The 61,634-nt window shown below is 52.7% G+C and overlaps 4 protein-coding genes across 4 annotated transcripts; all 4 read right to left on the bottom strand.

Moving 5' to 3' along the window:
* Positions 1-5,968: 5,968 nt before the first annotated feature.
* On the bottom strand, positions 5,969-6,934 carry LOC309891087 (olfactory receptor 14A16-like; the record flags this gene model as incomplete). Its single annotated transcript, XM_082785471.1, has 1 exon — positions 5,969-6,934. The coding sequence occupies one exon, from the start codon at positions 6,932-6,934 to the stop codon at positions 5,969-5,971; it is 966 nt and encodes a 321-aa protein (XP_082641597.1).
* A 4,578-nt stretch (positions 6,935-11,512) lies between these two features.
* Positions 11,513-12,460, bottom strand: LOC309890999 (olfactory receptor 6E1-like; the record flags this gene model as incomplete). The annotated part of the gene is made up of 1 exon (XM_082785397.1): positions 11,513-12,460. The coding sequence occupies one exon, from the start codon at positions 12,458-12,460 to the stop codon at positions 11,513-11,515; it is 948 nt and encodes a 315-aa protein (XP_082641523.1).
* Positions 12,461-16,810: 4,350 nt separating this feature from the next.
* LOC309891086 (olfactory receptor 14A16-like) lies at positions 16,811-17,770 on the bottom strand (the record flags this gene model as incomplete). Its single annotated transcript, XM_082785470.1, has 1 exon — positions 16,811-17,770. The coding sequence occupies one exon, from the start codon at positions 17,768-17,770 to the stop codon at positions 16,811-16,813; it is 960 nt and encodes a 319-aa protein (XP_082641596.1).
* A 5,825-nt stretch (positions 17,771-23,595) lies between these two features.
* On the bottom strand, positions 23,596-57,410 carry LOC309891085 (scavenger receptor cysteine-rich domain-containing protein SCART1-like; the record flags this gene model as incomplete). Its single annotated transcript, XM_082785469.1, has 11 exons — positions 23,596-23,611; positions 23,817-23,895; positions 50,715-50,867; positions 51,574-51,669; positions 52,333-52,473; positions 53,141-53,496; positions 54,019-54,376; positions 54,501-54,815; positions 54,896-55,216; positions 55,331-55,645; positions 57,323-57,410. 11 exons carry the CDS (start codon positions 57,408-57,410, stop codon positions 23,596-23,598), a joined length of 2,238 nt encoding a protein of 745 aa, XP_082641595.1.
* Positions 57,411-61,634: the final 4,224 nt, after the last annotated feature.

Below are 61,634 nucleotides of genomic sequence, written 5' to 3'. Positions count from 1 at the left end.
AAATAAATTGCCATCACCATCTGCCACCCAGCAAAGCAAGAGGAGAAATCTCAAAGCACAGAATGCTTCCCTTCAAGAATCGCTTGCTCTGACCTTTGTCTTGCAGAGTCCACTCTGAGATGCCCTGGGAGTGCTCTGGAGCTGGAAGCAGCCTGCCCCAGGCAGCAGCATCTGGGCACCAGCAGGACCATGCCCTGCCCTGACAGAGGGACTCCTTCCACCCACAGTTTATTGCTGCAGCACCCTGTACAGCTCCCCAGGCAGGCTGAGCCTGGCAGGAGCAGAGGCCCTGCCCCGGCACACAGCCCCTGGGGAACAGCAGGGACCCTGCTCTGCACCAGAACCCTGGGTGCTCCTGCCTGCACCCTGGCTGCACAGCCTGCAGCTGGCTCCATAAGAAGGAATCCTCGTGTCCTGTCCCTCTAACAGCTTTGGCAGGCAATCTCTGCTTTGGAATTTGTTGTTCTCATATAAAAAGAAACTCTAAGGGTTCTCCTTAAAGATCCCATAGGCTGCAGGATTTGTCTGCAAATCTGGAGATGGCACCAGGAACAACAGCTGTGCTGCCCTGCAGCCAGAGACTTACCCTGTTCAGGGCTGTGAAGATTTCTCCTGCAGAGAGCTCTCAGCATCCCCCCTCCACACTGCCTTTAACATCTCCCTCCCTTCTCTCACTGCCCTTGTCCCCTGCAGGCAGTGCCCCCAGCCCTGCTGCGCTGTGCAGAGGAGCTGCTCCTGGGCAGAGCTGTCTCTCTACAGTGCTGCCTGCTTGCCAGGAGCTCCCCTTGGGCCCATGAGCCCGGCCCAGCTCAGCAGCACAGGGAACTCTTGACAAGTCCCTGAGCCTCCAGTGGAATAGACAGGACACTTACTGCCAGCAGTGTCTTTTCCCCTATTTCAAAATAAATGTTTGACACGAGATTCATCTTTTCTTGTTCTGTTATGAGAATGGAGAGCCACAAGGTGACAGGCAGGCTGCATTCCATCTCTTCTAAGCACTTATTAATATTCAGAGAGGGGTGCCGGTCTCTTCTCCCTGGGAACCAATGGCAGGACATGTGGGAAAGGCACAAAGCTGCACCAGGGGCTGTTCAGACTGGGCATTAGGAAAATATTCTGTACTGTGAGGGTGGTCAAACACCAGAACGGGCTTTCTAGAGACCTGGTTGATGTCCCATGACAGTCAGTGTTCAACAGGCACTTGGATCATAGAAACATAGAATCAAAGAACATTTTGGTGAGGAAGAGATCTTAAAGATCATGCAGTTCTAAGCCCCCTGGCATGGACAGGGATGTCACTCACTAGATCAGGTTACCCAGTGCCTCAGCCAGCCTGGTCTTGAACACCTCCAGGAACAAGGCATCCACAACCTTTCTGGGCAACCTCTTCCACTGTCTCACCACCCTCTGATTGAAGAATTTCATAGAATCATAGAATCATAGAATATCCTGAGTTGGAAGGGACCCTTAAGGATCATCAAGTCCAACTCTTGACACCGCACAGGTCTACCCAAAAGTTCAGACCATGTGCCTAAGTTCACAGTCCAATCTCTTCTTAAATTCAGACAGGCTCGGTGCAGTGACCACTTCCCTGGGGAGCCTGTTCCAGTGTGCAACCACCCTCTCTGTGAAGAACCCCCTCCTGACGTCCAGCCTAAATTTCCCCTGCCTCAGCTTAACCCCGTTCCCGCGGGTCCTGTCACTAGTGTTAATGGAGAAAAGGTCTCCTGCCTCTCGACACCCCCTTACGAGGAAGTTGTAGACTGTGATGAGGTCTCCCCTCAGCCTCCTCTTCTCCAGGCTGAACAGGCCCAGTGACCTCAGCCGTTCCTCGTACGTCTTCCCCTCCAGGCCTTTCACCATCTTCGTAGCCCTCCTCTGGACACTTTCCAACAGTTTCATGTCCTTTTTATACTGTGGTGCCCAGAACTGCACACAGTACTCGAGGTGAGGCTGCACCAGCGCAGAGTAGAGAGGGACAATCACCTCCCTTGACCTACTAGCGATTATTAGGAGAATTTCCTCCTAACCCGTAATCTAAATGTCCACTTTTAGTTTGAAAACTTTCCTCCCTCATCCTGTCATTATCTGATTGAGCAAAGAGTCTCTCTCCACCTTTTTATAAGGCCCCTTAAATACCGAAAAGCAACAATGAGGTCCCCCCACAACTGTAGGCAGAAGAGCCCCAGATCTCTCAGCCTTTCTTCATAAAAGAGATGCTGCAGCCCTCTGATCAACTTCATGGCCCTCCTCTGGACCTGCTAACAGGTCAACATCCTTCTTGTCTGGGGTCCCCAGACCTGGACACAGTATTCCAAGAGGGGCCTCACAAGAACAGAGTAGAGGGGGACAATCACCTCCCTCGACCTGATAGCCAGGCCTCTTTTGATGCAGTCCAGGATGCTGCTGGCCTTCTGGCATGCAAGCACACACTGTCAGCCCATATCAAGCTTGTCATCGGCCTCTGCTCTGCTCAAGGAAGGGGATATGGCGGGTACACACCACGTGCCACCCCATGGTTTTACCTGCATGACCATGGAGAGGACATGAAAAAATGGGATGGGAAATCTACCTTGACCCTAGAGGCATGGGTATGCGAGTTGCAACAAAAACAATGGCCAAAGGGGGGGCCTTCCATATAGCAGAAAATTGCTGCTCCTATTTCCATCAGACAGTCCCTGAGACACACTGACAACTACTAAGAATAGGGCTAGAGGGGCCCTGCTTGCAGCCAGATGGAGGGAAGGTACAATCTTATTTATTGGCCTGTGTGGATTTGATGGCCTGGAATCATAGAAGCATAGAATCATAGAATATTCTGAGTCGGAAGGGACACACAAGGATCATTGAGTCTAACTCCTGGTACCAGACAGGTCCACTCAAAAATTCAGACCATGTGACTAAGTGCACAGTCCAAACACTTCTTAAACTCCGACAGGTTTGGTGCTGTGACTACTTCTCTGGGGAGCCTGTTCCAGTGTGTGTGACAACACCCTTAGTGAAGAACCTCTTCTTGATGTCTAGCTTAAAATCCCCTGCCTCAGCTTGACACCATTTCCGTGGGTCCTATCACTGGTGATTAAGGAGAATAGGTCAGCACCTGCCCCTCCACTCCCACTTGTGAGGAAGTTGTTGACTGTGATGAGATCCCCCCTCAGCTTCCTCTATTCCAGGCTGAACAGGCCAAGTAACCTCAGCCGCTCCTCATACGTCTTCCCCTCTAGGTCCTTCAACATCTTCATTGCCCTAGCAATGCTGTGCTTGATGCACCTCATGATAAAGTTGGCCCTCCTGGCTGCCAGGGCACACTGCTGGCTCATATTCAGCTTGCTGTTAACTACAACTTCCAGGTCCCTCTCTGTGGGGCTGCTCTCCAGCATCTTGTCCCCCAGTCTGTAAATATAGCCAGGGTTGTCCCATCCCAAGTGCAGGACCTGGCGCTTGCTCTTGTTAAACTTCATGCAGTTGGTGATCGCCCAGCTCTCCAGTCTGTCCAGATCTCTCTGCAAGGTATTTCCACCCTCATCAGAGTCAACAACTCCTCCCAGTTCAGTGTCATCAGGAAATTTCCTCAAAACAATTTCTAGTCCTGCATCTAAATCACTTATAAAAACATTGAAGAGGACTGGCCCTAAAATGGAGCCTTGGGGTCCCCACTAGTGACTGTCCACCAACCTGATGTGGCCCCCATTTACCACAACCCTTTGAGCCCTACCCATCAGCCAATTGCTATCCCATTGTATGATGGCTTTATTTAGCTCTATGCTGGACATTCTGTCCAGTAGGATGCTATGGGAAACTGTGTCAAAAGCTTTACTGAAATCCAAAAATGTCAGACACACAAGAGTATAAGGCTCAAGTGGACGCTGGAGCTAAGTGTACTGTAATGCCATCAAACTGTAAAGGGGCAAATCCCATTTGTATTTCTGCACTGACAGGCGGATCCCAACTGGTAACAGTATTGGAGGCTGAAGTGAGTCTAACTGGGAAGGAGTAGCAAAAAGCACCCAGCTGGGACTGGCCTGGAGGCTCTGTACATGCTTGGTGTAAACTACTTCAGGAGAGGGTACTTCCAAGATCCAAAAGGGTTCCGGTGGGCTTTTGGCATGTCTGCCTTGTCAACGGAGGACATTAAACAGCTGTCTGCCTTGACCTGGTCTCTTCCAGGACCCTTCCATTGTGGGTTTGTTGAGGGTTGAAGAACAGCAGGTGCTGATGGTTACCCCAGCGGTGCCTCTGAGGCAGTATCATGCTAACTGAGACTCCCCGATTCCCATCCACATGATGGTTCATCAAGTGTAAAGCCAAGGGGAGAACAGCAAGACTCACTCACCCTTTATTAGTCTCATATGGCCAGTGGACTATCGTGGCCTGAATGAAGTCATGCCACTGCTGAGTGCTGCAGTGTCTGAGATATGACTTCACGGTAGAATTTGAATTTAGGGATTAGCGCAATGGATTTCTTCAAGCATGAGGGATAGCATTTAGGGTAACATCAGGTTCCTGGTTAGAAATATCGCCACTGGCCTAACATGAATATTTTCCCAGTGAGTGTTGAAGCAACAGCAGCCTTACATGAACCCCTCCTAACTCTTCAAAATATTTATTTTCTGTTAGCCAAACCCCTCTTCTCTCCCCCAAATCTCACACTTTTATTCTCTCAGTTCTTCCCCTGGCCTCCCCAAATGTGTCACCCTGTTGGGGCAGCTTTCTGATGGCCTTTTTGACCTCAGAGCCTCTGCCTCCCTGCTGTTGGCCAGCCAGGGGCTGGGATACAAGTGACCTCACAGCCAGCATCCATAGAGTTACAAGGAGCTGTTGTTTTCAGGAGGCCTCTTCCCAGCACACCCAGGAGCAGCAGGTTAAGGGGATGCCCTGCACAATCCCTCAGGTACTCTGTGGGTGAAGCAGCGCATGCTGCAAAAGGCCTCCCACATGTCCAGACTCACGTTTCCTCATGCAGCCTTTAGTTTCTCCAGGGCATCTTGAAGGAAATGACCACCTCTGTGTGGAAAACTGATTCAAGAACTGAATATATAGTTTAGGAAAATGTTGAGAACTCTGCAGAGAAGGAGTTTGTGTGAAAGTCATGATGACTAGCATTGGTCATATCCATATCCAGTGAACAAGGACCCAGCCCAGACTGCTCTGTGGTTCCCCCATCTCTCCCAGGAGGCCAGCCCAGCTCAGCCCCTCCCCAGCTCTCCACACCTCCATCTCCTCTGTCCAGCCCAGCTCAGGCCAGCAGAACAGTCCAGACTGTGCTTGCCCCAAAGCAGCAAATGGAGAAGTGGATGTCAGTGGCAGTGTCCCTGCTGCTGCAATCTGCAGGACATTGTCCACCCCCAGGCAGCCTGTGGCCCCCCAGGCCAGTCCCTCTCCGAGACACAGCACAGCACCACACTGCTGGCCCTGGGGCTCCTCAGGCAACACAACTGCACACACACAGCACCCTGCTCTGCTCCCAGGACACCCCATGTCCCACACAGCCTTGCCCCACAGCAGCACAGTGAGCAAGCAACAAGAGCAATCAGTCCTCACAGCAACACAAGGGCTCTGAAGAACAACATGGGAAGTGAAAAGGAAAGCAGCTCAGGACAGACCAAGCCCTCGGGCTCCCTGGCAGTGTTGCTGTGCCAGGACTCTTCTCTCCTCCAGCTCTGCACAGAGCCAAGAGCCCCTGCAGCTCCATCATAGATCTCTAAGGAAGGATCTCAGTCAAGCAAGTCACTTCAGAGTTCTTTCTTATATTTAAAGATGAAGAGAGCCTGGTTCCTTGTTTACACTAAGCCTTTCAGTCACAAAAGACAGGTAGATGTTTAAATAGCAGGGGAAGAAGAACAAACATTCTTTGCAGAAAAAGCTATTGGAATTGAAGAAAATAAAGAAGAAATACACGCACACAAGCAAATATAAATAAATAAATAAATAAATAAATAAACTGCACCTGCACCTCTAATGAGTTGAATTATGAGTAATATGCAGACGATAACAAACAGTTTATTCGTTCTGAGAAGCATCCAGTCACCAGTTTCCCCAATGAATCCTTTAGCTCCTGATTCCTCATGCTGTAGATGAGGGGGTTCACTGCTGGAGGAACCACTGAGTACAGAACTGCTAGTAAAAGATTCAGGGATGAGGAGGACATGAAAGGGGGCTTCAGGTAGGCAAAAAAGGTAGTGCTGATAAACAGGAAGACAACAGCCAGGTGAGGGAGGCACGTGGAAAAGGCTTTGTGCCTTCCCTGCTTTGAGGGAATCCTCAGCACAGCCCTGAAGATCTGCACATAGGACAGCACAAGGAAAACAAAACATCCAAATGCTAAAACAGCGCTAACCACAAGAAGCCCAACTTCTCTGAGGTAGGCATCTGAGCAGGAGAGCTTGAGGATCTGGGGAATTTCACAGAAGAACTGGTCCAGGGCATTGCCTTGGCAGAGGGGAAGGGAAAAGGTATTGGCAGTGTGCAGCACAGCATAGAGAAAAGTACTGCCCCAGGCAGCTGCTGCCATGTTGACACAAGTCCTGCTGGCCATTATTGTCCCGTAGTGCAGGGGTATGCAGATAGCAATGTAGCGGTCATAGGCCATGATGGTGAGAAGAGAAAACTCTGCTGAGATGAAAAAGACTAACAGAAAGGCTTGGGTAGCACAACCAAAGAAGGAAATGGCCCTGGTGTCCCACAGGGAGTTGGCCATGGCTTTGGGGACAGTGGTGGTAATAGTGCCCAGGTCGATGAGGGCGAGGTTGAGAAGGAAGAAGTACATGGGGGTGTGGTGGTGGTGGTTGCAGGCTACAGCTGTGAGGATGAGGCCGTTGCCCAGGAGGGCAGCCAGGTAGATGCCCAAGAAGAGCCCAAAGTGCAGGAGCTGCAGCTCCCATGTGCCCCCTAATGCCATGAGGAGGAATTCTTTGGGAAAGCTGCTGTTTGACATATGCCGCCACTGGGACCTGTGCATGGATGAAAAGACAATGACAAGTTAGTCAGACGTCACTGAACAAAACCCATTCCTTCCCTCACATAAATCACCATTCTCTCAGCTTGCATTTCAGCTATGGAAGTGACACTGCACGGCAGGCTCTCTTAGCCTCATTATGGTGTATCACAGTGCAGGACACAGGCTTCTCTCCTGTTCTGGAGGTCCAGATGAGGAAGAGGTGGCTCATGCCCTAAAACCCCTGAGGGCAGATGCTGTGCTGGGTGGCAGAGAAGAGCAGGGAGTTGATGCAGAGAAGGTGCCTGCACTGCAGGCCTGGCAGGGAGTACCTGAATCCCCCTTCCCTTGGCATTTCAGGCAGCAGCTCCTTCTCCCTCCCTGCCCAGGTCTCTGCTGCCTGGAGCTGTCCCTGCTGGCAGCTCCTTCCCTGTCCCCACATCTCCTCCCTGCCATTGCTCACAGACCCTATCACATCTGCTGTATGCTCAACTCTCCCCTGCAGACACCCCCTGTCTCAGGGCACTTTACAGGGACATCTCCCTATTTTAAGTGGCTAAGAAGCAGCTCTGACCTGTCCTGAGAGCCCTGCAGTGCTGGAAAGTGAAAGAAGAGACCCTAGAGAGTGCCTTCCCTTCAGGTAATGCAGGACTTGGTCTTCCCTTTCAAGAATCAAACCCAGAGATGTACTGTTGCTCTTGTGGAGATATGAGCAGCCTGTCCCAGGCAGAAGCCTCCTGCCAACAGCAGGACCCTGCCTGCTGCAGAGTGCACCTTCCACCCACAGCTTCTCCCCGCAGTGTCCTGGGCAGCTACCTGCACAGGCTGAATGCTGAGACTGGCAGGCAGCAGAGGCCCTGCCCCGGCACACAGCCCCTGGGGCACAGCAGGGACCCTGCTCTGCACCACAGCCCTGGACACCCCTGCCCGCACCCCTGCATCTGGTCCCACAAGAAAAAACACTCATGTCCTGTCCCTCTGACTGTATGGACAAGTAATCCCTGCTCTGGAACTTGTCGTTCTCCTCTAATCCAAAGAAACTCTGAGAGTCCTCCTGAGAGTTCCCATAGGCTGCAGGATTTGCCAGCAAATCTGGAGATGGCATCAGGAACAACAGCTGTGTTGCCCTGAAGCCAGAGACTTACCCTGTTCAGGGCTGTGAAGATTTCTCCTGCAGAGAGCTCTCAGCTTCCCCCCTTCACACTGCCTTTAACATCTCCCTCCCTTCTCTCAGCCACCCTTGTCCCCTGCAGGCAGTGTCCCCAGCCCTGCTGAGCTGTGCAGAGGAGCTGCTCCTGGGCAGAGCTGTCTCTCTGCAGCGCTGCCTTCTTGCCAGGAGCTCCCCTTGGTCCCAGGAGCCCGGCCCAGCTCATCAGCACAGGGAACTCTTGACAAGTCCCTGAGCCTCCAGTGGAATAGACAGGACACTTACTGCCAGCAGTGTCTTTTCCCCTATTTCAAAATAAATGTTTGACACGAGATTCATCTTTTCTTGTTCTGTTATGAGAATGGAGAGCCACAAGGTGACAGGCAGGCTGCATTCCATCTCTTCTAAGCACTTATTAATATTCAGAGGGAGGAAACATTTTCACAGATATCCCTCTGTCTACATAACCTACATAACCAATTGCTGGGCTGCAGGATCACCATATCATAGAACTCTTTGGGTATGAAGGGACCTTCAAGACCAGCAACCTGTTCCAGTGACTCACCATCATTTGTGTGAATAAAGGAGGCAGTGAAGGGAAGCAGACCTGGTCAGTCACAATGAATGGTGAGAGCATGGGACAGAGAGAAAACGTTTATTCCAGTGAGGTTATCTGATTAGGGACATTTTTAGATGGGGAACCAAGAGAAAAGGGGGAATGCTGGTAAAAGGCCTGTCCTGTGAAGACAGCCTGTGGACTGTTGGGTAGTCTGAAGAAAAGAAGGCTGAAGGGTGACCTCATTGCTGTCAATAACTTCCTTAGGAGGGGAAGTGGAGAGGGGGGTGCCGGTCTCTTCTCCCTGGGAACCAATGGCAGGACATGTGGGAAAGGCACAAAGCTGCACCAGGGGCTGTTCAGACTGGGCATTAGGAAAATATTCTGTACTGTGAGGGTGGTCAAACACCAGAACGGGCTTTCTAGAGACCTGGTTGATGTCCCATGACAGTCAGTGTTCAACAGGCACTTGGATCATAGAAACATAGAATCAAAGAACATCTTGGTGAGGAAGAGATCTTAAAGATCATCCAGTTCCAAGCCTCCTGCCATGGGCAGGGATGTCACTCACTAGATAAGGTTACCCAGTGCCTGAGCCAGCCTGGTCCTGAACACCTCCAGGAACAAGGCATCCACACCTTTCTGGGCAACCTCTTCCATAGTCTCACCACCCCCTGAGTGAAGAATTTCCTCTTAACCTGTAATATAAATCATCTCTTTTAGTTTGAAATCTTTCCCCCTTCATCCTGTCATTATCTGATTGAGCAAAGAGTCTCTCTCCACCTTTTTATAAGGCCCCTTAAATACCAAAAGGCAACAATGAGGTCCCCCCACAACTGTAGGCAGAAGAGCCCCAGATCTCTCAGCCTTTCTTCATAAAAGAGATGCTGCAGCCCTCTGATCAACTTCATGGCCCTCCTCTGGACCCGCTAACAGTTCAACATCCTTCTTGGGCTGGGGGCCCCAGACCTGGACACAGTATTCCAAGAGGGGCCTCACAAGAACAGAGTAGAGGGGGACAATCACCTCCCTCGACCTGATAGCCAGGCCTCTTTTGATGCAATCCAGGATGCTGCTGGCCTTCTGGCATGCAAGCACACACTGTCAGCGCATGTCAAGCTTGTCATCGGCCTCTGCTCTGCTCAAGGAAGGGGATATGGCGGGTACACACCACGTGCCACCCCATGGTTTTACCTGCATGACCATGGAGAGGACATGAAAAAATGGGATTGGTAATCTGCCTTGACCTTAGAGGCATGGGTATGTGAGTTGCAAAGAAAAACAATGGCCAAAGGGGGGGCCTTCCATATAGCAGAAAATTGCTGCTCCTATTTCCATCAGACAGTCCCTGAGACACACTGACAACTACTAAGAATAGGGCTAGAGGGGCCCTGCTTGCAGCCAGGTGGAGGGAAGGTACAATCTTATTTATTGGCCTGTGTGGATTTGATGGCCTGGAATCATAGAATCATAGAATATCCCAAGTTGGAAGGGACACACAAAGATCATCCACCAACAGTTTCATGTCCTTTTTGCACTGTGGTGCTCAGAACTGCACATAGTACTCGAGGTGAGGTCGCACCAGCATAGAGCAGAGTGGGACAATCACTTCCCTCGACTGACTAGCAAAGCCATCCTTGATGCACCCCAGGATACGGTTGGCCCTCCTGGCTGTCAGGGCACACTGCAGGCTCATATTCTGCTTGCTATCAACCACAACCCCTTATGCCTTTCCATTCCTGTCAGCCTTGCCATATCTATGTTGTATACAGGGATGGTTTTGTGCTCAGCAGGCACACAGCTCTGTTCAACAGAGAGACCCCTCCAGCAGCCTGAGGGAGCTGAGGTGGCTGCAGCTCTCTGCCCCTCAGTCCAAGCTGAGATGGGCAGAGTGTGCACTCTCGGGAGGCTCACACACAAGCCCACATACACAACACATAGGCATCAATACATGGCAGGACACAGGTGAATGCAGGCAGGCACACTCAGCATTCACACAACCACAAACAGCAGGAGAAGTCTTATCCTGATCCCCTCTCTGGCTGAGTAGGAAGGAGGCCTGACAGTTGGAAATATAAAGCGGTAGTGTGTGCATGTGCATGTTTGTGTGTCCAAGGTAGATATGCCAGCAGCTGGGATCAGACACTCAGCCTGCCCAGGACAAGTTCCTGGCTCCCAGTCTCCCCAGCTGAAGTCACTGGGACATATGAGCCCCCATGGCTGCAGCCCCACTGTAGCTGCTGGCACACATCATCCCAATCTCACACACACACACATTTAAGTCCACTGAGTCCATACACTGCCATGTCTCCTGTTGCTGACTACATGGGCACTCTGATGCCCTGGTTCTAGTCCAGCTGCTGCACTTACCCCTGTGTATAACCATCAGGTGACCTACAGCCCTTGGCAGTAATCCCCTTAGTCCAAATGGTGATGTGAAGAGCTGCTGCCAGTGATGCATCTGGATGGGTTTCCTGCCTGGACACTGGGCTGACAGCCCTTCCACAGTAGCCCTGGAAGGAGCTGGGACAGGATCTTGTTTCTTCACGAGCCTGTGACTTAGGTTCCCACTTGCCAATGTGCTCTGTGCTCTCCTGGGCTCATGGAGATGGGCTTTTGTTGAGCTGAGGGCTCTCCTGTGATGGGCCTGGAAGCAGCCAGGGCAGGGCATGAACTGAATTACTCATCCTGACATCATTTCCTTGGGCCTTCATTTTGTGTGCAGATGTGCTTCTTATCACACAGCCTAACGCAATCCAGCAAGAACATAAACCTCTGGAGACTTCTGCATGTGGAGGTCACATGTATATGATGGTGGTATTACATAAGATATGACAGCAGAGAACTCAAATTACTTTTCAGAAATGCATCATGATTAGGGGAAAAGCTGTGCTGTTGCACGGGCCATGGCTTCCTTCAGGGCCAGCATCACGGCCTTGTTTCTAAGACTGTAGATGAATGGGTTTAAGAATGGGTACAGGACAGTGTTCAGCAAAGCTACAATGCTGTTGGTCTCCAAAGAAACGTGATCTGAGGTGGGTGTGTAGAGAGCTATGCAGCTTCCATAGGCAATGGCCAAGGTGGTGAGATGGGAAGAGCACGTAGCAAAAGCTTTTCTCCTCGCAGAGGCTGTTGGCATTTGTAGAATACAGAAAAATATGCTTGTGTAAGATGCCAGAGTTAGACACAAGGAAGACAGCATGATAAACAATATGAAAACTGATTCTGTTTTCCAAAGCAGGGTGACATCAGAGCAAGACAGTTGGAATAAAGGGGTGTTGTCACAAAAAAAATGCTGGATGTTCTTCAAACCACAGAAAGTGAGCTTGGAGAGCAGCACCAAGTGGTAACTCAAGAATGTGAAGCCCATGACCCAAACAGCAGCAACCAGCTGGATGCAGAGCTGATGCTTCATGATGGCAGCATAACGCAAAGGCTGGCAGATGGCAACATAACGGTCAAAGGACATGACAACAAGGAGAACAAACTCTGCAGCACCCAGGGCAAAATAGAAGGAGGACTGGGCAAAGCATCCACCTACTGAGATAGTTCTCCTGCCAGAGCTCAGAATTACCAACAGTTTGGTGCTTGTGGAAGACATAAACCAGATTTCCAGGAATGCCAGATTGCCAATGAAATAGTACATGGGGGTTTGCAGGCGGCTATCCATACACACCAGGAAAATGATGGCTGCATTCCCCATCACCGTTGTCAGGTACATGAGTAGAAGGACCATGCAGAAAAATAGCTGTAGCCTTTGATCAAGCCCTGAGAAGCCTGTGAGGATGAATTCAGAAATGACAGTTCCATTGCCTACTCCCATGCCCTATTTCCATTCATCCTGCTGAGGCAAGAACATGGCAAAACCAAGTAAAATAATTTCATGGTGTGGATGGAAGGTTATCTCCTTCCTTCTCTCTTTCCTTGCTTGCAGGCTTCCTATAAAACAGAGAGAGAAGGAGATTCTGTTGGACCTTCCTTACACTCTGCCTTTTCCATTTCATATATCATGCAGAGTCCTACAGGAATTTCTTGTCTTCTTTCCAACTTTGTCCATCAGCCACAAATTATTCTTTCTCAAGAGCACAGGACCAATAAGGGGTTGTTAGCGATTGCACCCTGTTCCCGGGAAGGTCCTCATTTACTCAGAACAATTGCAAACACCCATTGTAACAATGTTTCGAAAGGAAATCTCATCTTCTGCACAAATATTTTCTATTTTGTAGATTCTAAACCATGAATTCAAATATGTATATTGGAAGTTATTCTCTCTCCTCTTCAGTACTTGCCTTTTTGGACTACCAGCAGCTGAGGATCCCCTGGTTTATTTCAGGACAAAGAAATTTCAGGTCTCTCTTTTGTAATGCTGTGATTTCTTCTTTGTCATCTTCCCTTATTTCTTTAGGAAAGAAGAAAAATGGGGACCAAGTGTAGCTTGCCTTTTTTAGTACTGTAAATCAAGGCCAAAATTCATTATGGTCCCACCAGGTCCGTAGAAACATCTATCACAATCTCATCTGACTTCTTTCTGCACTGAAAAGCAGATATATCCAGAATTGGTCTTCGTTCTTACTATCAGACATTCTCAACTAAATGCCTTGCTTTTCTGAGAGGTGGAAAAATCTTGTCCTCTTCAAAAGCTTAAGGATAGTCCTTGTAGTACAAAGAGGAAGTGCCTAAAGAAAGCAAAGTGCCAAGTACTACTGTGTAGGCTTATATTTCAGTTGACTAAAAGTCACATCCTTCAGGTTGAGCTATTTGACTTACTCCCATCCCGTCAATGCTGAGAGAGAGAAGAGCATCTGAAAGAGATCCCTCACCTTTATTTTGCATGGCAGTTCTAGGCTGGGACGACCCAGACACAAGCACTTTCTCTTGTTTCATTGATTGTTGGGGAAGCCTCAGGAGAACAAGTTCTCACAGGCACCAGGAGTGAAGAAGGTTAAACTCATTACTCAAGTCTCTGATGACTGTAGTAAATTACTCTCTTCTGTAAATCAAAGTACTCCTCAAACAGGAAAATAAACAAAACTAAAACAAAAACCACAAGAGAAACTTGTTCAGCAAAGACAGACATTTTCTCCTTCACCTTTCCCTATGTGTTTAGACATAGAAAGGATCAGAGCAGATGACTGCAAAAAGTGACCACCTCAAAACACAAGGGTGGGGGAGGAGATGATGGGTTTGAAGCAGTGAAGTAGTTTCTCCATGGGCTGTGTTGTCCCCTCAGGACCTGTCCCAGGGCAGAATGGGTGCACTTAGGCAGGAAAATGGAAAGCTCAGAAGCGGGGAGTTTTAAGGACTTTTAAGCATGGGGTTTGGGCTGGTCTTAGACCCCAAGTGCCCTGCCTTGCTCTTTGCCTCTAGACTGGCAAAGAGGAATCTGTGCACTGGCTTCATCTGGAAAACTTGTTGAGATTAACCCATTAGCTGTAATAGTTTTAGCAGAAGCTCAAGCCCAGTCACCAACAGCAATATGTTGTGGTTTAGCCCTGATGATCAGCTAAGCACTGAGGGGATCTGATCCAAGACTTTTTCCCATGCAATGAGGAAAAATAAGAATGGGAGGCAGTGACGGGAAACAAGTCTGGTCAGTCACGTTAATCATAAGATCACAAAAACATAGAAAGATTTGGTTTCCAAGGCACTTTAAAGATCAACCAGTTCTAACTGCCCTGCCATAGGCAGGGGCACCTTCCACCAGACCAGGTTGCTCAAAGCCCCATTAAGCCTGGCCTTGAATACTTCCAGGGATGGGGCACCCACAGCTCCTTTGGTCAACCTGTTATAGTGCCTCATCACCCTGAAAAATCAATTTTTTTCTGAATATCCAATCTAAAACTACCCTCTTTTAGTTTAAAAGCTACCTCTGTTCTGAATGGAAATGCAGGACGGGGAGAGCCAGTGGGCACAGTTGTTTGTGCTGGTGCTGCTAAGGACAAGAGATATAAACCCCAACTTGTCTCAGGAGCCTCACATTGAAATGTAGGTGCATGGGGTTCACATCCAAGCCTGATACATGAACTCCTCATTCTGGTGGAGATGGTCAAGGAAGAGGAACACTGTTTTGCAAGCACCCAGGAAAGAAGTGCACATCATCTGTCCAAGTACATGTCTTTTCTACCTCCTGCAGCTACTGAAATGGGGGACAGTTGCCTTAAAGGCCTATGTCATGCTTTTCTGATCCATGCAGAATTTTCAGATACCCAAAGGCATCAGAAATGGCCCCAGATACCAATGTCCAAGTTATTCCACCTGTTTTTATTCACAGACTCTCATCTGCATGGTATCTCTCCTCCAGCTGGACCCCTCTCTTCACATCTAATTCCTTTTCCAAGGAGCCCCCAGTGGGCTGTATCAGCTTAGTACTTCGGCAACTTGGTTGGCCATGTTGCACCTGAGCTATTGCTCATGGTGGGGGTTAAGAGAATTTCCTTTCCTCTTCTTGTCTCACACCTGTCTTTCTCATCTGGAAGACATCTCAGCTGATGAGCTACAGGCCTCAGGAAAAATTTTGTCTCTCTGTGAAACTCCAGAGAAATATCCTCATCAATCAAAGTATTCATCAAGCAAGGATCAGTGTGGGTTGTGTTTGCTGGAAGTTGAGAAGCAGAGAGTCCTGGAATTGTGATCTCTGGTGGGCTAAAGCAGTCCTGTGTTCCAGTTTTCCTCTGTGCTGAGGAAGGATGCTGCCAGCTGGAACTGAGCAAACCAGAACCTTGGTAAGGAAGTTTCTGAGACATGGGGCAGAGAAAGGAGTAAAAGTTTTATTTAATCATCCCTGAGTTTTGAAGGCACTTGATTTGATTAAGGTTCTCATTAAAAGTGCTGTTTATATATATATATATTTTTGTGTGAGGATATTGTTTGATATGTTCCAACAAAGATGTATGATGTTTTTCAATATACAAGAAAAACATGGTAATATATACATTATGTATACTCCTTGATGTTAGAATAAGGACTGGATATATAATTAAAAGCATAGATATGTTTATATACCTAAAGGTTTTCCTTAGTTTTATTCCATTCTTTAATGTTCCTTACCAGAAAAGGGAAGGGCTACTGGTGTCATCTACCTGGATGTCTATGAGGCTTTTGAAATGATCTCTCACAACTTTTTCGCTACTGAACTGGAGGAATATGGGCTTGATGGATTGACTGTTAGATGGAGAAAAGAATTAGTTAGATGGCCTCATCCAAAAAGTTGATACTCCTTGTGAGTCTATGGGCAGAGGTCCTGCCCCTCATGGCATAGTCAGTCAGCAGAAACAGAGCTCCTGGAAGAGAACTGCAGTTCACTGCAGTTCTCTGCAGTGCCCCCCTTGGGCAGTGGGGAATGGATGTCCCTGTGCTCCCCACAAGTTGTCCCCAAGCTGTTGGTGCTGCCTTGCAGAGCAAATAGGCTGTGGTGCTGTGGGGTGAATCTGCATGGCTGTGCTAGTCAAGGTGGGAAGCAGACTCAGCCAGGTCCAGATCACTGAGCTGGACCCTGTGAATTCCAGGTTCCTTGTGAATACCTGGCTTTAGTTCTTTCACTGTGGCTGAGCCCACAGTGGGAGATCTCTCACTTTCAGAGGGGCTGCAGTCAGTGCTCATGCCATGCTCCGCTGACCCTGGAGGTACCCTGGGCTCTGCAGGCAGCTCCAGATTCCCCTCCTGAAGGACATCATCTACAGGTCAGACGTGGGAACGGCCCTGGCTATGTAACGCAGTGACCATTTGCTGTCTCTGCTGTGAGCAGACACCCATGGGTGAGTCTTAAACCTAGCCCTTGGTCTCTGACAGGTCACAATGCAACAATGAGCCATTACCTCCAGAACAGAAGCAGGAACAGACTTTTGTAGGGAGCAATGATTTGGGCCTATTCTTGACGCTTGTTAGGCAAAGAAATCCCAGCCTTCAGGCATTTCATTGTGGTAATTCCGTTTTATTACAGGGGTGCTAGAAGAGAATATTGCTTAACTCACAGGGTTAGATGCACATTTATACAGCCTCCATATGGGACAGAACAGGTTCATTCATTCACTGCACTGATGAGAATCCTGGTATTTATGCAGGAACACAAGAAACCCAGGTAGCAAAACTGACAATGAGAAAAAAAAATAAGTATCTATATAGCCACCTGCTAAAGACAACCAAAATATAAGTCTGGAAGTTGATGTACTGGCATTCATGATTGGAGAGTGAAGGGATCTTTATGAGTATTGAAAAACATCCCCCAAATCAATTTCCTAACAGCATCCTTCAGCTCCTTGTTCCTCATGCTGTAGATGAGGGGGTTCACTGCTGGAGGCACCACTGAGTACAGAACTGCCAGCAAAAGATTCAGGGATGAGGAAGAAATGGAGCGGGGCTTCAGGTAGGCAAACATGGCAGTGCTGATGAACAGGGAGACCACAGTGAGGTGAGGGAGGCATGTGGAAAAGGCCTTGTGCTGGCCCTGCTCTGAGGGCATCCTCAGAACAGTCCTGAGGATCTGCACATAGGACAGCACAAGGAAAACAAAACATCCAATACCTGAACAGAAGCAAAACATTATGAACCCAAGTTCTCTGAGGTAGGCATCTGAACAGGAGAGCTTAAGGATCTGGGGAAGTTCACAGAAGAACTGGTCCAGGGCATTACCTTGGCAGAATGAAAGGGAAAATGTATTGGCAGTGTGCACCAAAGCACTGAGAACACCAGCACCCCAGACAACAACTGCCATGTTGACACAAGTTCTGCTGGCCATTACGGTCATATAGTGCAGGGGCTGGCAGATGGCAACGTAGCGGTCATAGGCCATGATGGTGAGAAGGTAAAACTCTGCTGTGACAAAGAAAACAAACATAAAGACTTGGGTAGCACATCCCAAGTAGGAAACGTCCTTGGTGTCCCAGAGGGAGTTGGCCATGGCTTTGGGAACAGTGGTGGTAATAGTGCCCAGGTCAAGGAGGGCGAGGTTGAGGAGGAAGAAGTACATGGGGGTGTGGAGGCGGTGGTCGCAGGCTACAGTTGTGAGGATGAGGCCATTGCCCAGGAGGGCAGCCAGGTAGATGCCCAGAAAGAGCGCGAAGTGCAGGAGCTGCAGCTCGCGTGTGTCTGCGAATGGCAGCAGGAGGAACTCAGTGGGGAAGCTGCTGTTGGACATTTGCTACCTCTGGCCATGTGGACCTGTAGATGGAGGAAGAGACAGAGACAAGTTAGAGAGATTTCTCTGAGCCTCATTCACACAAGTCACCATTCCCTGAGCTGAATGAGGAATGAATCCACTCATCCTCCAACCCTTCCAACTGAATGACGGTGTGCCTGACTGTTTCAAATGGACCTTGGGCACCTTGTTCACAAGAAGACACCCTCAGGACAGGGCCCCAGCAGTCAATGTCAGAATAGAAGCTTACACCCACCTGCACCCCAGACAAAGAGTATAGGAGAATCACAGACAGGTGAACAAATAATAAAGAATACAACAATGCTCCAATCTGCTGACAAAGGAAAATGTAGATGGGCATGCAGGGAAGCCTTCACATTACCAAGCTTGCATGCCACCTATGGAAGTGACACTGCGGGGCAGGTACTCTCAGCCTTATTGTTGTCTATCACCTTGCAGGACACAGGCTCCTCTCCTCTTCTGGATGTCCAGCTGAGGAGAAGGTGGCTCAATCATAAAGAGCAGGGAGTTGCTGCAGAGAAAGTGCCTGCACTGCGGACCTGGCAGGGACTGTCTGAATCCTCCTTCCCTTGGTGTTTTGGGCAGCAGCTCCCTCTCCTTCCCTGCCTTGGTCTCTGCTGCTTGGAGCTGTCCCTGCTGGCAGCTGCTTCCCTGTCCCCACATCTCCTCCCTGCCATTGATTCCAGACCCTGTCCAACCCATTTTTGTGCTCGGCTCTGCCCTGCAGACACCTCCTGTCCCAGGGCACTTTTCAGGGACAACTCCCCATATTGTGTGGCTAAGGAACAGGTCTGACCTAACAGGAGGTAACTAGAACAGTTGACTCAGTGACTTCATAATAATGTAAAAATAAATTCCCATCTCGTACTGCCATCCAGCAAAGCAAGAGGAGAAATCACAAAGCACAAAATCATTCTCTTCAAGTATTCCTTGCTCTGATGTCTCAGTTGAAGATTCCCCTCTGACATGGACTGGAGGTGCTGTAGAGCTCTGGGCAGCAGCAGGAACCTGCCCTGCCCTGTCCTGCTGGGGGGGTTCCTAACACCCACAAATTCTCACTGCTGTGCCCTGGGAAGTTCCCTGGGCATGCTGAGTGCTGAGCCTGGCAGGCAGCAGAGGCCCTGCCCTGACACACAGCCCCTGGGGCACAGCAGGGACCCTGCTCTGCACCACAGACCTGGGCTCCCCTGACTGCACCCTGGCTGCACAGGCTGCAGCTGGCCCCATGAGAAGGAACCCTCATATCCTGTCCCTCTGACATCTGTGTCTGGTAAGCCCTGCTCTGAACCATGTCATTCATACAGTAGAGATAGTAGAAAGTCCTCCTGAAAGATCCCATAGGATGTGGGATTTGCCAGCAAATCTGGAGATGGCACCAGGAACAACAGCTGTGTTGCCCTGCAGCCACAGACTTACCCTGTTCAGGGCTGTGAAGATTTATCCTGCAGTGAGCTCTCAGCATCCCCCCTCCACACTGCCTTTAACATCTCCCTCCCTTCTCTCAGCCGCCCTTGTCCCCTGCAGGCAGTGCCCCCAGCCCTGCTGGTGCACTGTGCAGAGGAGCTGCTCCTGGGCAGAGCTGTCTCTCTGCAGTGCTGCCCGCTTGCCAGGAGCTCCCGTTGGGCTCAGGAGTCCAGCTCATCAGCACAGGGAGGTCTTGACAAGTCCCTGGGCCTCCAAGTTAATCAACTTTGAAACTGACTGAAGCAATTACTGGTGTTTGTTCCCTCCGCTGGGAAGGAAACTTATTTCCAGTGCTGTCATTTCTCATACAGAAAACTATTAGGTCCAAGTCCATACAGAAAACTAAAGGTCCAAACTATTAGGACTTTTCCATGTCCTGTTTTTAGGCAGGGCACCCAGACAAGGACAGGAAGAGATCTGCCTTCCCCCTGCTGAGGGAAGTGTTTCATCTGAATCAAGCAAGGCAGCTCCTTTTTTGTTTTCAGTCCAGAGGCTAGAGGGAGGTTAGATGCCTCTCTCATGACTCATGGAATTCCACAGGAGTTTCCTCGTGCAGTGGTTTAGATGGGCGCACACCAGACATCTGCATGTCAGCTGCGTGTCTCAGCTCCCAGCACACTGAATGGAGGTGGAGGGCAGGAGGGAGCTGTTCAGATGCAGATCCCTGGTGACATTGGAGGTGCCAGAGTGACATTTGAGTGACATTTTTGGTGTCAGATTTCTCTGGGTCATAAACAGAGGTGACATGAGGAAACTGCTACCAGCTGTAGCCCAATGGCAAAGAAGTAGAGGCAGGATCTATTCAACCTCTAAAGACTTCATTGCTCCCAAATCCATTTAGATATGAAATGTAGATGTGAAATATGCCAATATAAGTATGTTTGGGAGATACAGTATCTCCATTTAAGTTATTGGGAGGACATGCATTTTTGGAAATATCTATATAAATTTATATTTGCATAGAGGGAGTGTCCTCATCTTGCTGGGACATGTCCCAGACCTATGAAAAAAATCATGAGACAATCTACAAAATTCTGAAAATGAAGACTTCTTACACATCGTGAAGAACAACAACACAACATGTTTTTATTTATTTCACAGAATTACTGAATGGTTGAAGGGCCCTCCAGAGATCATCTATTCCAACGCCCCTGCTCCAGCAGGCTCACCTACAGCATGTGTGGTGGTTTTACCGTGCTGGGCAGCTAAACCCCACAACCGCTCTCTCACTCCCCCTCCTTTAGATGAGGAGGGGGAGAAGTAAAGCAAAGAACAACTCATGGGTTGAGATAAGGATAATTTAATTAAAGGGAAATAATAATAATAAAGAAAGATTATTATGAACTAAACAATTTAACTAAGGGGAAATAAAAAGGGAAAGGGGAAAAGGGAGGGGAAAAAGGGAAAAAATAAAAAGAAGGGAGGAAAACAAACAAACAAAATAAATGAAGGCTATATGGAAGTGCAGAGGAAAGAAATTACTCTCTACTTCCCACAAATAAGCGATGGTTGACCACGTCCTTGAAGCAAGGCCTCAACGCACGCAGCCGGTGTTCGAGAGGAGGACCGACATTTTCACAACAAGAGCCCACCCCTCCCCTCTTCTTCCTGTTTCCACCTTTTATTGCTGAGTGTGACATCATATGGTATGGAATATCCCTTTGATTGGTTTAGGTCAGCTGACCAGGTGATTTTTCTCTCCTCACTTTTTGCCCACCCCCTAGGAGGGTTAGAGAAAGGCCCAATGCTGTGCCACTGCTGCTCAGCAGTAGACACAACACTGGTGTGATAACACTGCTGTTCCAGCTACAAGTACAGAGTACGGCACTGTATGGGCTGCTGCCGGGAAAGTTAACATTCCAGCCAGACCCAGTACATCTGGCTGGAAAAGAGATGCATCAAATGAAGAGGCACCTCCCTGAGACCACAGGCTGCCCCAACTTCTGTGCCCGAGGGTCTCCAGCAACTCACCAAGGCTGTCAGTGTCCCGCCGTCCTCATACAGCATACACACCCATCCTAGCCTGATCGTGTGACCTTCCTGCTTACTGTGGACACTGGTGGGTGTGGGTTGGTGCGATCTTACCTGCCCTGAAGAGTGTTGGCAGCTCTTCCTTACAACTGACATCTCAAGGGGAAAGCGGCCAGGATTGTGCCGTGGTCTGGTCCAATCGCCGTGTGATTCTGGGTGAAAGAGTATAAGCACCAAACAGAGCAGCATCCCTCTGTGAACACGGGCAGCCCCTGCCTCTGTGCCCGAGTGTCTCCAGCAACTCACTGAGGCTGTCATTGTTCCATCATCCTGATACAGAAGACACTACTGTCCTACCCCGATCATGTCAGCTTCCTGCTTGCTGTTATGGGCTGGTGGGTGTGGGTTTGGGCGATCTTACCTGTCCTGGAGAGCGCTGGATGTTCCTCCCAGCTGACTTCTCAAGGGGAGAGTCGCCACGATTGTGCCATCATCTGCTTCCCATTGCTGTGTGCGTCTGGCTTTAATTAGAGACAGAACAAATGGATCAGCATCCACGTGTGACCAGGGGCTGACCCTGCCTCTGTGCCCAACAACCTCGAGCGTCTCACCACGTCAATCCCGTCATCCTGATGGAGCGGTCACTCCCGTCCTGGTCCGAGCGTGTCACTGTCCTGCTTGCAAAGACACTGTGCTGGAGTGTGGGTTGGGGCGAAATTACCTGTCCTGGAGATCATTGACACCTTTTCCAGCTGACTTCTCAATGCGAGAGAGTCCTGGAGTGTGCCATGGCTTCTCAAGAGGAGAGCGGCCAGGTAGTGCCATCGTTTTTTTCCATCGCTGTGTGATTCTGGCTGCAAAAGAGAAGCACCAACCGAAAAAGCATCCCTATGTGAACACTGGCAGCCCCTGCCTCTCTGCTCAAGAGTACCTAGCGACTCACCGAGGCTGTCCGTGTCCCGTTGTCCTCATGGAGCGGTCATTGCCATCCTGGCCTGAGTATGTAACCATCCTGCTTGCTATTACAGCCTGCTGGGCATAGCTTGGGGTGATCTTTCCTGTCCTGGAGAGCGCTGGAAGTTCCTTCCAGCTGACTTCTCAAGGGGAGAAATATCAGGATTGTGCCGTGGTCTGGAGTCAATTCTGTGTGTGTCTGCCTTCAATAAGAGAAGGAAAAAGAGGAGCACCATTCCTCCATGACCACGGGCAGCCTCTGCTTGTCTGCCTGAGGCTCTACCGTGAATCACGGAGGCTGTCCGTGTTCTGTCATCCTCGTGCAGCAGTCACTCCCATCTTACCCCGATCGTGTCTCCGTCCTCCTTGCTGTTAGAACCTGGTGTGTGTGGTTTGGGGCAATCTTACCTGTCCTGGAGAGCGTTGGCAGCTCTTCCTTATAGCTGACTTTGCAAAGGGAGACAGGCAAGGTTGTGCTGTGGTCTGGTCTCATCACTGTGCATTTCTGGCTAAAAGAGAAGCACCATGAGACAGAGCAGCATCCCTCTGTGAACATGGGCAGCCCCTGCCTCTATGCCCAAGGGTCTCTAGTGACTCACCGAGGCCGTCCTTGTCCAATCGTCCTCATTGAGCGGTCACTGTCCTCCTGGCCCGAGTGTGTCACCTTCCTGCTTGCTCATACATGCACGTGGGTGTGGGTTGGGGCAATCTTACCTGTCCTGGAGAGCGTTGGCAGCTCTTCCTCCCAGATGAGTCGTCGAGGGCAGAGAGGCCAGAAGTTTGCCGTGGTCTGGTCTCGTTGCTGTGTGTGTCTAGCTGAAAGAGAAGAGGCACCAAACGGAGCAGCACCTCCCTGTGACCACGGGCATCCCCTGCCTCTCTGCTCAAGATTATCTAGTGACTCACCGAGGCTGTCTGTGTCCCGACTTCCTGATGAAGCATTCACTGCCATCCTGCCCCAATTCTGTCAGCTTCATGCTTGCTGTGCACCATCAGGGGTGAGGGTTGGGGCGATCTTACCTGTCCTGGAGAGCACTGGTAGCCCTTCCTTCCAGCTGATTTCTCAAGGGGAGAGTGGCCACGAGTGTGCTGTGGTTTGCTCCCATCGCTGTGTGAATCTGGCTGCAAAAGGAGAACCACAAAACAGAGTGGCATCCCCCTGAGAGCACAGGCTACCCCTACTTCTGTGCCCGAGGGTCTCCAGCGACTCACCAAGGTTGTCATTGTTCCATCATCCTGATACAGCGGCCACTCCTATCCTACCCTGATCACGTCACCGTCCTGCGTACTAATAGAACCTGGTGGGTGTGCGTTAGGGCAATCTTACCTGTCCTGGAGAGCGTTGGCATCTCTTCCTCCCAGATGAGTGCTCAAGGTCAGAGAGGCCAGAAGTTTGCAGTGGTCCAGTCTCATCGCTAGGGATGTTTCTGTCTGAAAGAGGAAAAGCACCAAACGGAGCAGCATCCCCCTGTAACCATGGGCAGCGCTTGCCTGAGTGCCCAAGGGTCTCTAGCAACTCACCGAGGCTGTCCGTGTCCCATCATGCTCATGCAGCGGTCACTCCTGTCTTAACCCGATCATTTCACTGTCCTGCTTGCAGTTAGTACCTGGTGGGTGTGCATTAGGACGATCTTACCTGTCCTGGAGAGAGTTGGCAGCTCTTTCATCCAGCTGTTTGCTCAAGGGCAGAGAGGCGAGGCTTGTGCCGTTTCTAGCTGAAATAGGAAAAACACCAAACAGAGCAGCAACCCCGTGTGACCGTGGGCATCCCCTGCCTCTCTGCTCAAGGGTATCTAGCATCTCACCGAGGCTGTCCATGTCCTCTCGTCCTCATGGAGTGCTCACTGCCATACTGGCCCGATCATGTCACCATCCTCCTTGCTCTTACAGCCTGCTGGGCATAGGTTGGGGTGATCTTACCTGTCCTGGAGAGCGCTGGAAGTTCCTTCCAGATGACTTCTCAAGGGGAGAGAGGCCAGGACTGTGCCGTGCTCTCGTCCCATCGCTGTGTGTGTCTGGCTTTAATATCAGAAAGAACAAACGGAGCAGCACCCCCGTGTGACCACAGGATGACCCTGCCTCTGTGCCCGAGGTTTTCGAGCATCTCACCAAGTCTGACCACCTCCCATCATCCTGTTGGAGTGCTCACTGCCGTCCTAAACAATTGAATCACCTTCCTGTTTGCTGTGGACCTTGGTGAGTGTGGTTTGGGGTGATCTGAGCACTCCTGAAGAGCATGGCAAGTTCTTCCTTCCAGCTGAGTTCTCAATGGAAGAGAAGCCAGGACTGTGCCGTGGTCTGGAGTCAATTCTCTGTGTGTCTGGCTTTAATAAGAGAAGGAAAAAGAGAGGCAGCATCCCTCCATGACCATGGGCAGCCCCTGCCTCTCTGCCTGAGGCTCTACTGCGACTCACCGAGGCTGTCCGTGTCCTGTCATCCTCATGCACCGTTTACTGCCCTCCTGACCCGAGCACGTCACCGTCCTGCTTGCTGTTAGAACCTGGTGGGTGTGGGTTAGGGCAACCTTACCTGTCCTGGAGAGCGTTTGCACCTCTTCTGTCCAGCTGAGTGCTCGAGGGCAGAGAGGCCAGGATTGTGCCGTTTCTGGCTGAAAGAGGAAAAGCACCAAACAGAGCAGCAATGCCCAGCATGCTGGGCATTGGTTGGGGAGATCTTAACTGTCCCAGAGAGCGCTGGAAGTTCCTTCCAGCTGACTTCTGAAGGGCAGAGAGGCCAGGATTGTGCCGTGGTCTGGAGTCTTTTCTGTGCGTGTCTGGCGGATAGAGAAGAAGCACAAAACAAAGCAGCACCTCCCTGTGACCATGGGCAGCCCTTGCCTCTCTGCTCAAGAGTATCTAGCGACTCACCGAGGCTGTCTGTGTCCCGTCTTCCTCATGCAGCATTCACTGCTGTCCTGCCCCCATTCTGACAGCTTCCTGCTTGCTGTGGACCATCGGGGGTGTGGATTGGGGCGATCTTACCTGTCCTAGAGAGTGTTGGGAGCTCTTCCTTCCTGCTGAGTTCTCATGGGGAGTGTGGCCAGGAGTGTGCTGTGGTTTGGTGCCATCGCTGTGTGTGTCTGGCTGCAAAAGGAGAAGCACCAAACGGAGCAGCAACCCCCCGTGACCATGGGCAGCCCCTGCCTCTCTGCTCAAGTGTATCTAGTGACTCACCAATGCTGTCTGTGTTCCGTCATCCTCATGGAGCGGTCACTCCTGTCCTGACCCGATCGTGTCACCGTCCTGCTTGCAGTTAGAGCTTGGTGCGTGTGGGTTTGGGCGATCTTACCTGTCCTGGAGAGCGCTGGAAGATCCTTCCAGCTGACTTCTCAAGGGGAGAGTGGCCAGGATTGTGCCTTGGTCTGGTCCAATTGCCGTGTGTGTCTGGCTTTAATAACAGACAGAACAAACGGAGCAGCATCCCCTTGTGACCGGGTGCTGACCCTGCCTTTGTGCCCCACAACCTCGAGTGTCTCACCACGTCAATCTGTCTCCCGTCATCCTCATGGAGCAGTCACTCCCGTCCTGGCCCAAGCGTGTCACTGTCCTGCTTGCAAAGAGACCATGCTGGGGTATGGGCTGGGGAAATCTTACCTGTCCTGGAGAGCGCTGACACCTTTTCTAGCTGACTTCTCAATGCCAGACAGTCCAGGAGTGTGCCATGGCTTCATTCCAGCACTGTCAGTGTCTCCAGCTCTAATAGAGGAGGCGACGAACCGAGCAGCCACCCCCTCTCAGCACTGGAAGCCATTCCTTCCTCCTTGCACGAGGCTCTCCCAGCCTCACACCAAGGCTGTCCATCTCCCATCTTCCTGATGTCCAGGAGACGTTCGCTGTAGCTTAAATGTGTCATATTCCCACTTAGCGTGGTGACGCCGTGGTGGGGAATTGCTTGGGACTGTCTTACCTGTGCTGTAGATTGTTGGCATCTTTTCTGGCTGAGTTCTCAAAGCGAGAGAGGCCAGCAGTGTGCCGTAGCCTGGTCTCATTGCTAGGTATGTTTCTGTCTGAAAGAGGAAAAGCACCAAACGGAGCAGCTTCCCCCTGTGACCATGGGCAGCGCTTGCCTGAGTGTCCAAGTGTCTCTAGCGACTCACCAAGGCTGTCTGTGTCCCATCATCCTGATCCAGCGGTCACTCATGTCCTGACCCAATCCTGTTACCATCCTGCTTGCAGTTAGAGCCTGGCGGGTGTGGGCTGGGGCGATTTTACCTGTCCTGGAGAGCATTGGGAGCTCTTCCTTACACCCGACTTCTCAAGGGGAGAGTGGCCAGGATTATACCATTGTCTGGTTCCATCACTGTGCATTTCTTGCTAAAAGAGAAGCACCACGAGACAGAGCAGCATCCCTCTCTGAACACGAGCATCCCCTGCCTCTGTGCCCGAGTGTCTCTAGCAACTCACCAATGCCGTCCCTGTCCCATCGTCCTCATTGAGTGGTCACTGCATTCCTGGTCCGACCGTGACACCATACTGGGGAATGGCTTGGGGCTGTCTTATCTGTCCTGTAGAGCGCTGGCATCTTTTCTGGCTGAGTTCTCAAAGCGAGAGAGGCCAGCAGTGTGCCATGGTCCGGTCTCATGGCTAGGTGTGTTTCTGTCTGAAAGAGAAAAAGCTCCAAACTGAGCCGCATCCCCCGTAACCATGGGCAGCGCTTGCCTGAGTGCCCAAGGGTCTCCAGCGATTCACGAAGGATGTCCGTGTCCCGTCATCCTCATGCAGCGGTCACGCCTGTCCTAACCCAATCATTTCACCGTCCTGCTTGCTGTTAGAGCCTGGTGGGTGTGGGTTGGGGTGATCTTACCTTTCCTGGAGAGCGTTGGCAGCTCTTCCTTCCAGCTGAGTGCTCGAGGGCAGAGAGGCCAGAAGTTTGCCGTGCTCTTGTCTCGTCACAGTGTGTGTCTGGCTGAAAGAGAAGCAGCACCAAACAGAGCAGCAACCCCCTGTGGCCATGGGCAGCCCCTGCGTCTCTGCTCAAGAGTATCTAGAGACTCACCGAGGCTGTCAGTGTCCCGTCGTCCTCATGGAGAGGTCATTGCCATCCTGGCCCAAGCGTGTCACCATCCTGCTTGCTCTTACAGCCTGCTGGGCGTAGGCTTGGGCGATCATACCTGTCCTGGAGAGGGTTGGCAGCTCTTATTCCAGCTGATTTCTCAAGGGGAGAGTGGCCAGGAGTGTGCTGTGGTTTTGTGCCATCGCTGTGTGATTCTGGCTGAAAGAGAAGAAGCACCAAACAGAGCAGCATCCCTCTCTAAGCACGGGAAGCCCCTTCCTCTGTGCCCGAGGGTCTCCAGTGAGTCACCGAGGCTGTCGGTGTCCCGTCAACCTGATGGAGCAGTCACTCCCGTCCTAACCAGATCGTTTCACCGTCCTGCTTGCAAATAGAACCTGCTGGGTGTGGGTTGGGGCAATCTTACCTGTCCTGGAGAGCGTTGGCAGATCTTCCTCCCAGCTGTCTTCTCAAGGGGAGAGCAGCAAGGTTGTGCCGTGGTCTGGTTCCATCGTTGTGCGTTTCTGGCTGAAAGAGAAGCACCACGAGACAGAGCAGCATCCTCCTGAGACCACAGGCTGCCCCTACTTCTGTGCCCAAGGGTCTCCAGCGACTCACCGAGGCTGTCATTGTTCCATCATCCTGATACAGCAGCCACTCCCATCCTACCCCAATCATATCACCGTCCTCCTTGCTGTTAGAACCTGTTAGGTGTGGGTTGGGGAGATCTTAACTGTCCTGGAGAGCATTGGCAGCTCTTCCTTCCAGCTGACTTCTCAAGGGGAGAGCGGCAAGTTTGTGCTGTGGTCTGGTTATATTGCTGTGCGTTTATGGCTGAAAGAGAAGCACCATGAGACAGAGCAGCATTCCTATGTGACCACGGGCAGCCCCTGCCTCTGTGCCCAAGGGTCTCCAATGACTCACCGAGGCTTTCCGTATTTCGTCGTCTCCATTGAGTGGTCACTGCTGTCCTAGCCAGATCGTTTCACCTTCCTGCTTTCCGTGGACAATGGTGGATATGGGTTGGGGCAATGTTACTTGTCCTGGAGAGTGCTGGAAGTTCCTTCCAGATGTCTTCTCAAAGGGAGAGTCGCCACAATTGTGCCGTCGTCTGCTTCCCATCGCTGTGTGTGTCTGGCTTTAATAAGAGAAAGAACAAACGCAGCAGCATCCCCGTGTGACCAGGGGCTGACCCTGCCTCTGTGCCCAATGGACTCGAGCGTCTCACCACGTCAATCCGTCTCCCGTCATCCTGACGGAGCGGTCACTCCCGTCCTGGCCCAAGCGTGTCACTGTCCTGCTTGCAGTTAGAGCCTGGTGGGTGTGGTTTCGGGCAATCTTGCCTGTCCTGAAAAGTGTTGGCAGCTCTTCCTTACAACTGACATCTCAAGGGAAGAACAGCCAGGATTGTGCAGTGGTCTGGTCCACACTCCGTGTGATTTTGGCTGAAAGAGAAGAAGCATCAAACAGAGCAGCATTCCTCTGTGAACATGGGCAGCCCCTGCCTCTCTGCCCGAGTGTCTCCAGCAAGTCACCGAGGGTGTCATTGTTCTGTCATCCTGATACAACGGCCACTCCCGTCCTACCGCGATCATGTCACCATCCTCCTTGCTGTTAGAACATGGTGGGTGTGGGTTGGGGCAATCTTACCTGTCCTGGAGAGCATTGGCAGCTCTTCCTCCCAGCTGACTTCTCAAGGGGAGAGCGGCCAGGATTGTGCCTTGGTCCGGTTCCATCGCTGTGTGTGTCTGGCTGAAAGAGAAGCAATACGAGACAGAGCAGCATCCCTCTGTGAACATGGGCATACCCTGCCTCTCTACCTGAGCGTCTCCAGTGACTCACCAAAGCCGTCCCTGTCCCATCATCCACATGGAGCAGTCACTGCCCTACTGGCCCGATCATGTCACCATCCTCCTTGCTGTTAGAACCTGGTGGGTGTGGGTTGGGGAAATCTTACCTGTCCTGGAGAGTGTTGGCAGCACTTCTTTACAGCTGACATCTCAAGGGTAGAGCAGCCAGGATTGTGCCGTGGTCTGGTCCAATCACCATGTGATTCTATCTGAAAGAGAAGAAGCACCAAACGGAGCAGCATCCCTTTGTTAAGACGGGCAGCCCCTGCCTCTGTGCCCAAGGGTCTCCAGCAACTCACTGAGGCCGTCCCTGTCCCATCGTCATCATGGAGCACTCACTGCCCTCCTGGCCCGAGTGTGTCACCTTCCTGCTTGCTGTTAGAGGCTGGTGGATGTGGGTTGGGGCGATCTTACCTGTCCTAGGGAGCATTGGCAGCTCTTCCTCCCAGATGAGTGGTCAAGGGCAGAGAGGCCAGGATTGTGCCGTTTCTGGCTGAAAGAGGAAAAGCACCAAATGGAGCAGCAAAGCCCAGCCTGCTGGGCGTTGGCTGGGGAGATCTTAACTGTCCTAGAGAGCGCTGGAAGTTCCTTCCAGCTGACTTCTCAAGGGCAGAGAGGCCAGGATTGTGCCTTGGTCTGGTCTCATCGCTGTGTGTGTCTGGCTAAAAGAGAAGAAGCACAAAACAAAGCAGCACCTCCCTGTGACCATGGGCAGCCCCTGCCTCTCTGCTCAAGAGTATCTACCGACTCACCGATGCTGTCTGTGTCCCATCATCCTCATGCAGCGATCACTCCTGTCCTGCCCCCATTCTGACAGCTTCCTGCTTGCTGTGGACCATCGGGGGTGTAGCTTGGGGCGATCTTACCTGTCAGGTAGAGTGTTGAGAGCTCTTCCTTGCTGCTGACTTCTCAAGGGGAGAGTGGCCAGGCGTCTGCTGTGTTTTGGTCCCATCGCGGTGTGAATCTGGCTGCAAAAGGAGAAGCACGAAACGGAGCAGCATCCCCCTGAGAGCACAGGCTGCCCCTACTTCAGTGCCCGAGGGTCTCCAGCGACTCACCAAGGCTGTCATTATACCAGTGTCCTCATACAGCAGCCACTCCCGTCCTTCCCCGATCATGTCACCGTCCTCCTTGCTGTTAGAACCTGGTGGGTGTGGGTTGGGGGGATACTACCTGTTCTGCAGAGTGTTGGCAGCTCTTATTCCAGCTGATTTCTCAAGGGGAGAGTGGCCTGGAGGTTGCTGTGGTTTTGTGCCATCGCTGTGTGATTCTGGCTGAAAGAGAAGAAGCACCAAACAGAGCAGCATCCCTCTCTAAGCACGGGAAGCCCCTTCCTCTGTGCCCGAGGGTCTCCAGTGAGTCACCGAGGCTGTCGGTGTCCCGTCAACCTGATGGAGCAGTCACTCCCGTCCTAACCAGATCGTTTCACCGTCCTGCTTGCAAATAGAACCTGCTGGGTGTGGGTTGGGGCAATCTTACCTGTCCTGGAGAGCGTTGGCAGATCTTCCTCCCAGCTGTCTTCTCAAGGGGAGAGCAGCAAGGTTGTGCCGTGGTCTGGTTCCATCGTTGTGCGTTTCTGGCTGAAAGAGAAGCACCACGAGACAGAGCAGCATCCTCCTGAGACCACAGGCTGCCCCTACTTCTGTGCCCAAGGGTCTCCAGCGACTCACCGAGGCTGTCATTGTTCCATCATCCTGATACAGCAGCCACTCCCATCCTACCCCAATCATATCACCGTCCTCCTTGCTGTTAGAACCTGTTAGGTGTGGGTTGGGGAGATCTTAACTGTCCTGGAGAGCATTGGCAGCTCTTCCTTCCAGCTGACTTCTCAAGGGGAGAGCGGCAAGTTTGTGCTGTGGTCTGGTTATATTGCTGTGCGTTTATGGCTGAAAGAGAAGCACCATGAGACAGAGCAGCATTCCTATGTGACCACGGGCAGCCCCTGCCTCTGTGCCCAAGGGTCTCCAATGACTCACCGAGGCTTTCCGTATTTCGTCGTCTCCATTGAGTGGTCACTGCTGTCCTAGCCAGATCGTTTCACCTTCCTGCTTTCCGTGGACAATGGTGGATATGGGTTGGGGCAATGTTACTTGTCCTGGAGAGTGCTGGAAGTTCCTTCCAGATGTCTTCTCAAAGGGAGAGTCGCCACAATTGTGCCGTCGTCTGCTTCCCATCGCTGTGTGTGTCTGGCTTTAATAAGAGAAAGAACAAACGCAGCAGCATCCCCGTGTGACCAGGGGCTGACCCTGCCTCTGTGCCCAATGGACTCGAGCGTCTCACCACGTCAATCCGTCTCCCGTCATCCTGACGGAGCGGTCACTCCCGTCCTGGCCCAAGCGTGTCACTGTCCTGCTTGCAGTTAGAGCCTGGTGGGTGTGGTTTCGGGCAATCTTGCCTGTCCTGAAAAGTGTTGGCAGCTCTTCCTTACAACTGACATCTCAAGGGAAGAACAGCCAGGATTGTGCAGTGGTCTGGTCCACACTCCGTGTGATTTTGGCTGAAAGAGAAGAAGCATCAAACAGAGCAGCATTCCTCTGTGAACATGGGCAGCCCCTGCCTCTCTGCCTGAGTGTCTCCAGCAAGTCACCGAGGCTGTCATTGTTCTGTCATCCTGATACAACTGCCACTCCCGTCCTACCGCGATCATGTCACCATCCTCCTTGCTGTTAGAACATGGTGGGTGTGGGTTGGGGCAATCTTACCTGTCCTGGAGAGCATTGGCAGCTCTTCCTCCCAGCTGACTTCTCAAGGGGAGAGCGGCCAGGCGTCTGCTGTGTTTTGGTCCCATCGCGGTGTGAATCTGGCTGCAAAAGGAGAAGCACGAAACGGAGCAGCATCCCCCTGAGAGCACAGGCTGCCCCTACTTCAGTGCCCGAGGGTCTCCAGCGACTCACCAAGGCTGTCATTATACCAGTGTCCTCATACAGCAGCCACTCCCGTCCTTCCCCGATCATGTCACCGTCCTCCTTGCTGTTAGAACCTGGTGGGTGTGGGTTGGGGGGATACTACCTGTTCTGCAGAGTGTTGGCAGCTCTTATTCCAGCTGATTTCTCAAGGGGAGAGTGGCCTGGAGGTTGCTGTGGTTTTGTGCCATCGCTGTGTGATTCTGGCTGAAAGAGAAGAAGCACCAAACAGAGCAGCATCCCTCTCTAAGCACGGGAAGCCCCTTCCTCTGTGCCCGAGGGTCTCCAGTGAGTCACCGAGGCTGTCGGTGTCCCGTCAACCTGATGGAGCAGTCACTCCCGTCCTAACCAGATCGTTTCACCGTCCTGCTTGCAAATAGAACCTGCTGGGTGTGGGTTGGGGCAATCTTACCTGTCCCGGAGAGCATTGACAGATCTTCCTCCCAGCTGTCTTCTCAAGGGGAGAGCGGCCAGGATTTTGACATGGTCTGGTCCAATCGCCATGTGTTTCTGGCTGAAAAAGAAGAACCAACAAATGGAGAAGCATCTCCCTGAGACCACAGGCTGCCCCTACTTCTGTGCCTGAGGGTCTCAAGCGAGTCACCGAGGCTGTCATTGTTCCATCATCCTGATACAGAGACCACTCCCATCCTACCCCGATAATGTCACCGTCCTCCTTGCTGTTAGAACATGGTGGGTGTGGGCTGGGACAATCTTACCTTTCCTGGAGAGTATCGGCAGCTCTTCCTCCCAGATGACTTCGAAAGGGTAGAGCAGCCTGGATTGTGCCATGGTCTGGTCCAATTACTGTGTGATTCTGGCTTAAAGAGAAGAAACACCAAACGGAGCAGCATCCCTCTGTCAACATGGGCAGCCCCTGCCTCTGTGCCCAAGGGTCTCCAGCGACTCACCAAGGCCGTCCCTGTCCCATCGTCCTCATCGAGCGGTCGCTGCCCCCCTGGCCCGAGTGTGTCACCTTCCTGCTTGCTGTTATAGGCTGGTGGATGTGGGTTGGGGCGATCTTACATGTACATGCCCTGGAGAGCGTTGGCAGCTCTACTGTCCAGCTGAGTGCTCGAGGGCAGAGAGTCCAGGATTGTGCTGTTTCTGGCTGAAAGTGGGAAAGCACCAAACAGAACAACAACCCCCTGCAACCATGGCAGTCCCTGCGTCTCTGCTCAAGATTATCTAGCGACTCACCGAGGCTGTCTGTGGCCTGTCTCCTTCATGCAGCATTTACTGCTGTCCTGCCCCCATTCTGTCAACTTCCTTCTTGTTGTGGAATATCGGGGGTGTAGGCTGGGGAGGATCTTACCTGTCCTGGACTGCACTGGGAGCTCTTCCTTCCAGGTGATTTCTGAAGGGGAGAGTGGCCAGAAGTGTGCTGTGGTTTGGTCCCACTGCTGTATAAATCTGGCTGCAAAAGGAAAAGCATGAAACGGAGCAGCATTCCCCATAGACCACAGGCTGCCCCTACTTCTGCGCCCGAGGGTCTCTAGCGACTCACCGAGGTTCTCCCAGCCTCACACCAAGGCTGTCCATCTCCCATCTTCCAGATGTTCCTTGTAGCTTGAATGTGTCATATTCCCACTTAGCGTGGTGACACCATGGTGGGGAATGGCTTGGGGCTGTCTTATCTGTCCTGGAGAGCGTTGGCATCTTTTCTGGCTGAGTTCTCAAAGCGAGAGAGGCCAGCAGTGTGCCATGGTCCGGTCTCATCGCTAGGTGTGTTTCTGTCTGAAAGAGGAAAAGCACCAAACGGAGCAGCATCCCCCTGTAACCATGGCAGCACTTGCCTCTGTTCCTGAGGGTCTCCAGCGACTCACCGAGGCCGTCCCTGTCCCCTCATCCTCATGCAGCGGTCACTCCTGTCCTGACTTGAACTTGTCACCATCCTGCTTGCTCTTAGAGGCTGGTGGGTGTGGGTTGGGGCAATCTTACCTGTCCTGGAGAGCGTTGGCAGTTCTTCCTTCCAGCTGAGTGCTCAAGGCCAGAGAGGCTAGGAGTTTGCTGTGGTCTGGTCTAATCGCTGTGTGTGTCTGGTTGAAAGAGAAGAAGCACAAAACAAAGCAGCACCTCCCTGTGACCATGGACAGCCCCTGCCTCTCTGCTCAAGAGTATCTAGCGACTCACCGATGCTGTCTGTGTCCCATCATCCTCATGCAGCATTCGCTGCCATCCTGCCCCCATTCTGTCAGCTTCCTGCTTGTTGTGGATGATCGGGGGTGTGGGTTGGGGTGATCTTACCTGTCCTGGAGAGCATTGGAAGCTCTTATTCCAGGTGATTTCTCAAGGGGAGAGTGGCCAGGAGTGTGCTGTGGTTTGGTGCCATCGCTGTGTGAATCTGGCTGCAAAAGAGAAGCACCAAACGGAGCAGCATCCCCCTGAGACCACAGGCTGCCCCTACTTCAGTGCCCCAGGATCTCCGCCTACTCACCAAGGCTGTCATTGTTCCGTCATCCTGAAACAGAGGACGCTACCGTCCTACCCCGATCATGTCACCTTCCTGCTTACTGTTAGAGGCTGGTGGATGTGGGTTGGGGCGATCTTACCTGTCCTAGGGAGCGTTGGCAGCTCTTCCTCCTAGATGAGTGGTCAAGGGCAGAGACGGCAGGATTGTGCCGTTTCTGGCTGAAAGAGGAAAAGCACCAAACGGAGCAGCAATGCCCAGCCTGCTGGGCGTAGGTTGGGGAGATCTTAACTGTCCTAGAGAGCGCTGGAAGTTCCTTCCAGATGACTTCTCAAGGGGAGAGAGGCAAGGATTGTGCAGTGGTCTCGTCCCATCACTGTATGTGTCTGAGTTTAATAAAAGACAAAAGAAATGGAGGAGCACCCCCATGTGATCAAGGGCAGCCCCTTCCTCTCTGCTCAAGAGTATCTAGTGACTCACCGAGGCTGTCAGTGTCCCGTCGTCCTGATGGAGCTCTCACTCCCGTCCTAGCCTGATCGTGTCACCGTCCTGTTTACTGTGGACAGTGGTGGGTGTGGATTTGGGCAATCTTACCTGTCCTGGAGTGCATTGGCAGCACTTATTCAAGCAGACTTCTAAAGGGGAGAGTGGCCAGGATTTTGACATGGTCTGGTCCAATCGCTGTGTGATTCTGGCTGAAAAAGAAGAATCAACAAACAGACAAGCATCCCTCTTAGACCACAGGATGCCCCTACTTCTGTGCCCGACAGTCTCCAGCGACTCACCGAGGCTGTCATTGTTCCATCATCCTGATACAGGCTGCTGCACCCTGAGGGGCAAGGGCAGAGCAAAGCCCAGGCTGGCACAACACAAGTCAGCTTCTTTTTCCTCTCTCTTCAAGCAGGATGGTGACACGATCGGGTCAGGACGCGAGTGACCGCTGCATGAGGATGATGGAACAATGACAGCCTCGGTGAGTCGCTGGAGACCCTCGGGCACAGAGCCAGGGGATGCCCATGGTTACAGGGGAATGCTGCTCCGTTTGGTGCTTTTCCTCTTTCAGACAGAAACACACCTAGCGATGAGACCGGATCATGGCACACTGCTGGCCTCTCTCGCTTTGGGAACTCAGCCAGAAAAGATGCCAGCGCTCTACAGGACAGATAAGACAGCCCCAAGACATTCCCCACAACGGCGTCACTATGCTAAGTGGGAATATGGCACATTTAAGCTACAAGGAACATCTCCTGGACATCAGGAAGATGGGAGATGGACAGCCTTGGTGTGAGGCTAGGAGAGCCTCGTGCAAGGAGGAAGGAATGGCTTCCAGTGCTGAGAGGGGGTGGCTGCTCGGTTTGTCGCCTCCTCTATTACAGCTGGAGACACTGACAGTGCTGGAATGAAGCCATGGCACACTCCTGGACAGTCTCGCATTGAGAAGTCAGCTGGAAAAGGTGTCAACAATTTCCAGGACAGGTAATTTCGCCCCAACCCACACCCACCAGCCTCTAACAGCAAGCAGGAAGGTGACACGCTTGGGCCAGGAGGGCAGCGACCACTCCATGAGGCCAATGGGACAGGGACAGCTTTGGACAGCCTAGGGCATGGAGGAAGGGGCTGCCTGTTTGACAGAGGGATGCTGCTCCGTTTGGTGCTTGTTCTCTTTCAGCCAGGATCACACCACGATTCGACCAGACCATGGCACAATCCTGGCTGCTCTCCCCTTGAGAAGTCATCTGGGAGGAAGAGCTGCCAACGCTCTCCAGGACAGGTAAGATTGCCCCAATCCACACCCACCAGGGTCTAACAGCAAGGAGGACGGTGACATGATCGGGGTAGGACGGGAGTGGCTGCTGTATCAGGATGACGGAACAATGACAGCCTTGGTGAGTTGCTGGAGACTGTCGGGCACAGAGGCAAGGGCAGCCTGTGGTCTCAGGAGGATGCTGCTCTGTCTCGTGGTGCTTCTCTTTCAGCCAGAAACGCACAGCGATGGAACCAGACCATGGCACAATCCTGGCTGCTCTCCCCTTGAGAAGACAGCTGTAAGGAAGATCTGCCAACGCTCTCCAGGACAGGTAAGATCGCCCCAACCCACACCCAGCAGGTTCTATTTGCAAGCAGGACGGTGAAACAATCTGGTTAGGATGGGAGTGACCGCTCCATAAGGTTGACGGAACACCGACAGCCTTGGTGAGTCGCTGGAGACCCTCGGGCACAGAGACAGGGGCTTCCCAAGCTTAGAGAGGGATGCTTCTGTGTTTGGGGCTTCTTCTCTTTCAGCCAGAATCACACAGCGATGGCACAAAAACACAGCACACTCCTGGCCACTCTCCCCTTGAGAGGTCAGCTGGAAGGAACTTCCAGCACTCTCCAGGACAGGTAAGACCTCATCAACCTATGCCCAGAAGCCTTTAAATGAAAGCAGTATGGTGACACGCTCAGGCAAGGAGTGCAGTGACTGCTCCATGAGGACAAACGGACACTGACAGCCTTGGTGAGTTGCTAGATAATCTTGAGCAGAGACGCAGGGACTGCCATGGTTGCAGGGGGTTGTTGTTCTGTTTGGTGCTTTCCCACTTTCAGCCAGAAACAACACAATCCAGAAACAGACACACACAGCGACAATACCAGACCACGGCAAACTCCTAGCCTCTCTGGCCTCGACCGCTCAGCTGGAAGGAAAATCTGCCAATGCTCTACAGGACAGGTAAGATTTCCCAAACCCACACCCACCAGGCTGTAACAGGAAGAAGGATGGTGACATGATCGGGCCAGGAGGGCAGTGACCGCTCCATGAGGACGATGGGACAGGGACAGCCTCGGTGAGTAACTGGAGACCCTCGGGCACAGAGGCAGAAGATGCTCGTGTTCAGAGAGGGATGCTGCTCTGTCTCGTGGTGCTTCTCATTTAGCTAGAAATACACAGCGATGGAACCAGACCAAGGCACAATCCTGGCCGCCCTCCCCTTGAGAAGACAGCTGTAAGGAAGGGCTACCAACGCTCTCCAGGACAGGTAAGATCGCCCCAACCCACACCCACCAGGTTCTAACAGCAAGAAGGATGGTGACATGATCGGGGTAGGACAGGAGTGGCCGCTGTATCAGGATGACAGAACAATGACAGCCTCGGTGAGTCACTGGAGACCCTCGGGCACAGAAGTAGGGGCAGCCTGTGCTCTCAGGGGGATGCTGCTCCATTTGGTGCTTCTCTTTTGCAGCCAGATTCACACAGCGATGGGAGCAAACCACAGCACAATCCAGGCCACTCTCCCCTTCAGAAATCAGCTGGAATGAGCTGCCAATGCTCTCCAGGACAGGCAAGATTTCCCCAGGCCACACACACCAGGTTCTATTAGCAAGCAGGATGGTGACATGATCGGGGTAGGACGGGAGTGACCACTGCATCAGGATGATGGAGCAATGACAGTCTCGGTGAGTCGTGGTAGAGCCTTGGGCAGACAGGCAGGGGCTGCCCATGGTCATGGAGGGATGCTGCTCCTCTTTTTCCTTCTCTTATTAAAGCCAGACACACACAGAATTGACTCCAGACCACGGCACACTCCTGGCCTCTCTCCCCTTTAGAAGTCAGCTGGAAGGAAGAACTTGCCTTGCTCTTCAGGAGAGGTAAGATCACCCCAAACCACACTCACCAAGGTCCACAGCAAACAGGAATATGATTCGATTGGTCCAGGATGGCAGTGAGCACTCCAACAGGATGATGGGAGGTGGTCAGACTTGGTGAGATGCTCCAGAACCTCGGGCACAGAGGCAGGGTCATCCTGTGGTCACACGGGGGTGCTGCTCCGTTTGTTCTTTCTGATATTAAAGCCAGACACACACAGCGATGGGACGAGAGCACGGCACAGTCCTGGCCTCTCTCCCCTTGAGAAGTCATCTGGAAGGAACTTCCAGTGCTCTCCAGGACAGGTAAGATCGCCCCAACCTACGCCCAGCAGGCTGTAAGAGCAAGGAGGACGGTGACATGATCGGGCCAGGATGGCAGTGAGCGCTCCATGAGGACGAGAGGACATGGACAGCCTCGGTGAGACGCTAGATACACTTGAGCAGAGAGGCAGGGGCTGCCCATGGTCACAGGGGGTTGCTGCTCTTTTTGTTTTTTTTCCTCTTTCAGCTAGAAACAGCACAGTCCTGGCCTCTCTGTCCTCGAGCAATCAGCTGGACGAAAGAGCTGCCAATGCTCTCCAGGACAGGTAAGATAGCCCTAATGCACACCCACCAGGTACTAACTGCAAGCAGGACAGTGAAATGATCAGGTTAGGACGGGAGTGACCGCTGCATGAGCATGATGGGACACGGACAGCCTCGGTGAGTCGCTGGAGACCCTTGGGCACTCAGGCAAGTGCTGCCCATGGTTACAGGGGGATGCTGCTCCGTTTGGTGCTTTGCCTCTTTCAGACAGAAACATACCTAGCCATGAGACCGGACCATGGCAAACTGCTGGCCTCTCTCGCTTTGAGAACTCAGCCAGAAAAGATGCCAACGCTCTCCAGGACAGATAAGACAGCCCCAAGACATTCCCCACAACGGCGTCACCACGCTAAGTGGAAATATGACACATTTAAGCTACAAGGAACATCTCCTGGACATCAGGAAGATGGGAGATGGACAGCCTTGGTGTGAGGCTGGGAGAGCCTCGTGCAAGGAGGAAGGAATGGCTTCCAGTGCTGAGAGGGGGTGGCTGCTCGGTTTGTCGCCTCCTCTATTACAGCTGGAGACACTGACAGTGCTGGAATGAAGCTATGGCACACTCCTGGACAGTCTCACATTGAGAAGTCAGCTGGAAAAGGTGTCAACAATCTCCAGGACAGGTAATTTAGCCCCAACCCACACCCAACAATGGTCTCATAGCAAGCAGGAAGGTGACACGCTTGGGCCAGGAGGGCAGTGACCGCTCCATGACAACGATGGGACAGGGACAGCTTTGGGGAGTTGCTAGAGACCCTTGGGCAGAGAGGCAGGGGCTGCCAATGCTCTCCAGGGCAGGCAGGATTGTCCCAGGCCACACACACCAGGTTCTATTCACAAGCAGGACAGTGACATGATCGGGGTAGGACGGGAGTGACCACTGGATCAGGATGATGGAGCAATGACAGTCTCAGTGAGTCGCGATAGAGCCTCGGGCAGAGGCAGGGGCTGCCCATGGTCATGGAGGAATGCTGCTCCTCTTTTTCCTTCTCTTATTAAAGCCAGACACACACAGAATTGACTCCAGACCACAGCACAATACTGAGGACGATGGGACAGGGACAGCCTCGGTGAGTCAGTAGAGACACTCGGGCACGGAGGCAGGAGCTGCCAGTGTTCACAGAGGGATGCTGCTCTGTCTCGTGGTGCTTCTCATTTAGCCAGAAATGCACAGCGATGGAACCAGACCACGGCACAATCCTGGCCACCCTCCCCTTGAGATGTCAGCTGTAAGGAAGAGCTGCCAACGCTCTCCAGGACAGGTAAGATTGCCCCAACCCACACCCACCAGGTTCTAACAGCAAGAAGGATGATGACATGATCGGGGTAGGACGGGAGTGTCCTCTGTATCAGGATGATGGAACACTGACAGCCTCGGTGAGTCGCTGGAGACCCTCAGGCACAGAAGTAGGGGCAGCCTGTGGTCTCACGGGGATGCTGCTCCGTTTGGTGCTTCTCCTTTTGTAGCCAGATTCACACAGCGATGCGACTAAACCACAGCACACTCCTGGCCACTTGAGAACTCAGCTGGAAGGAAGAGCTCCCAACGCAGTCCAGCACAGGCAAGATCACCCCAACCCACACCCTTGATGGTCCACAGCAAGCAGGAAGTTGACAGAATGGGGGCAGGACAGCAGTAAATGCTGCATCAGGAAGACGGGACACAGACAGGCTTGGTGAGTCGCTAGATACTCTTGAGCAGAAAGGCAGGGGCTGCCCATGGTCGCAGGGAGGTGCTGCTCCGTTTGTTGCTTTTTCTTTTTCAGCCATAAATGGCACAATCCTGGCCTCTCTGCCCTCTTGCAATCTGCTTGACGGTAGAGCTGCCAACGCTCTCCAGGGCATGTACATGTAAGATCGCCCCAACCCACATCCACCAGCCTATAACAGCAAGCAGGAATGTGACACACTCGGGCCAGGGGGGCAGTGACCGCTTCATGAGGACGATGGGACAAGGACGGCCTCGGTGAGTCACTGGAGACCCTCGGGCGCAGAGGCAGGGGCTGCCCTTGTTGACAGAGGGATACTGCTCCGTTTGGTGCTTCTTCTCTTTCTCGCAGAATCACATGGTGATTGGACCAGACCACGGCAGAATCCTGGCTGCTCTCCCCTTGAGAATTCAGCTGGAATAAGAGCTGCCAATGTTCTATAGGACAGGTAAGATTGCCACAACCCATACCCACCACTGTCCACAGTAAGCAGGAAGGTGACACGATCAGGCTAGGACAGGAGTGACCGCTCCATGAGGATGACGGGACACGGACAGCCTTGGTGAGTCGCTGGATACACTTGAGCAGAGAGGAAGAGGGTTTGTTCATTGTCTTTTGTATTATAAAAACAAGGAGTTCTGTTTGAGGAGCGGGAGTTGCGAAAGCTCCCTGCTGAAGTAAGGAGCTGTATAATGCTTGGCTAGACACTATGAAAATTCTTTTGCTTAAATTAACAAAAAAAGAGAACCCCCTTTCCTTCTCTCTTTCTGCATCTCAGTTGCCTCTTTTGTTCAAAGACACTGTTGCAAAGCTCATGTAACCACCTCCTGATAAGTTGCTAAACTAGTGTATCAACATCCTGCCTTCATGTCTCATGCTGGGCCAACATGACCAAATAAAAAAAAAAAAAGAAGTTGAACCACAACGCCGAGGAAGACTACTGCCTTCATCTTCACGATCACCAGAGGGACAGTGACGACCCCCTAGCAACAGTGCGCGCAGTCGCAGAACATACCAGGATGTGCTGCGTAATCCTGGAATTACCAAGATAGAAAAAGGGACCCTGGCGGGGGTGATGTGCACTGTCGGCAGAGCCGAGACTCCCCGGCCGCCAAGTGCTGTTTTGCTTGCTGTTTGCTTACTCAATAAATTCCGTTCTATGATTAATACAATGCTCTCTGACAATTAATTAAGGGGGCAACTTATAACATTGGTGAAGAAGAATGCAGCCTAATGTATGTCCATTTCCTGAGCCATGGCTGGCCCCAGCGTGGGGGCTGCTGAGGAAGCCCAGAGTTGCATTTGTCCCAGCAGCTGTGGTGCCAGCAAATAATAGCTGGCCTTTGACTGGCCTGGGAGTGTCCCAAAGGTGCTGGGACTGATGGCAAATGTCATCCTGCAGGGGAATCTGGAGCTGCCCTGTGCCTGGGCCAGGCCTCATGTGCTGGCCTGGGGACTGTGGCTGGCCCTGCGGGACACAGGCACTCTGTGCTGGGGATCTCCCAGGCAAGAGACCAGGACTCCTACAGCTTCACGGACCTCCGTTTCCCGAGCCATGACTGTCCCCAGCCCTGGGGTTGCTGGGGAGGCCCAGAGCCACCTTTGTCCCAGCAGCTGTGGTGCCTTGCGAGAGGCTGCAGCTGTGGTGGCCATGCCCAGAGCCCTGCAGCAGCCTGCAGTGGGCACTGCCCTGGGGCCAGCCCAGCCTGGGCTGTTGGGCTGGGATGGGCAGGACTGGGCTGCACTGGGCTGCGGAGAGGGCATCGAAATAGGGAGAGGTGGGCAGGTGCTGGGCTGGGCTGGGCAGTGCCTGGCACAGGGCAACAGCAGCATGAGGGAGTGGTGGCAGCATTTAGGGGAGCGCTCCCAGCAGGGCTTGGTGCTGCAGAGCCAGGGCTTGCATGAAGGGAGCCCAAAGCTGCAGGGGCAGGGGAGAGGAGGCCGTTCTGGGCCCTTGCTGGCCTGGGCAGAGCAGGAAGAGGGCCCAGGGCGCTCACTCGTCCCCTCACCGCAGCCTGCCAGGACCTGCAAGGCAGTCATGGAGAGTCCACGGTCAGGCTCTGCAGTGTGGTCACACGCCCTGCGTGCCCTCCTCCTGCCATGCTCCATGCGGTAGCTGTAGCAGAGGGGACCCCCAGACAGCCCTTTCATGGGACAGTGACAACCACATCACCCCAGCCCTCTCCAGTGTCCTCTTTGTGGCTCTCTGATGCACAACAGGACCTCCCATTGTGTGCCGGCCAGCACATCTGCTGAGGGCCAGTGCGGCTGCTGCAGGGGCAGGGAACTCAGCATGGCCCCTGCAGCCCCGTGCCCTGGGCCTGCCTCTCCCCTTGGCCTCAGCCCCGGCCTTGTCTCTGCTGGCAGGAGGGCTCTTGGCATGTGCTCCCTGGACTCCCCTCGCCTCCACAGAGCTGCTGTCCACTCAGGCTGATGCCACAAACGTGTCCTCACAAGCAGCAGCACCCCTTGGGCTGCTTCTCCTGGCCTCCCCCACCCCACTGCCTGGACTCCTTGTCTCTGCTGGGTCCCCTCTTTGTCACCCAAATATGTCCCTTGGCTGACAGCTCCCTCTACCTTGACCCACAGGATGGTAAAGATGGGGTGGGACATATTACCATGATGTGAGGAAGTATTTTTGTAATCTGCATTGGTGATGGCACAAAAAGACACTTCCTTCAGCAGTGATCTACATCCTTCTTCAGGTAAATTTTCAGGATCTATATTCATCACAGGAGAAGAAATACTGAAGGTCACTTGTACTTGCATTGTCATCTCTTTGTCCATCATGGCGTACTGTCTCATCTTCCAGGCACTTCCACCCATCTCGAATAAACTATCTATATTGAATGTCCCCTTTCCAGATGCCTGTCTGGACCTATGCACTTCCCATGGTTCTCCTGCTTCTTCCTCCCCTTACTCTTTGATCATTCAGATTTCTCTCACTGACCCAGTTTCTGCTTTGAGCTTCATTGAGTGCAAGCTTGCCCATCAATTGGCAGTCTGTCTAATTGTTTCTGTACCAAGCTCCTCATCATTTATCATTGAATTAAAATCTTATGGAATAATAGTAATCTTAATACCTATACTTTCCTATTAATTAGTATAAAACACTAAATTTACTTAATTTTAAAACCAGTGAGGTAAGCCTGACTGGAGACATACAAGATGAGGAGTTTGCTTTGCTGTTTGGAAAATTGCTGCATGTTTTCCTGTTGATTGTTTTAAAATAAGGAAAAACCCTTCTGTGCCTGTGTGCAGCCAGGTCTCTAAGGAAAGCAGGTGGGAGCTGGTGCAAGGGGGCTGTAGCATCCAGCTGCAGACTTCAGTGCAGATGTCTGGTGTAAGGGAAAGGGATGCAAGAGCCAGGTGGGCAGTGAGAGAAGTGTCAGGGTTGGGGTTGTGAGGAGCAAGGTTGTCTATGCACTGTCAAACCTCGAGTGTCTGCTTTTCCACCTTTTTTTCACAGGAGAAGCCCTGGATTAATATAAATTGAAGAAAGGTGCTCAAAACTGAAATGCAACAAAAATCATCCTTTAAAATTAGAAGAGATGTTTATTAGGTGTTTTTTGAAATCTTCCTCCTTAACTACACCATGAAATCTCTCCAATTAGTTCTCCAAGTCTTGAAGACTTGAATAACACTATGGAAGACATATGTTTGCTTAGGAGTTTCTGCACTGTAATGAGTTCCATGGTGGATTTTGGTGCTCAGTCTGTGAAACTCAAGTACTGAGAGGAGAATGATGCAATTGCTTGAGCAAGTAAAGTCAGAAGGAAAAGTTGAAGTGACTTGGAGTATTAATGGGTCCCACTGAGGGCCGTTACCAAAAGATTCTCCTCAGGGACTCATTAGGGCAGATAATTGGAGGCCATGATTACAGATAGGCAAAGCACTGTGCTGAGAAAAGTCTGGGTTTGTTGTGCTGAAGTAAAAGGGCCAGGTCCTGACTCCAGCCACTGGAAGGGAATGTCCTGCACTCCCATGTCTGGCTCTGGGCTCCTGCTGGGGATTTGTGGGGTGTGGTGGGCAGTGTGATGCCTCAAGAAGAACAATGGTATGACACCTCCCTGCCTCTGCACAGGGTCTAAGAAAGCAATGAGACCCTTGCAATGACTGTATCTCATCTCCTCAGAAGCTCTATCCAAGGGGACAAAAATATCAGGGCTGCTGGTGCCTTCTCTTCTTGACAGCACCCACCTCTTTGTCCTCTCCAGACTTTCCTATGCTGCCCCACACTTTGCCCTATTTCCTTCAAATCTGCAGACACCCATCTCTGTTCTTCACCTTGCTTTCATCCTGGCATTTCTGTGGTTTCACCAATGTCTCGTCAACCCTCACCAGCTGTTCCTTCAAACACAAACCCATGGGCTGATCAAAGACACTCTTTGGGTGACCTCTAGCACCACAGCACAACTCTTTGAGGGACATTTTGTCTTCTTCATGGCCAGTGCCAACCTTCCAAGGTGCACTTTCTGGCAGGTTTTTCTCTCCTGCTCTTTCCTACTACCAAAGAAAGCTCCATCAGGGTGGAAACCACTCCTGAAGTAGGCATCCCAACCTGTCATCCTTCTTGCATCCTGTCAACTAACCAGACAGAAGTAACCTCACCAGCATCTTCCAAGCCATGGTCCGGCTGCTGACCTTACAGACTTTTCTGCAGACACACCCAAGCCTTGTGCCTGCTGCTGTCCAGTCATGGACTCAAGCAGAAGAGACAGGACAACCCATATCTGAGCCTTTTTCTGTCTGGGTCCTCCTGGGAATGTAGGCAGAGGGGATCCCACAGTCAGCATGCCAACCCAGTGTCTTCTGCTGGTCTACCAGGACCACTGGCAGATGTCAGCTGAAAAGTACAGATCCCAGGTAGAAGTGTGACCTGTCAGCTGCTTCAGACAGAAGTGACCTCACAGTCCCTTTCTGTGACATGTTCCTGCTGCTGCCCTATCAACTGCAGAGACAGAAGTGACCTCACAGTCCCTTTCACAGGCCAATTCCTCCTGCTGGTTTGGGAGATCCTGAGATAGAGCTGAGCTCATCAGAGCATTCCCACCCATCTCCTCCTTGTGGCCTACAAGCTGATCAAATCCATGGCCCCTCACATTCATCTTTGAATGCAATGTGACTGCACAGCAATCTCACGGTTCCTGACCTGCCCCAAGGGAACAAGAACCTATGTTGAGGGTTAGGAAAAGGGTTAAAGGTGAGAAGGTTAATGCACAGGAAGATAGGCTTTGGATGATACTTATTCATTTATGGCATTAGGGACTATGGCAAACCTTTCTGGTTGAGAGATTAAGCAGATGTTTAGTGGGAGTGTTTGGTGTTCTGCTTGTGGTGTCAGGTCTGTGGTTAGGGTATGGGCAAGTTGTTTGGTTGAGGGTTTTGTTTAGATCTGCAAGAAGACTAGGGATAAATAGAGCATTTCAATGGTATTGTTAAGGGCAGGGATGAGGATGAGCAAGAGAGGAAAGGTAATGGAAAGGGGTTATGGACTAATTTTGGCTTCAAGGGATATCATGGTCAAAAATTAGAGTGGTGGATTACTGTCAGGGTGTGGAGTGGCATTTAGATTTAGGTATTAATGTAAGAGGTTAAAATAGGGTAAGGGCCTCACATGACTGCTTCAAGTCAGCTTTATGGTGGGATCAACATTACCTGAATATTCTTACCTCTTCAAAATAGTTAGCTTCTGCTATCCAAGCTCCTCTTTCCTCCCCCAGATCTCACATCTCTCCTGGCCAGGCTCCTCTTGCTTTCGTTCTAAAGAAGTTTTTGCCAATATCCAACCTAAACCTCCTCTGGCACAACTTTAGCCTATTCTCCCTTGTCCTATAAAAGGGCACGTTGGAGAATAGACCAATGCCCACCTCGCTACAGGAGGATGAGGGGTGGGATGCCTCAGGTGGATCCCATCCAGCCCTACTGACTTGTGTACATCTAAGTGCTGTAGCAGGTCTCCAACCATGTCCTCATGGATTATGAGGCCCACATTCTGCTCCCCATCCCCTTCCACCAGATAAGGGGGATGGGTACCTGGAGAACAACTGGTCTTGCCGCTAAAGACTGAGGCAAAGAAGGCATTAAGCAACTCAGCCTTTTCCTCATCTCTTGTCACTAAGTTTCCCCCCACATCCAGTAAAGGATGGAGATTCTCCTTAGTCCTCCTTTTTGTGTTTCTGTATTTATAAAAACATTTTCTGTTATCTTTAACAACAGCAGTGAGAGTGAGCTCCAGATGAGCTTTGGCCTTTCTAATTTTGTCCCTGGAGATCCTCACAAGGTCCTTATAGTCCTCCTGAGTGGCCTGCCCTCTTTTCCAAAGGTCCTAAACCCTCTTTTTCTTCCTAAGCTCTAGCCACAACTTTCTGTTCAGCCAAGCCAGTCTTCTTCCATGCTGGCTCATCTTTGGGTACGTGGGTGTCCTGGTTTCAGTTAGAACAGAATTTTCTTCCTAGTAGCTGGTGGAATGCTGTGTTTTGGCTTAGGATGAGAAGAGTGCTGAGAACACCCCGATGTTTTAATTGTTGCAGAGCAGTGCTTATACCAAGCCAAGGACATCTCAGCCTTTTGCTCTGTCTTGCCAACAGGCAGGCTGGGGGTGCAGTAAGAGCTGGGAGGGGACAGACCCAGGACAGGTGACCCAAACTAGCCAAAGGGGTATTCCATACTATCTGATGTCATGCTAAACAATATATAGGGGTGGCTAGCTGGGTGGAGGGGGCAGGACTACTCGGGGTTAGGCTGAGCATCAGTCAGCGGGTGGTGAGCAATTGCATTGTGCATCACTTGTTTGTACATATTATTAGTAGTAGTGCTATTATCACCATTGTATTATTATTATTATTATTATTATTATTATTATTATTATTATTATTATTATTATTATTATTATTATTATTATTGTCATTATTTTCCTGTCTTATTAAACTGTCTTTATTTCAACTCACGGGCTTCACTTTCCTTTTCTCTCCCCTGTCCCAGAGAGGGAGGGGTAGGGTGAGCGAACGGCTGCGTGGTGTTTAGCTGCTGGCTGGGTTAAACCATGACAGTGGGGATGGACAGACTGCTCCTGAGCCTTGAAGATTTCCTTCTTGAAGAGTGTCCAGCCTTTCTGGACTTGTCTGCCCTTCAGAACTGCCTCCCAAGGCACTCTTCCAACCAGTGTCCTGACCAGCTCAAAGTCTGCTTGTAGAATGCCTCATCTGTCTCCTCATCCTGGTTTGGCGGTCAATAAGATATCCCCACCACGATGCCTGCCTTGTTGGCCTTCCCTCTGACCCTAACCCATAGGGACTCAATATTATCATTCCCAGATTCGAGTTCTGCAATGTCAAAACACTCCCTAATATAAAGAGCCACACCACCACCCCTTCTGTTCTGTGTGTCTCTTCTGAAGAGCCCATAACCAGTCATTGCAGCACTCCAGTCATGGGAGTGGTCCCACCACGTTCCAGTGATGGCAACCAGGTCACAGCATGCCTTTTATTTCTTTTATTTCTTTGCTATTGAGCAATGGCTACAGTTATATTATATTGTACATGCAATAATAAAATCTCTGTTTATGGCCCAGAGGAATTTGGCACTTCAAATGTCACTCAGATGTCACTCTGCCATCTCCAATATCACCTGGTGTCTGCCTCTGAACAGCTCCCTTTTGGCCTCTGTCTCCATTCAAAGTGCTGAAAGCTGAGACAAGCAGCTTACATAGAGCTGCCTGGTTTGTGCCCACCTGAACCAAGGAAGAGGAATCCCAACTCCAGTGGGATTCTGTGAGGCACGGGGAGGCAGCTAAGCCCCTTTCTAGGGGAATGACACAAAGGATGACACAAAGCCTTTTCCACATGCCTCCCTCACCTGGCTGTGGTCTCCCTGTTTCTCAGCACTGCCTTTTTTGCCTACCTGAAGCCCCCGTCTATGTCCTCTTCCTCCCTTAATCTTTTGCTGACAGTTCTGGACTCGGTGGTGCCTCCAGCAGTGAACCCCCTCATCTACAGCATGAGGAATCGGGAGCTCAAGGATGTAGTATGGAAAGTGATGACTGGAGATTTTTCAGAAGGAATAAACTGTCTGTGTTCTTAATGTTAACTGTATACATACCCAGAAATCTTTCTATTTGTTTATTTTTTTTTCCTTTTTTACTTTGCTTTACTTCTCATAGTGTTCCCCACAAAGAAATACCATTGTTCATACCTTCCTACACTGTATGTATCTGTCTCATGTGACTCCAAGTTTTTGTATAAATGGTGGGTCAGGCTTTCTGAGTATTTTAACAAAAGAAAGGACCATGCATTGAATTACTTGCCTGATACCCTTCCTTGTAGACCTGTGGTGGAGCTTCAGGGGCACGTGGCAGATTGCAGAGGTGGAGGGGAGAAGGGTCCTGCCACAGCAGCATTGCCAGGGTGCAGCATTGCCAGGCTGAACCTGTGATTGTTCCCTGTTCTTGGACAGCACCCACAGAGATGGTGAATTCACCTGCCTCTGTACACAGTGGATGAGAGGGATGATGGCAGACAGGCTTCTTTCAGGAGGAAAGAGGGAGCTGCCAGGAGAGCCCAAGCACTCGGCAGGGACAGTGTGTGCCAGGGAGTCAATAGCATGTGGAGCCCATAGAGCACGGGCACGTCCCAGGTGGAGCCACCCTGAGGTACTAAATCTGGGTGGGAAAAGGAAAAGCAGAGCTCTGCAACAACAGGGAACACAGCAGGCATAGAGAAAGCTCTCTGTTGAATTGGTTGTTATACCTCTGGTGAAATTTCATAGATTGAATACAGTGAATCACCCCAAAACATATCCTGACATTGGAAGTGAGCTGGACTCGATGATCCTTGTGGGTCCCTTCCAGCTCAGAATATTCCATGAGTCTCTGACTCTGAAGAAGGCCGGCTATCTGTGCCGGCTATCCATGGCCAAGGAACCACTTGTGTGGGAGGCACTCAGTGCCAGTGCCCCCCACCAGCTGGCTCTGCCTCCCCAGCCTGGCTAGCACGGCCCTGCAGAGTGTCCCCATGGCCCTGTGCACCACAGCCCCCTTGCTCTGCAGAGCAGCACCACCAGCTGGGGGCTGTGGGCAGCATGGGCAGGGGCTGCGGGAATAGCTGCTCTGGCCATAGTCTGCAAACTTACTGAGGGTACACTCAATCCCATCATCTAGGTCATTAAGAAACGTATTAAACAAGATAGGCCCCAGTACCAACCTCTGGGAGATGCCACTTGTAAAGGGACACCAACTGGACTTAACTCCATTAACCACAACCCGCTGGGCATGGCCCTCCAGCCAGTTCTTCACCCAGAGAAGACTATACACAGCCATGAGAGATGACCCAAAGGGATTAAATAGATGCTCCAGTAGGTGTTCCAGCCCACCATCCCACTACCAAAAGCACCTCCCAGCCTGCAGCAGAGGAGCCTGCTGGGGAAGAGCTGGAAGGCTGTGGGGACCCACCAGCAGGAGCTGGTGCCAAGTCCTGCCCAAGGGTCCAAGACATCTCCTTGTTCAGCTCTTTTACCCGATCTTTCCCTGCCTGTGGGTGCTGGGCAGGCATCCTTAGGCTCCATGGGGGCCAAAGGCAGCAGAAGGTGGGCACTGCCAGTGAGTGTCTTCTGGGGCTTCCCAAAGATCCACTTTGTCTGGAAACCGTCTGTGGCTGGCAGGACAGAAATGTCTCTGTCAGTAGGAATAGTGTCCAGAGACCAGGGGCTCTGTCAGACCCAAAGCCAGACCCTGATCCTGCTGGCTCTAAGATGTGTCCCTTCCCAGCCATTGCATCTTTGAGCTCCTCTCCACTCCATCAGCCTCAGGGAGACACCCTGACACCTGGGCAGGGAAGCACTGGACCTGGGGCAAAGCCCCCAGAGGGTTTTAATATGAACAAATACCAACACACAGCATAAAAACAGGGGAATACCAAGAAGGCAAATACCCATGTGCATCTGCTGACTGCTGGAAAAGGGAGACCAGACAATTCCCTGGCACTCACGGCTCTCCCAGTGGCACTGAGCTCTCCTCCCTCCCAGATGCACCCAGCTGCTCAGCAGGGCTGGGCTCTGCTGGCCTGGGGCTCTGGAACTCTTGTGCATGGGGCTCTGGTGTCACATCCTGGGTGTCCTCATGGAGACATGCCAGAGACACCTCTTCAGCATCGTCATAGCCCGTGCTCCCCAGGAAAGGTGACGAGGTGTCTCCCTCAGCTCCAGGGACCCCAGCACTTCTCCGGGAGCGCAGGCTTCCCCCTGTAAGCATCAAGGCAGGCTGTTGTGGTTGGGCCTGTGGGGTGCCCCTCAGAGTTGTTTATCAGCTTCCTCGTCTTTACCAGCCTGAGACATTCAGCCCATTCTCCAGCCCCCACAAAATGTCCCAGGACAGGTTCTCCATGGATGGTCAGGCTTTCAATATGCCATGGATTCTCCTAGGCCTGGGGTTGGCACCTAGGAAGTGGCAGTGCTGCATTGCCCTCTCACCTGTGACTGCATCCCTGCGCCCATCTCCTTCCTCTGGTGTCCTGGGCACTTCCCAGTCCCCCTGCCCAGGGACAGGATCCTCCCCAGGGTCAGAAACCTCCCCAGCATCATCATAGCCATCTGCTGGGGAACCTCCGGGCAGGACAGGGACATCTGAAAGGAGAGGGAAGGTGGTGGCAATGAGAAGAGATGTCCTGCAGAGCAGAGGATGGGAGGGTGTGTGGGGACACAGGGCTGACATGCTGCTGGTGTCAGGGTCACAGCAGAGCCTTCATGCTTCCAGCTCTGTTGATAACACTCGGTGTCACTGCTGTCTGTCTGGTCTGTCTGCAGGGAGGAGACATGGAGCCCTTCCTCCCCCCCGCCCACCTCTTATCCCTGGGTGTGGCCCCAGACCATCCTCCTCCTCATGTGCCTGGGGTAGGGCTGCATCTGGGTCAGGGACCCCTCTGAAAAGGAGGCTGCAGAGAGCTGCAGTGAGTGCTGTGGGATGAGCCCTGCTGCCCTGACTGGTGGTCAGCACTGCTGGGGATGGGCACCCACAGAGCTGGGGGTGCATGGGGAGGAGACCAGTTCCTTGGAAAGAGACAATTCTCAGAGGGACTCCAACAGCTGCCCTGGGAAAGCCCTTCACTTAGTCCTTGGTTCAGGGCCAGGCAGAGAGGAGCTATCCCCTCTGGGATGGGCAGAGCCGGTGTGGAGGAAGCTCCTCTTTGGGGCTCAGCACCTGGATGCTCTCCCAAAATCCCCACAGCCCAGCGATTTTGGGGACCATGGGCAGGAGCTGCAGGACACAGCCCTGGTCTGGGGCAGGGAGAAAGGGCCCCGCAGATGTGCCTCCACAGGGACCTGCACCCACCTGAGAGACTGAACCTCGGCTGCTTCTCCCACGCCAGGCTGTAAGCGATCTCCTCGTACACGGCCTCAGCGAAGGGCTCCCCAGCTCTCCCAGAGCCTGGGGACAGAGGCAGGGCTGATCTGGGGATGGGCAGAGAGGACCCCACTGGGCTCCCTCACCCCGTTCCCTAGGCCAGCACAGGGCTGTCCCCACAGCACAGCCCCACTGTGTTGTGTTGGCACTGCAACCACATCCCCAGGGAGGGCAGCATCCCAAATGGAGATGGTCTGGGACAGAGTCAGCCTCGCACCATCCCTTTGGAGACAGCCCTTGTGCCCCTTTGGTCCCCAGGTCATATCCCAGTGCAGACCCTGCACCAATTTCCCCATTTCTCCTCCCCATGGAGCTGCTCCATCTCTGCCCCACACATCAATAGCACAACACGTGCTCTGCTGGGGGGTGGCTGATACAACGGTGATGGACTCCACTGCCCCATGCTCCTCCTGCCAGTGCTGCCCAGAGCACTGCCAGCAGTGCATCCTCCCCTTCTCACCCAGCCCAGCTCTCACATTTCTCTTCTCACCCCAGAACTGATGCCTCAGGCTCTGGACTCTCTCCACCCCTTGATGTTGGTGCCCCATGGTCTGTCAGTCAGTGGGGCAGCACATGGGGCAGGAGGCAGCACACGGCTCTGTTTCTGTGCCCCAGAACACCAACACCCCCAGCACCCCCAGCCCTGCCAGGAGGCATCTACCCCAGGACCACTGGGGAAGGACCCACCTCTGCGCCGAGCCCTGGCGCTTCGCACCTGCCCAGCCAGGAGGGCCAGGAGCAGGCAGAGGAGGGCCCCCAGGATGATGCAGATGACCACAGGCACCGAGATTCTATCGCTGCTGGTGGTCGGACGGCCCCGTGAGGGATCTGCATGGGCAGAAACATGGCAGGGGCAGCATCAGACAAGGGAGAGGCTGGGGGCAGGACATGCCACTCCTGACCACACAAGGCAGCAGGGGTTGGGGGGGGGGATAGGGCTGGGTGATGGGGCAGCTCCCACCCTGCTGGGTCCATCACAGACTTCTCCCAGCTGCTTCGGCTTTCTGGGAGTCTCACAGCCCAGCAAGGAGCCCCTTCCCCTGGCTGTGGGTCACAGCGTGGACATGGACAGCCCCAGCCCTGGGGAAGGACAGCTTACCTGCTTGCAAGGGGGGTGTTGCTGTCCTGGGTGCAGCTGCAGGGGAGCAGAGGAGCTGGGCTGAGAGGCTGGGGCTGTGGCACCAGGCAGCCTCCCTGGCAAATGACCCCAGCATGTGCCACCTGAATTGTCCCTCCTTTGGGGCTGGGCAGGGTGGCAGGGACAGGGCCCAGCACCACTGCTCTGGGCTGCTCACAGGACAGTGCAGGCAGCCCAGGGGATGTGCTGGCACATCCAGCCCCACTGAGGCTGCTCCCCACCCAACACCAGCCCCCCACCCTTCAGAAACACCCTTGCTCAGGCCAGCAGCGGGGCCATGCCAGGATCCAGCAGGGCAGACACCCAAGCCAGCTCCTTGCCAAGCCCCCAGCCATGTCTCCCAGCCCCACTGCTCACCTGAGCAATGCACAGCCGCATCTGCCTTATGCTGGCAGGCACCGCTGTCCCCTGGCTGGGCCCAGCAGTCCTGCAGAGACAGCTCCGTCCCCCTGCACTCCATCAGCCACATGGGGCCCGTCCCCTCTCCAGCAACAGCCTGGCCCAGGGCATAGACCGCGGGGCCACAGCCCAGCTGCCTGCAAGCCACCTCGGCATCCCTCATGTCCCAGGCATTGTCACACAGCGTCCCCCAGGTGCCGCGGTGCCAGATCTCCACTCTGCCCGAGCAGCCGTCCTTGCCTCCCACGGTACGGATCTTCTCCCTGTCTGGGGAGGCAGCGATGTCCCATGGCACCAGGACAGCTGGGACAGCCCTGCCAGGTAAGGGGGGCACGTGCAGGGGCAGCTCCCTACCTGTGCAGCTGGTGGAGTTGGGGCATGCAGCCACCTGTGGCCTTTCTGTCCATGTCCAAAAGGAAAGAGAAATTGGGCTGAAAAGGGCTGCTCTGGGGGTCATGCAGAAGAAAGCAGGGCTGACCTCTGCTTGCACATCCCCATGCTGGGTCAGGGCAGCAGCAGAACCCTGTTCACTCAGGGGACACACACGGCACTGCAGGGGGGACCCAAGTGCTCGGCCCCACAGGGTCCCTGGTTCACAGAGCAGCAGGAGGCTGTCCCAGGAGGGGGGACTCCTGAAAGCCCTGCATGGTCTCCTCTGAGACCTTGCCTGGAGTTGCCTCTGCATCCCCCAGGCAGCTGCTGGCAGCCCGGCTGTTTGCTGCTGGTGGACATGGGTGGCTCTGAGAGCTGAAGTCACCTTTGTGCCACCAGCAGCAACAGGGTCTAATGCAGGAAGTCAAAGCCCCTCTGGGTTCCTTCTCTGCATTTCACCATACCCAGTGGGGAACAGGACCTGGTGCCTTGATGGCTCAGATTTACCATTGCAGGTGATGTGGGTCTCTTCTCGGAGGTCATCACACGACTGCGGATTCCAGGGACGAGAGGGACACTGCCAGAAGGAGCTGTTTCTCTTCCCACACTCCACATGATCCAGCCATGCAGTGCCAGACAGCTTGGCAGAGTTTCTGATTATTTCCCAATCCCCCTCATTCCCACAGCCCAGCTCCTTGCACACCAGTGACACCGTCTCGGTGGTCATGGAGTTGGAGCAAACGCTGCCCCACGTCCCGTTGTAGAAAACCTGCAGGCGCCCGGAGCAGCCGTCGCTGTTCTCCAGCCTCAGGGCCATGAACTCTGGAAGGAGGAGAGGCCCCAGGGACATCCTTGGATGTCAGCCACTGATGGCCTTGGCCCTACCTGGTTCTGCCCTCACCCAGCCTAACTGGCCCCAGCTCCCCTCCCCACTCCCAGCACAGACCTGAACAGATGACTCCCGCGTCCTCCTTGTGCCTGCAGTCGTGCTGCCCCCAGGCCTTTGCAGGGCAGTCCCAGAGAGCAGCTTCAGCCCCGGAGCAGTTGACGCCATCCAGCCAGATCTGCCCGGAGCCCTCCCCAAACCGAGCAGAGCCGGCTGCCTCCAGGGCCCCTCCGCAGCCCAGCTGGCGGCAAACGACGGCGGCGTCGGCCAGGTCCCAGGCGTCGTCGCAGACGGTGCCCCAGCGCCCCTGGTAGTAGATCTCCACTCTCCCGGCACAGCGCCCGGCCCCGTCCACCAGCCGGACCCGCCGGCTCCCTGCAGTGGGGAGAACCCCGGCTGTCAGGGGCTGGCTGCCCTCCCAGCCCCACACCTGGAGGACGTGCAGCACCACTCACCCCGGCACACGACCCCCACGTCCTCCATGACCCCTGCTGCCGGTGTGCTCTGAGTCAGGGAGGTGTTGCAGAGGCTCAGGTTAGCCTCGTGCCCTGCACACCGCACCCTACGCAGCCCCACAGGGCCTCGTCCTCGCTCGGCCCTCACGGGGGTGTAGGCTGCCTCTGCCTCTCCGCACTGCAGCTGCCGGCACACCACGCTGGCCTCCTGCATGTCCCACTGCTCATCCAGGACTCTGCCCCACGTCCCGTGCTGGAAGACCTCCACGCGCCCATCGCACCGGCTCTCTCCGCTCACCAGCTGCAGGGGCATGGGGCGAGCTAGGCCTGGAAAGAGGAGAAATTCAGCCTGGTGCTGCCATGAGGTCCCCAGCTGTGGGTGGCCGTGTCACACACCAGGGGCAAATGGACTTTGCAGCACTGCCCAGCACTCACCTGAGCAAATGACAGCAGCAGCGTTCTCCTGAGAGCACGGCGAGGCCCCCAGGGCAGTCACCAGGCACTGCCCCAGGTGGGCTTCAGTCCCGTCACAGTGGAACGAGTCTCTCCAGACGGGGCCAGTTCCTCTCCCAAAATGCCCTCCTCCAGGAATGGACTCAGCAAAGCCACAGCCGAGGTGCCGACAGAGAACGTGGGCGTCCGAGAGGTCCCAGCGGGAGGCACACAGGGTCCCCCATGTCCCCAGCACCTCCATCTCCACCCTGCCCTCACACGCTGTGCTGCCGTTCACCAGCCTGAACCCTGTGTACTCTGGGGACAAAGGAGGGTGAGAGAGGCCACATTTGTGCTCTTGTTCCCACAGGAGCTGCAGGAGAGGCCAAAGGAACAACGTGCCTTTCTCCTCCCGACCCAGCACTTTCTCCTCTCCATCCAGCACAGCCCAATGCCCACACTGCTCTCCCACTCCAACCACAGCCCCCATGGGCACCATACCCACCCCAAGTCCTTACGTGTGCAAGTGACATGAGTGCCATTGCTGTGGGTGCAGGCCTTGTCCTTGGGGGTCCCCGTGGGGCAGAAGGAGAGGACGGATTCATGCCCCACACACTGCAGCTCTCTGTCCCAGACAGGACCGGCCCCTTCTCCCAGCTGAGCTGCCCCATGGACAGACAGGGCTGTGCCACACTGCAGCTCCCTGCACACCACCTCGGCAGCTTTGGCACCAAAATGGGAGTGACAGACAGCTTTCCACTGGTCCCTGTCGTGGACCTCCAGACTTCCTGAGCAGGGGCTGTCCCCTCCAACCAGCCGGACAAATCCTGGAGCAACCAAGGAGACCTGTGAGTTCCCAGAGCCCTCTGGCACTTCCATGCCCACCTCCCACCTCATCCCTGAGGTGGCCGCATGCAGAGCCCCACGGCCAGCCCAGCAGCTCTCCGTGGGTGCTGATGGCACAAAGAGTTCAGGGCCCCCCTGCTGCTCCTCAGAAACCAGCCCAGCCCCTGGGCTGCCTGCAATGAAACACGCACAGCATGTGGGCCCAGCGAAATGGGCCCAAGCACTGGGGGCTGCTGCAGCTGGCTGTGTCCCACTGGGCTCAGGCCAGGCTGAGGAACCCCTTGGAGTTGCCAGAAAAGCCCCCTGTTCCCAGGGGCTCCTGGGGCTCTTGGGGAACTGCTGTTACATGGGGCACATCTGGGGAGCAGGTAAAGGGGGGTCCTCAGGCAGGGAGAGTGTGTGTCGCTAATCATTCACAACCCCAGCCACCAGCCACACATGGAGAAAAAGTGCAGGCAGAGAGCAGCCCTGGGTTGATACGAGCTCTCGGTATGAGTGCAGACACCGAGGAGAGACAGGAGGTGCTGGCACAGCCCCTGGGGCACAGGGCAGGCAGGAGAGGCTGGGCAGTGGGTCAGCATAGCCTAGAGGGGCCGTGTCCCTGGAGGCTGGTTCTCATGGGGTGACCCTGGGACAGGAACAGGGTGCCATTTGCCACCCTGCTCCTCTGTGCAAGCCCAGTGCTCCTGCCCTCTGAGCAGCCTCTCTGCTTTGGCCGACATTCTCTTGTCTGCTCGGGGTACAACCCAAAAGTCCTGGGCCATTGCACGCCCTTCCCTGAGGCTGCTGGTGGCTGGGGGAGCTGCTCTAGATTCCCCTGGCATAGGGACCAGCCTGTCAGACAGGGCCTGGGTGAATGGGAGGAGAAAGATGGGAACGAGGCAACACAATGGGGAAGGGTGAGGGCTTTCCTCTCCCAGTCCCGGGCACCTCCCCAGGGTTGGCTGCTCCAGCTTCAGGGCGAGGCTCAGTGTGCTCCCACTGGGCTTTCCCCAGGGACTAGGGACACCAGCAGTGACAAACCCAGCTCAGAGTGCAACTTGACACACAGAGCCATGTTCTGGTGTCCACTTGTTGCTTCCTGAGGTCACAGCCACATCCCTTAGAAGTGTCCTCATCCCAGAGATAGGGAACAAGTTCAGTCCTTACCTGAGCATGTCACTCCAGCATCCCGCTTGTGAGTGCAGTCAGATAACCTCTGTTTTAAATACTTGCAGTTAGTCAGGGCAGACTCCATGCCATTACAGTGAATAGGATTCACCCAAATGGAACCAGATCCTGGCCCAAAGTGTGCTTTCTGATGAGCTTCGAGAGCAACCCCACAGCCCAGCTGCCTACAAACCACTGCAGCATCGGACATGTCCCAGGAGTCACCACACACGGTTCCCCATTGGCCCTGATGTTTCACCTCCACTCTCCCAGCACAGCGTCTGCTGCCATCCACCAGCCTCAGCTCCGCAGCCCCTTCAAAAACCAACACAGGAAGGGTCAGGAGAGTTTTGAGCCCCACATTGTGTCTGTGAATGCCCCCTGCCCAGGAAGAGTCACAGGCCCCAGGGTGGGAGCCCTGTCCCCATAGGGTGCCCCTTGGTCATTTGGGACCCAATCCCTCTCCTCCCCATGGGCTATGCTGGGATGAGGGTACCACGCTCCAGCCCTCCTGGGATATTTGCTGTCCTACAGCCCTCAGCACCTCCTCCCACCCCAGTGTCCCCCTTTCCCTGCTAATGCCCACCCCCACACCACCTCCAGCCCTGCACAGGGCTGCATCTCCTCCCCAGCCCCGTGTCCCTCAAATATCCCCCTGCCCTTGAGCACATTCCATTGCCCATTGTCTGCCACAGGCACCTCCCAAACCCACCATCAAACACAGGACCTCTTGTGTGCCTACAGAGCACAGAGTTGATCACAAGGATATCAACAGTCCACATCCCTTCCCCGTCGCTGCTGTCAGACCTGTGCCTCTCCCATAAAGATAGGCACAGATTAAAGCATGCGACTGGGAGACTGAGAACATCGTCCCTCTCATTTCAGTGGTGCCTGGAAAACAACCCCACTCCCAGAGGGATCCCAATGACCCCACTGGTGCCCACTCGCCCAAGGCTATGAAACAGACGAGCTGGCACTTACCTCTGCATGGATGCACCCAGAGGAGCAGCCACAGCACCCAAGGGGATAGGAGTCCTTCTGTCCCCATTCTGAGGGTCCTGTCCTGACAGCAAGGCCCTGCTGCTGGAGCTCCTGGGGACCCACAGGGCAATGGCGATGATGGGAGAGCAATATATCTGTGCAGATGCTGTCTCAGCTGCAGGAGGAGCCAATCGAAGCAGCAGGCACCTTTTTAGACGTTATCGGCACTTATCTCCCCTCCGACGCAGCCCAGCTCTCCAATGAACTTCTCCAGCGCTCTTCATGACCATATATGAGGGATGGCTCCGCTGCGGCTCTCACGTCACTGCGGTGGGAGATCATCGTGGGGTAGGGCTGGATGTGGGGGCAGATGGCTCTGAAACCCCTTGCAGCCTGCTGTGGGAGCACGGAGCATCTCCTAAGCTGTAGCATCCAAGAGCCCAAGGTGCGATTGTCCAGCCGTCCCTGCGCCATGGGATCCACGGGGCTGGTCCTGCAGTGGGGCTGTGTCAGGGCTGTGCCAGTCTAGGAAGGGACCAGCCCCTGCCCCTGATACAGCCCCCTCTGTGCTGGCAGCAGCAGCTGGGAAAGGCCCTTGGGCAGGGCCAGAGCCCCGTTATGGGGGTGCTGGCTGTCCCGTCCCTCCCCAGGGAGCTTCCTGTGGGGTCCCGGCAGCAGCCAGAGCTGGTCCAGGGCCTGCCCTGGCAGCAGAGCTGCAGCCCAGAGCCTCAGGCGTCTCCCTGGCTCTCAGCGTGTCACCCAGGGGCCGTTATTCCCCGCGGCGGGTCGGGAGCTGGAGCCTGCCTGCCACTGCAGGTGCACAAACCGCAGCCCACGTGACATGGCGCCCGGGCAGGAAGACGGTGGTTTCCTCCTGGCCCCGTGCCCAGGCATGGCCCTGCGGTGCCTCCCAGCTTCCTCACAGCTCCAAGCCCGGCAGAGTCCAAGAAGTGTTGGGACAATGCTCTCAGACGTATAGTTTATTATATATATATATGTATATATATATATACACACACATATATATATACACACACATATATATACATATAGTATTTTTAATGGATCACAAAATTTTATAAATACATACAAAATATATTTTTTACTTATACACTATTATGTTATATTATTATGTATTTCATTAGATTACATGTTATTAATAATATTTTATATATTATTTATATATATAAAAATATATAGATTTTATATTATATATATTTATATATATTTATATATAAATATATATAATAATATTTTATATATTATTTATATATAATATTATTATATTTATATAATAATATTATTAATATTTAATATTTTATATATTTTAATAATATTTTATATTTTAATATTTTATATTTCATATTATATGTTATGTATATTACCAATAATATATATCATATTACATTATGTTATTTGATATATCTTTATATTACATACAGTATTCTAGTATATTATATAGTATTATGTTATATTATACAGTATATTATATAATAATTATTTTTTTATATTTTTTATTTTATTACCTTAATTTTATACACATTACATATATATAATGTTTATTTTATATATGTATTATACTTTTAAATATTTTTTATTTATTTATAGCTTTTATAATTATTAAATAAATATATATATATATATTTTTGTCTGGTGGCTGGAGTTGGACTCTCTGATCTTCAGTTCTTTCCAACTCGGGATATTTCATTATTCTGACCAACCCAGCTCCAGGTGATGCCATAGCATCTTCACTTACCATGGGCCTGTTCCTGGCCTGTAGTCAGGCAGCAATGACCTCACAAACACCTACACAATTCTTGGTCTGCCAGCTCCTCAGGCACCAGTGGCCTCACAGGTACAACGCATGGGCCTTGCCCTGACCTATCAGCTACTTGATCACCAATGAGCTCCCCACAGACCCACACATGCCATGTGCTTATTCCTGGCCTCCTGGCTTCTCAGGCACCAGGGTCCTCCCAGCATCTAGCACAGGCCATGTTTGCTCTCGGCCTGTCAGCTACTCAGGCACCACTGGTGTCGCAGGAACATTCACCTGCCGTGGGCCTGCTCGTGGCCTATCAGATCTTCAGCTGACAGTGACCTCATAAGCACAGATGACCTATTGGAAGATGTCAGAGTCCCTGCCCATGACAGGGGGTGGGTGCTCATGCTCAGCTGGCTGTTGACCAACATCCCCAGGTGCTTTTCTGTTGGCATCTGTCCAGCCACTCTTCCCCAAGCCTATGCTGCATAGGATTGATATGATGCAAGTGAAGGAGCTGGCACTTAATCATTGTTGAATGTCATGTGATTGGACTCAGTTCATCAATCTAGCCTTTCCAGATGCCTCTGAAAAGCTTTCCTTCCTCACGAAGATCAACTGTCCCAACTAACGTGTTATCATCTGCAAATGTACTAAGGGTATACTTGATTTTCTCATTCCGATCATCCATCAAAATAGTAAACAAAGCTGGACCCAGTACAGAGGCCTGGGGAAAGCCACTCACGACCATTCACCAACTGGATTGATCTCTCTTCACTCAGACTCTTTGAGCATGGCCATCCAGACAGTTCTTCAGCCAGCAAACTGTACACCTGTCCAAGCCATGGGCAGACGGATGGGTTGTCATTCTGCAGGGCTGCTGCTACTGAGTCCACACTGAGAAGATGTAGCTCCTTCTATTATGCTTTTTGTGATGCCCTGTGCTCAGTCCTTTCAAACCAACTAAGCATGAATCTGGTGCTTGTGATGAGCTGGTTCTCAGCTCATGTTCCAGTTACTTGCTAGCATGTATCATTGTTGTTGAGTTTGTACAGCACTGGCATTCTTGCATTCCCTTTTGTCTCTGTTTGCTTGAGTCTGCATTGTCAGTGGTAGTTCAGGAATACTGGAGGGGTGGCTGCGGGAAAGCATGAGGTTGCATCTGTCACGGTGGGACCTCGGTCAGCATTCACAGTGCAGTGACTCAAGCTGTGGCACAGACAGGAATTCTATCCTTTGAGGGAATCCCAAAGGTAATTCCTTCTTGAAGGGTGATGCCATCCTGAGTTGTGTCCTTGCCTGTGCAGCATCTGTCAAATGGCTGATATAAGTTTCTCCTCAGAAGAAAGTCTCTATCATGAGGGGCTGTCTAGAGCTGGGCTCCTCTCCACAGTTCTGACACAGAGTCTTCTCTTGCAGGGGCTCTCCAAGGGCTGCAGCCTCCTTCAGGCCACATCCACCTGCTCCCACATGGGGTCTTCCGTCAGCTGCAGTGTGAAGATCTGCTCCAACATGGTGCACCACAGGGGAACGTCTTCTCCAGCACCTGGAGCACCACCTCACCCTCTT

Source organism: Aythya marila, assembly GCF_965140915.1.
Source record: "Aythya marila genome assembly, contig: HAP1_HAP1_SCAFFOLD_154, whole genome shotgun sequence".
Classification (NCBI taxonomy): Eukaryota; Metazoa; Chordata; class Aves; order Anseriformes; family Anatidae; genus Aythya; species Aythya marila.
Note: the sequence above shows the minus strand (reverse complement) of the source record. Positions and strands in the feature narration are given on the sequence as shown.